The sequence below is a fragment of the Schistocerca serialis genome, chromosome 3 (assembly GCF_023864345.2).
Source record: "Schistocerca serialis cubense isolate TAMUIC-IGC-003099 chromosome 3, iqSchSeri2.2, whole genome shotgun sequence".
Taxonomy (NCBI): Eukaryota; Metazoa; Arthropoda; class Insecta; order Orthoptera; family Acrididae; genus Schistocerca; species Schistocerca serialis.
Window position 1 is genome coordinate 650892210 of NC_064640.1, and position 72089 is coordinate 650964298.

At 42.7% G+C, this 72089-nt stretch overlaps 1 non-coding gene across 1 annotated transcript; it reads right to left on the reverse strand.

Moving 5' to 3' along the window:
- Positions 1–20175: 20175 nt before the first annotated feature.
- Trnas-cga (transfer RNA serine (anticodon CGA)) lies at positions 20176–20251 on the reverse strand. The gene has a single exon. It is a non-coding gene; the product is annotated as a tRNA-Ser (tRNA).
- Between the last annotated feature and the right edge of the window lie 51838 nt (positions 20252–72089).

A 72089-nucleotide genomic window follows, 5' to 3' on the forward strand; every position in this document is an offset into this window, starting at 1 on the left:
GGCACTGCGTAGGATCCTACGGTCTTGGCGTGCATCCGTGCGTCGCTGCGGTCCGGTCCCAGGTCGACGGGCACGTGCACCTTCCGCCGACCACTGGCGACAACATCGATGTACTGTGGAGACCTCACGCCCCACGTGTTGAGCAATTCGGCGGTACGTCCACCCGGCCTCCCGCATGCCCACTATACGCCCTCGCTCAAAGTCCATCAACTGCACATACGGTTCACGTCCACGCTGTCGCGGCATGCTACCAGTGTTAAAGACTGCGATGGAGCTCCGTATGCCACGGCAAACTGGCTGACACTGACGGCGGCGGTGCACAAGTGCTGCGCAGCTAGCGCCATTCGACGGCCAACACCGCGGTTCCTGGTGTGTCCATGTGCCGTGCGTGTGATCATTGCTTGTACAGCCCTCTCGCAGTGTCCGGAGCAAGTATGGTGGGTCTGACACACCGGTGTCAATGTGTTCTTTTTTCCATTTCCAGGAGTGTATTATTTGTCCTTTCTATTAGGGGTGCTGAAACGTGCCTCCGAACTTTTCGTTCTATTCTCATTATCGACTGAGGTATTACATGTAATGCATATAACTCTGTCAACTTTCCCGCTTCATTAATGCAAGCTGCAACACTCTGATGTTAGAGGGCTCCGATTTGTAGCGTGGAGGTTTTTAACGTAGCTACATCCGTGCCTGAGAAACCCTCAGAAAATAGAAAGCACGAATTCGAACCGATCGTACACACATGGAGCACCCGCATGACAGTTCCAGGCCACATACAAACTCTGAGACCTTTGAAATAGTCCAACGTCTCGTGTTCACCGTCATCTATCATCCTACATACAGTCACAACTCAACACCATCCGATTTTCACCTATTTCCAAAACATAAAAAAACATCCTCGAAGTCTTCGCATTGATAGTGATGAACCGATAAAAGCAGAGGGGAGGTTGTGGCTCCGTCAACAAAGTCAACCATTCTTTCGTGACGTTATCAACGTGGTGGTCCTCGTTCAGAAAAATTTGTTCTTCGCCAGGGTGACTGTTCAGAAATAAATATGCAGACATGAAAAATAAAGGTTCTCACTAACAGTAGCGTTACTTTTATTTAAAAAGCTCTAAGAATTTTTACATAAAAAATTCGGAGGCGTTTCTGTTCAGCACGCCCTCATATTTTAGTTATCATTGTTGCTTCAGTTTCCTCGTGGGTCCTTACAGCATTTTCAGTGGAGACATCGTCAAAAGGTCAAGCCCTGCTCTAATGTCGCAACACCGAAACATAACTAACGTAGAGTAATAAAATTTCTTGAATACATTTGCGTAGGTGACATACGCAAGTGATTGATACTGCAAGATCACAGGTTAACGTAAACGTGAGGTAATCCATTTCAAATGTGAAATGCTGGCACATTAATAATCTGTGTAATCACCAGAATGTTGAGTGCAACACATTCCCTTGTACAGGTGCAGAAAGTCGGGTTGTCAGACGGAGTATCATGTCTCTTGCACTTGGTCTGTCAATACAGGATCTGTCAACGCTATTTGTGAATGACGCTGGAGTTGTCCCATGATGTCCCATATGTGTTCGAGTGGAGACAGATCTGGCGATCGAGCAGACAAAGGCAAAATATCGACACTCTGTAGAGCGTGTTGGTTAAAGCAGCGGTATGTGGGCGAGAGTTATCCTGCTAGAAAAACAACCTCTGAAATGCTGTTCATGATTGGGAACACAGTAGGTCGAATCGCCAGATTCAGAAACAAATTTACAGTCAGTGCTCCTGCTCTCATACAAAATCGAACCCCAGACCACAGCTCCAGGTGTAGGTCCAGTGTGTCTAGCACATACAGAGGTAGCGTGCAAGTCCTCAAATGACCTCCTCCTAACCAACACACTGCCATCACTGGCACCAAGGCAGAACCAGCTTTAGTCAGGAAACACAACAGACCTCCACCCTGCCCTCCAGTCAGCTCTCACTTGACGCCGCTGATGTCGCAAAACGTAGTGGTGTGGGGTCAGTGGAATGCATGCTGTGAAGAGTCTGGCTCGGAGCTGTCCTTTAAGTACCCTGTTTGTAACAGTTTGTTATGTCACTGTGGTGACAACTGCTGCTCAAATTACTGCTGCTGATCCAGTACGATGAGCCAGACCCATACTCCGAACACTGTGGTGTTTCCTCTCGGCAGTGCCACGTTGCCGTCAGGAGGCCGGTCTTGTTGCAACCGTACATTCCCGTGACCACCGCTGCCAGCAATAATGTATAGTGGCCATAATCATGACAAGCCAGTTTTCAGTATCGCGGAAGGAACATCCAGCGTCTCGTAGCTCTATTACACGACGTCGTTCAAACTCAGTGAGATATTAATAATGGTGTCTTCGTCGCCTTAAAGGCATTTTTGAGTAACATCAACTCACCACGTCCAGTCTTGAAGGTAGCTAACGCTCACTACCTTTGTAGCGTGTATTTACAGAAAACCTCAGTTACATATTTTCGGTGGTGCTACTATCACCACTCTTATGCGACGTTTGCGAAATTTTAATAGATATAACCTATCACATATAGAAACCTGACGGCTCCTGCTTGGTGTTGCGATCATCTTTCGTCAGTACATTTATATCATGAGTAGGCTTTTGAAGTAACTCTTCTAAGAAGTTTTCAGATAAAAAAATGTATTATTGTTTCCAGGCTGCCTTGGTACGCCTTCCACTCACAAATCTGTAATAATCCACTTCAATGCAGGATGACTAAGACTTCCTCCAGTGGGGCTAGTAGACTCGACTGCAGCTAATAGAAACAAAATATAGATATGAGTGATTTCATAAAACGACCCTAATGTAATTATGAGAATCTTACAGTATTCCTGAGAATATTCGCGGCACGAACAATTTATTCTGTCTTCCTCGTTAGTCAAGCGGGAAAGATGTCAACAAAGATTACAAGTGAAACGCCACAAAGCATACGGAACTCAACACTCTGAGAAGATTGTAACCTAACAAACGGGTTTTCGGTTAACCTCTCTCTACATCTACATATTCTGAGAATTACTGCGAAATTAGGCCGAGGGTAATTTATACTGAACGATAGTTACGGATATTCTCTTTCCACTGACAGAAGAATTCAGGTAGAATGACCGCTAGTATGCCTCTATGAGAGCTGTTAATAGCTTCATTCTATTTTCACGATTTACGCAGGATCGAGGCGTAGGAGGCTGAAAACTAATTGCAGTCTTTTTTTCGTCGAAAATCGATACTGTTAGTCTTTACAAAAAATAAATAAATAAAATATTCATGGTCCTCTCTCCAGGGTATTGTGTGTTCGGTAAGCTGGCAATGGCTGCGGGAGACCAGTGTGAGGAGAAGGTGGTTGCAGGGAGTCAGATGGCTTGCATGTAAACTCTCTATTATTCCACCCAGCTACAGCAGGTACAGGTGCATACTCTCGTTCGGTGGCGCGGTCAGGCATCGATCTGCCGGCTCACGGCGGCGAGAAGCAAGAAGACTGTAATAATTGTTGCCCCAGCACTGCCATCGCCTTGCAGGGTCGGTATACCTAGGTATTGCTGCTTCGGATGTGGCGGCCTGGTGTTGTTTCGCTGTTTGTAGGACGGCTGCGTCCAGCTCAGTGTTGAGGCGAGTGTCGCGCGCTGGCAGGCGCACAGCGTCACGGTGAGTACGCGGGCATCGGTTCGAACCTGGCCCCACACAGCGAGCAGGAGGAACGGCGGCGGCCTCGTGGTGGCAGCCAACACACAGTGGACACCGAATCGAATTCTGGCTGTGACGACATGCCCAGCCTCTCTGGAAGGCAGCTTTTACACAAGACGACGGAGGTCTTGTTTCAGCTGAGGTCACGTTCGCGGCCCTCCAAGCGCCGTCAAAATGTCTCGAAACGCTGGTTATGGCCCCAGCAACGGACGAAGCTACTGGCATGGACTAAATACCGAGATTGTGGAGTTGACAAACGTTCAGATACTGGAATCGGGGATCAGCGTGTGTCCGCGCCTCTGAACTTTTGTATTCCCACAACTTAGTTTAATGAATCATTCCACCCCGCACTGCCACTCACAAATGTTGTATGGCGTAATTATACTTACTTACGATTCACGAAGCCTGTTGTCAAATGCTACAGCAAATTCATGTTTGGTAAAGTACAAAGCTTTACATTTCGTTACATAATGAGTTAGATGCTGGGCTTGGTACCAGGATGATTGTAGGTCGAGATCAAATTGATTATTGCTAACATTTTTGAGCAGATACAAATTCCTCATATACATGGTGTTTCCGTAAGAGCGTGGGGAACTTTAACAGGGCATAGAGGATGCTCCACTGAAAAATCTGAGATAGGGAACCTGGGGTCGGAGAAGCATGGTTAAGGAGATAACAGAAATAAAATCACAGTATTGTGTACTTTTTATTTACATTATTTGCTGTTGATTGCAAATACCGTCATTGACACAACGAACGTACCATCTGTTGTGTGTCTTAGAAAATGTGCTGAAACTGACGTCCATCAACATCAATACAAGCATGACATCGGCGAACAAGAATCTGACCCACTCTGACAAATATAGCCGGTTTATTTCGAATCACATAACAGGCAGCCACAATTCTGTCAACTAATTCCATCTCTGTATCCACTGGGGTTTCATATACAAGTTACTTTAGATATCGTCATAGAAAATAATGAAGAGGATTCAAATCAGTTGATCTCGAAGGCCATGGAATAGGACCTCCACTTCCAATCCAGTTAATACTTCTTGTTAATCAGGCTCGTCGTTCTTGTTTCCTTGCAGGAAATAAAGAACGTGCATGTGAATAAACATCACATTACGTGTAAACTTGTACGCATGTTAGTTGTAAATAAGCTGGAAAACAGTAATGCTTGACAAAGCGGTAGACAAGTTTACTTCCATACGCCAGGTTCCCTATCCCTAATTGTGCAGTGGAGCATTCCTTGCGTCCTGTTACGTTTTGTCCCGCTCTTACGGAAACACCCTGTATACCTAAAGCAGCCAGCCGCTGTGGCCGAGCGGTTCTAGGCGCTTCAGTCCAGAACCGCGCTGCTGCTACGGTTGCAAGGTCGAATCCTGCCTCGGCATGGATGTGCGTGATGTCCTTAGGTTAGTTAGGTTTAACTAGTTCTAAGTTCTAGGGGACTTATGACCGCAGATGTTAAGTCTCATAGCGGTTAGAGCCATTTGAACCATTTTTTTACCTAAATCATTTGCATCACTTAAGGAATATAAAATTGCTTAAAATTTAATAATTTATGCCCATTTGAATATTTCTAGTAGCATTACGGACGTCTTTGATCGTAACGACAAGTAACAGCATCAGCAGTGACGTCACAGCGTGTCATTCGACAAACTCTTAGGCGAGTATGTGCATTACGTGTGTGATGAAACTACTATACTGACAGTTCATTAAACTGCAAGAAGCAAAGACCGTTGTTTACTGTAAAGCGCTATTTTGCAAATAATATAGTTTATTAATATAGTGAGAAATAAAAATCATTATGTAGTAAGAATCCGTTAATTCGTTTTAAAATTTCGAGTTTATTGTGTTTTGAAGTTATGAAACGTCCCCTTTGAAGAATTATACACGACTGTGCTTAAACTGACACACAATATTTTGTTAGCGCAACGCAATCTGACTTTCAAAATTCCCTACAAAAGAATGGCCCTGACTAACATTTAACTATACCTTTCACAAATCACTTACCTCACAAAAATCTTCGCTGCTCAAGCTACTGCAATACAGCGAGCGCCACTACTGCCAGCTAAATAAAAGATTCAAACTATGGAAGGCACTAACTACTGATACGGATAGTTAGCAAATGAAAGATATTAATAGAGAACAAACAATGTATTTACCTTGATATCATCATATATAAATATAGCAGTTCATGACAAATTTCAAAACTCCGCCATCTCTCTCCCCACATCCACCACTGCTGGCGGCTCACCTCCAACTGCGCAACGCTACGCGCTGTTCACATCCAGCTGCCGCTGCCCAACACTACAATGGCGAGTATTACAACAATGCAAAGCAGCCACAGACTGCACACAGCACAGCCAGTGATTTTCATACAGAGGTGGCGTTACCAATAAAAAAACCTAAACAGCCTACTTACAAAGTGTCTCAAGACCGCGACTGACATACACAAATCGTTACAGTGAGAGAAAGAAAGTTTTCTGTTTTCATTTCCACTACGGAAATTTTGGGCTGCTTCTATCCCGTCTTAGGGCGCAAAGAAATGTTTCAAGTGTTTCTTTGCACTATCAGATTCCATGCGCATGTGGCTAGGCTCAACGTATTTGCGATCTATTGTGTCAATATGCTGATTTCGTCTCACGATGTAATCTAGTTCTTAAAACAAAGACTATTTAAACATGTATTAAATATTACTGTAAATAATCTTAAATGCATGCACTTTAAGCTGATGCATTACTTTCAACCATATGCATACCTGCAGATTCAGTAAAGACAGCAGCAATTTTCTTTCATTTTCCATTTCGCATGTACTAATTGTATTTAAATTCAGTCCGGACACTGGCTTACAGTCAAAACTTTACTATTACATAGTGCAGAACAACGCTGCAAATCGTTTGTACTTCTTCTACTTTGAATAAATCCACACATCGGCTTCGCAGATGTTCGCTTGGACTATTTTCTTGTGTAAGATCATTTGTACCACGTATATTCCCAACCGGTGAATTATTCCATGTCACCCATCAAACAGAACTATAGTCCGATTAAAATTTCTTGGTAGTAGACGTCTGTCACTTGCCGTACAGAGTTGTCACATCGACTGTCAGTTACCGTTTGGTTATAAGTGACGCAAAACACAGCGAGTCGCTTCTTCGCTTCACAAATGCTGTTATGTGAACCGCGGAGCAACGTTTGAAGTGGGCGCTACGGGTGCGTCGGAAACGTGGGATGTTCTGTCGACAGCTGATTGTAAGTGATCAGTGACTGATTTGCGGCGGATGGCGGGTTTTATATTCCTGAACATCGACTCATGTCCTAAGTTAACTACGACCTCGTGATGTGTTATGTATCCGAGAAAACGTCGATCATCAATCTGCGACAGAACTAAAATCACCATCGCATTCTTCACGGCTTTGCGAGTATACTCAAAACAGAAAAAAACTCACTTCCAGTGCTACAAGCAAACTGTAATTTCTCGCTACCATTGGTTACACGGGCTGCCACGTAACAAACCCATGAGAAATCCTCGTTCACACTTGGTTACAGATCATAGGCGACACAGGCAAACTCTAAATGGAAGAAAATGATAGGAAGAAAAAGAAGAGCAAATAAAATGTAAGTACGATGATGAAAATGGCGTGGCAAAAATTAGAAATGAATTAATATGCTTAAACCAATTAGTTGGACAAAGAAATAACAATCCCAAATTTTTATTAGATTTAGGAATAAAGAAAAATTCGTCACATTTAGCGAGACTCGAACCTAAGACCTTCAACACAACAGCTTAACACACTATCTTTTTCGGTAAGCTCCTAAAATCAATTAAAATACTAGATTTAAGTCTGTGGTGACCAGTCACAATGACGAATTTGCAACCTTAAAAAATTCGGCTTCATGCAATTTCGCACGAAGCATATCTAATGTAAGCCGATTTTGGTAATGATTCTGTGTATTTGACGCTCAATAGCATCTGTGCGGAAGTATCGAACAGTGTTTACTTAGTGCTGTATGTGAAACGTTTGTATTTCATTTGAATCGTCTCTGGGCATTAGTGTGTATGTCTGTGTGCTTGTTTTTTGGTATGGTGATCATTTGTGTTGAAATACGAAATAAAAGTGACAGACCCACCATTTGGGACCCAAATACATCAAGAAAGAACGCAGCAATTGGAATTAGCAGTTAATTGACCAATTGTAGTGCCAGTTTAGCAACGGCTGATAGTTCGGGCATGATGATGTGCGCCCTGATTGGAGGAAACCAGCTCCAAAGCGTGAAATGTCAACCATAAAGTAATTTTCATCAGACTATATCTTTCATCTAATATGTCCTAAATAATGCTCTGAAAAACATACAAAACAGGAAGAAAAGATTTGGAAAAATTGGAATATTTAGATAATCCAGCTCTACTCCCGTTACTTTGAACGAGGCTAACAGTTGTCACATATTGTTTTCCAAGGGCTGTTAACATTTAAACAAAAATATATTGAAACAGTTAGAGAAAAACCAGATGTTTCCCTTGCAGTCACAGTCAATAAACCGCCACACACTTCGTGTACGAACCCTAAGGTTTTGTCAACTGTGTGGGAGCAATTATGAAGTGGTTTTGACAGCCATCTTGGTTCTATTCCTAAGTTAAGCTACATACAATAATCAGCATGTTGTTAGCGTACTTTACAAGAGTACATACAAGTTGAGGATACAATTCAGAATACTCCGTAAGAGGACAAGCAATTCTGATGAACAGCCCAAAATCCTTCTTCATGTGACTGTCAAAAACATCGATATACTTAGGAGTAATGCATGATACACACTATGCTGTCTTACAATGTATGTATTAGACACCTACATCTAAACTTATATTCCGCAAGCCACCCAACGATGTGTGGTGGAGGGCACTTTACGTGCCACTGTCATTACCTCCGTTTCCTGTTCCAGTCGCGTAAGGTTCGCGGGAAGAACGACTGCCGGAAAGCCTCCGTGCGCGCTGGAATCTCTCTAAATTTACATTCGTGATCTCCTCGGGAGCTATAAGTAGAGGGAAGCAATATGTTCGATACCTTACCCAGAAACGCACTCTCTCAAAATCTGGACAGCAAGCTACACCGCGATGCAGAGCGCCGGCCGCGGTGGTCTCGCGGTTCTAGGCGCGCAGTCCGGAACCGTGCGACTGCTACGGTCGCAGGTTCGAATCCTGCCTCGGGCATGGATGTGTGTGATGTCCTTAGGTTAGTTAGGTTTAAGTAGTTCTAAGTTCTAGGGGACTGATGACCACAGCTGTTAAGTCCCATAGTGCTCAGAGCCATTTTTTTGATGCAGAGCGCCTCTCTTGCAGAGTCTGCCACTTGAGTTTGCTAAACATCTCCGTAACGCTATCACCTTACCAAATAACCCTGTGACGAAATGCGCCGCTCTTCTTTGGATCTTCACTATCTCTCCTGTCAACCCGACCTGGTACGGATCCCAAACTGATGGGCAATGCTCAAGTATAGGTCGAACGAGTGTTTTGCAAGTCACGTCCTTTGTTGATGGAATACATTTTCTAAGGATTCTCCCAATGAATCTCAACATGGCACCTGCCTTAACAACAATTAATTTTATATGATCATTCCACTTCAAATCGTTCCGTACGGATACTCCCATATATTTAACAGAAATAGCTGCTACCAGTGTTTGTTCCGCTATCATATAATCATACAATAAAGGATCCTTCTTTCTATGTATTCGCAATACGTTACATTTGTCTATGTTAAGTGTCAGTTGCCACTCCATGCACCAAGTGCCTATCCGCTGCAGATCTTCCTGCATTTCGCTGCAATTTTCTAATGCTGCAACTTCTATGTATACTACAGCATCATCCGCGAAAAGCCGCATGGAACTTTCGACACTATCTACTAGGTCATTTATATATATTGTGAAAAGCAATGGTCCCATAACACTCCCCTGTGGCACGCCAGAGGTTATTTTAACGTCTGTAGACGTCTCTCCATTGAGAATAACATGCTGTGTTCTGTTTGCTAAAAACTCTTCAATACATCCACACAGCTGGTCTGATATTCCGTAGGCTCTTACTTTGTTTATCAGGCGATAGTGCAGAACCGTATCGAACGCATTCCGGAAGTCAAGGTAAATGGCATTTACCTAGGAGCCAGTATATAATATTTTCTGGGTCCCATGAACAAATAAAGCGAGTTGGGTCTCACACGATCGCTGTTGCCGGAATCCATGTTGATTCTTACACAATAGATTCTGGGGTCCAGAAATGACATGATACTCGAGCAAAAAACATGTTCTAAAACTCTTCGACAGATCGATGTCAGAGATGTAGGCCTATAGTTTTGCGCATCTGCTCAACGACCCTTCTTGAAGACTGGGACTACCTGTGCTCTTTTCCGTTCCTCTAGAGACTTGCGGTACACAGCTGTTAGAAGGGGTGCAATTTCTTTCGCGTACTCTGTGTGGAATCGAATTGGTATCCCGTCAGGTCCAGTGGACTTTCCTCTGTTGAGTGATTTCAGTTGCTTTTCTATTCCTTGGGCACTTATTTTGATGTCAGCCATTTTTCGTTCGTGCGAGATTTTAGAGAAGGAAGTGCAGTGCGGTCTTCCTCTGTGAAACAGCTTTGGAGAAAGGTGTTTATTATTTCAGCTTTACTAGTGTCATCCTCTGTTTCAATGCCATTATCATCCCAGAGTGTCTGGATATGCTGTTTCGCTCCACTTACTGATTTAACATGAGACCAGAACTTCCTAGGATTTTCAGTCAAGTCGGTACATAGAATTTTACTTTCGAGTTCACTGAACGCTTCGCGCATAGCCCTCCATACGCTAACTGTGACTTCGTTTAGCTTCTGTTTGTCTGAGAGGTTTTGGCTGCGTTTAAATTTGCAGTGAAGCTCTCTTTGCTTCCGCAGTAGTTTCCTAACTTTGTTGTTGAACCACGGTGGGTTTTTCCCATCCCTCACAGTTTTACTCGGCACGTACCTGTCTAAAACGCATTTTACGATTGCCTTGAACTTTTTCCGTAAACACTCAACATTCTCAGTGTCGGAACAGAAATTTTCGTTTTGATCTGTTAGGTAGTCTGTAATCTGCCTCCTATTACTCCTGCTAAACAGATGAACTTTCCTCCCTTTTTTTATATTCCTGTTTCCTTCCATATTCAGGAATGCTGCAACGGTCTTATGATCACTGATTCCCAGTCCTGCGCTTAAAGAGCCGAAAAGTTCGGGTCTGTTTGTTATCAGTAGGTCCAAAATGTTATCTCCACGAGTCGGTTCTCTGTTTAATTGCTCGAGGTAATTTTGGGATGTGTACTCAGTATAATGTCACTCGATGCTCTGTCCCTACCACCCGTCCTAAACATCTGAGTGTCCCAGTCTATATCTGGTAAATTGAAATCTCCACCTAAGACTATAACATGCTGAGAAAATTTATGTGAAATGTATTCCAAATTTTCTCTCAGTTGTTCTGCCACTAATGCTGCTGAGTCGGGAGGTCGGTAAAAGGAGCCAATAATTAACCCAGCTCGGTTGTTGAGTACAACCTCTACCCACAATAATTCACAGGAACTATCCACTTCTATTTAACTACAGGATAAACTACTACTAACAGCGACAAACACACCACCACTGGTTGCATGCAATCTATCCTTTCTAAACACCGTCTGTGCCTTTGTAAAAATTTCGGCAGAATTTATCTCTGGCTTCAGCCAGCTTTCCGTACCTATAAGGATTTCAGCTTCGGTGCTTTCTATCAGCGCTTGAAGTTCCGGTACTTTACCAACACAGCGTGGACAGTTTACAATTACAATAACGATTTCTGCTTGGTTCCCGCTTGTCCTGACTTTGCCACGCACCCTTTGAGGCTGTTGCCCCTTTCTATACTTGCCCGAGGCCATCTAACCTGAAACAACCGCCCAGTCCACGCCACACAACCCCTGTTACCCGTGTAGCCACCTGCTGTGTGTAGTGGACTCCTGACCTATCCAGCGGGACCCGAAACCCCACGACCCTATGGCGCAAGTCGAGGAATCTGCAGCCCACACGGGCGCACAGGTGTCTCAGCCTCTGATTCAGACCCTCCACTCGGCTCTGTACCACAGTTCCGCAGTCAGTCCTGTCGACGATGCTGCAAATGGTGAGCTCTGCTTTCATCCCGCTAGCGAGACTGGCATTCTTCACCAAATCAGTTAGCCGCCGGAGGCCAGAGAGGATTTCCTCCGATCCATAGTGACACACATGATTGGTGCCGAGATGAGCGACTACCTGCAGATGGGTGCACCCTGTACCCTTCATGGCACCCGGAAGGACCCTTTCCACATCTGGAATGACTCCCCCCCCCCATCGGTATGCACACGGAGTACACATTGGCTTTCTTCCCCTCCCTTGCAGCCATATCCCTAAGGAGCTCCCAACTACCAGTAAGCCCACCCTCTGCGACTACCCGGATATTGCAGACTGAGGGGCAACCTCTGGAACAGGACAAGCAGCCACGTCCAGCCGAAGATCAGTATCAGCCAGAGACAGAGCCTGAAAACGGTTTGTCAGACAAACTGGAGAGGTCTTCCGTTCAGCCCTCCGGAATGTCTTTCGCCCCCTGCCACACCTCGAGACGACCTCCCACTCTACCACAGTTGGGGGGTCAGCCTCAATATAGGCAGTATCCTGGGCAGCCGCAGCCTTAGTCCGATCGGGGGGTGCGTGGGACGAGCTGGCCGGTCCCCGAAAGTGGTGCCCATTGGCCTCAAGCTGTGTGACCGAAGCCAACACTCCCTGAAGCTGGGAGCGAAGGGATGCCAACTCAGCCCTCATCTGAACACAACAGTCTCAGTCCCTATCCGTGCTAAATACTGTTGTGCAAAGAACGTCTGAACTAATCTACAGAGAGCACAAACAATTCGGCACAAAATTTAAACGGTTATTAAAATACAAGACTGCCTAGTATATGCAGTAATGCTGCTACTTTCGCACTGCTGACACACTTCTCGGCGGCGGCAGAAGGCTAACTGTACTGTCAGTAACGTACAAAGACTATTTGAAAGAAATGAACAAATGACAGAAGACTACGCGTCTTTACAGGTCACAGATATGCAAATCTGCCCCTGCTAAATACGAAACTGCACAATGATTTGACGGATTGAACTAAACAAGTGCGCTAAGAACACTCAAACAAATTTTCAACTTGAGTACTACACTTATATGAATGCTAAATAAGCCACTTGCTGGTACTTGCGAATTGCTGACACAATGCTCGGCGGCAGAAAGGCTAACTCACAAGCGGTTTACATCATGGATCATCTACATGGTGATAGCACAAAAATGGAAACGACGTGAAAAATATAAATATCGCCACAAATTAAATCTACATAAGAATTATTAGTAGGAAAAATTAAGTGTGCTTACCAAAAACATCTATTGTGGCAACTTCAAGTGTCATACATGCTATTTAACCAGAAAAATATAAACCATTGCTGACTTGATAATTTCAGAATGATATATAACGCCATAATACCGGCTTAAGCAAACAGAAAACATTGAAAGCACATAACAACAGTAGGTGCGCACCACCATTTCTCAGTCACAACAACATCCTGTAGGTTGACACGCAAGCGTCGATCAAAGAACCTACAAACCACCACCAGTGAACTAAGACAAAGGTCAGGGTCACAGAACAAGTTTCAAAATGTGTGTATATTATAATACAGTTACAGAGCAAGCCGGTCCCAAGCCCGGGCCCATCTAAAAACAAGAGGATGGGGAAGTGTGGAGGGGGAGGAGTAACAACCTCGTAAAAAAACCAGGGTCCGTCCGGCTCCAGATGGTAGCACCCTGTCATAGGGCCCCTGCCTAGGGTTACTAGGTGAAACCCAGCCAACGGTCTCAATGGCGGAAGAGGAACAATTTCCCAACGGCAGAGAGAGCGGAAGAGCTAACTCCAGGGCTTACTACCTTGGTTTTAATTTCGGATTCGGGGCAACCCGATCCCCCAATTTATTATCCAACAATTACTGCAAAGCATGATGGGAACGTCGTCAAAGATAGACACTACTCCAAGAGGTAGACCGAATGGCAAATCCTCCGTTGTTCGTAGAAACAATGCAAAGGGGTCAAAGGATTTTGGAGGACCCCAACCAACATGTATGCAGCCCTCAACACTGAAATTTAAGAAAGCAACTATGTTTGCAACCCTAAATGTAAACTCTTTAATTAAAGTAGGAAAATTGAAATTATTGATTGAAAAGCTGAACCAGAAAGAAATTTTAATATGTGCATTACAAGAAACAAGGTTTTTAGATGAAACTGCTTTAGATTTTGAAAACTATCGTTTATTTAAAGGAAAACCAGGTAAAATCTTAATGAAACAAATGCCATACCTGGGAACAGCATTTCTGGTACATCACTCAATTTTAGATTCAGTTACTAACTTCTACTCGAGTTCTGAGAGACTATCCATTCTTGAGATTAAATGTAAAAACAAAGGATACTCTATAATCAACTGCCATGCACCCATAAACCAGGACAACAAAAATAACCCGGAGAAAGTTGAAGAATTTTGGGAGATACTTGAAATGGAACTGGATAGATGCTCAAAGAAGAACATAAAAATGTTAGTAGGCGATTTTAACGCACAAATAGGAAGGGAGAAAAAATACCATGGAACAGTAGGCCTCTTCCCAGGTCACAAAAGAACTTCAAAAAATGGAGAAAGGCTTATAGAGGTATGTAGGCATTTCAACTTGAAAATAATGACAACACATTTCAAAAAGCTGAGCCGAAAAACTAAAACATGGAGATCACCAAATCCACTTCTCGGAGAATTCCAAATTGACCATGTGGCTATCTCAATTCATTGTCAAGAAGAAATTCAAAACACTAAAGTGCTGAAAAGCCTTGATGTTGATTCAGACCACTATTTGACTACGATTAAATTCAGACCACTCCCATTTCGAAAAGAGAAGAAAACCTTTTACAAAATTCCAAAATATAACACAGAAACGTTAAAAAATGAAGAAATTAAACAACGGTTTCAAAGAGCATTGCACAAAGATAGCGATGGCATATCCACAATAAATAAGGAAGCAGGATGGGAGGAGATCAAAAACGAAATAGTTGAAATAGCAAAAGAAAATTGTCTCGTGAAAAGAGTAAGAAGACATCCTTGGTGGGACAATGAATGTGATGAGAACCTGGAGAAGAGACAGAAATTGTTGCAGAAATGGAACTCCACAAAAGATCCTCAAGATCTTGACAATTTTAAAATCCAGAGAAGAGAAACAGCTAAGCTTTTCCGTAATAAAAAAAGAAGACAATTTCAGGATAACCTAGAACAGATTGAGGAAGACTTTAAAAGAAATAATTCTAGAGATTTCTACAAAACTTTTAGAAAACAGCTAACCAAATACCAATCCCCAAATTTATGTTTTAAAGATGAAGAGAACAAGCTAGGTTTGACAAACAAGACTAATTGTGAAATATTAGCAAAATATTTCGAGAATCTACTAAATTGTGAACCACCCAAAGATAAAATGAGTTTTGAAAACCACCGAAATACTAATACCGAGTCAAAACCTCCAGACGCTGAAGAAATAAAACACATAATACACAGTCTAAAAAACAATAAAGCCCCAGGTGAAGACTCCATAGTACCAGAAATCCTAAAAATAATGGATACCAACCTCCCACAAGTTTTGGAACATATGTTTAAGAAGATCTGGGACGAAGAAAGAATTCCTGAAGACTGGCAGTGTGCCCTGATACACCCACTACACAAAAAGGGGGATAAGATGAATGTTAATAATTATAGAGGGATCTCGCTACTACCAGTAGGATACAAAATTTTGTCAAGGAAATTACTTCAAATCGTGGAGCCAGTTCTGGATAAAAAAATAGGTGAATATCAAGCAGGTTTTAGACAAGGTAGATCCTGTGTTGAACAAATATTTAACCTGAAAACACTAATTCGTTACAGAATCTCAAGAGGCCAGAGATTTGCTATAGTATTTGTAGATTTCAAAAAGCATACGACTCGGTAGATAGAGAAACATTACTGAAAGTATTGGAAGAATTTGGGGTCGATACGAAAACAATTCAAATTATCAAACAGACGCTAACAAACAGTAAGGCCAAAGTTAAATTTATGGGTGAAATTTCAAGGAAGTTCGAAATTAAAACAGGTGTTAGACAAGGTAATGGTTTATCCCCAATCCTCTTCAACTGCGTACTGGAAAAGATATTGAGAATATGGAAAGAAGAACTCAAAGGCACCAAGAATGACATCAGAATTGGAACAAAAAAAGAAAAAATAGAAGTGGACTGTTTAGCTTTTGCAGACGATCTGGCAATAATTACAGAAAACGAAGAAATAGCTCAGAACTACCTGGAGAAACTACAAGAAGTTTCGGCCAGAGCTGGACTGCAGATTTCATTTGAAAAAACCGTGTATATGTCTAATCATAGAAATAACAAGAAAAATCTTATTACTAAATACGGCAATATTAAGAGAGTAGAAAAATTTAAGTATTTAGGTGAAATAATTCAAGTGAATGGTTTAGACAAGAGTGCAAACCAGGCGAGAGCAAGGAAAATGGAATTTGCTTTTCAAAAAACCAAAGACATATATAACAAAAAAAACATTTCGATTCAAGCTAAATTAAGACATTATAAAACTGTCATTAGACCAGAATGCCTGTATGCATCGGAGTGCCTAACTCTTAACAAAAAGGGGGAAATAGAAAACATGGAAAAGAAAGAAAGGAAAATTTTGAGAAAAATATTAGGACCGAGAAAGATTGGAGAAGAGTACAAGCTAAAGAGTAATAAGGAAATATACAAAACTATTGAGAAAGTGAGTGAGGCAATGCGTAAACGCAGACTAACGTTTTATGGTCACCTGTCGAGGATGGATGGAAACAGACTAACAAGAAAAGTGTTTGAACATAGTAACAGGAACGAAAAAACCAACAATAAATGGATACAGATGGTGAAAAAGGATTTGGCCTATTTTAATGTCACCCGTGAGTCAATCAGGGACAGGGAAAAGTTTAGACAAATAGTGAACGAAATTAAGTGTTTTCCAGAAGAAACGAAACTAAAGAATAATAACAGGAAATGGTCGGAAGAGCGGAGGAGGAACCACTCGAAAATGATGAGGAAATATTGGGAAGAGAGAAAAAAAGATCAAAAAGCCGGGCAAGTGAATTGTTGAACGTGGTCCAAAGATGGCCGAAATCGAAAGAAGAAGAAGTTACAGAGAGATACACAATAATTAAAATAAAATAAATACAGTAAAGGTAGACAGAAACTACATTAAAATATTTTTTGCAGTGCATTTTCTTTTTTCCTCTTTCCTTCTCATTATTTTTTCCTCCTATTTCCTTCTTTTCAATACAATGCTACATAATGTTATAGACAAATGATACTATCATAATGTTACATGATGTAATGGCATTTCATAAAAACAACCAGCCATTTGGTGAAAAGCAACACACTATAAAAATATGCATTGCCACGTACAATAATAAGAAATACAACAGTCACATGATGCTATTGCAAAGTCTTATACCACAAAAGTGGCATGTGGTAAAAATAAACTGACCATTTGGTAAGACCTATCACATGAACCCGTAATAGGTATGTGATTTTGAAAAACCATTTTAGGTGATCCAACTATCACAAATCATTCAGACTGCCAGCAGCAAAACAAATGTTAGTTCTGTATCATTCGACGATACAAATAGTGTAGCCAAATGAGGAACCACACACTGCATAGAGTAATATGTAACATAAAAATCACATAATACTGTAAAAATCCAGTGATGTTACAATGTCACGTAACAAACCGACGATTTGGTGAGAACAGCACCATAATAAAGCAACAACTGATGTTGATTCTTATAATTTTTTAACATCATATGTCCATGTATATTTTTTAATTATAGTGTTGTTTTCACCAAACCGTTGGTTTGTTACGTGACATTGTAATATCACTTGATTGTTTTACAGTATAATATGATTTTTGTATTATATATTACTCTTTGCAGTGTGTGGGTCCTCATTTGGTTACACTATTTGTATCCTCGAACCAATGATACAGAACTGACATTTGTTTTTCTGCTGGCAGTCTGGATGATTTGTGATAGTTGGATCGCCTAAAATGATTTTTCAACATCACATACCTATGTACATGTTCATATGATAGGTCTTACCAAATGGTCAGTTTATTTTTACCACATGCCACTTTCGTATCATATGACTTGCAATAGCATTATGTGACTTGTATTTCATATTATTGTACGTAGCTATGTATATTTTCATGTGTGTTGCCTTTCACCAAATGGTCGCTTTGTCTTTATCAAATGCCAATATATCATGATAGTATCATTTGACTGCAATATTATGTAACATTGTATTGAAAAGAAGCAAAAAAGAAAATAGGAGAAACAATAATAAGGAGAAGGAAAGAGGAAAAAAGAAAATGTACTGCATAACATATTTTTATGTAATTTCTATCTTCTTTTACAGTATTTATTTTATTTTAATTATTGTGTATCTCTCTGTAACTGTATACAATATACACATATTTTGAAACTTGTTCTGTGACCTGGACCATTGTCTTAGTTCTCTGACTGTTCTTTGATCAACACTGGTGTGGAAACCCACAAGGTTTTCTTGTGACTGAGGAATGGTGGTGTCCACCTATTGTTGTTAAGAGCTTTCCATGTTTTCTGCTTACTTAAGCCGATATTATCGCGTTACATATAATTCTGAGATTTTCAAGTGAGCTTTAGTTTATACTTTTCTGGTTAAATAACATGCATAAAAAAATGGCTCTGAGCACTATGGAACTTCACTTCTGAGGTCATCAGACCCTTTAGAACTTAGAACTACTTAAACCTAACTAACCTAAGGACATCACACACATCCATGCCCGAGGCAGGATTCGAACCTGCGATCGTAGGAGTCGCGCGGTTCCAGACTGAAGCGCTTAGAACCGCTCGGCCATAGCATGTATGACACTTGAAGTTGTCACAATAGATGTTTTTGGTAAGCACACTTAATTTTTCCTACTAATAATTCTCATGTAGATTTAATTAGTGGCGATCTTCATATTTTTCACTTCGTTTCCATTTTTGTGCTAGCACCATGTGGATGATCCATGATATAACACGGTTGTAAATAGACATATTATAAGACAGCACAGTGTTTGTCATGTATTTCTCCTAGGCTGATGTTACACTTCTTTCTGTTTCCTAAATACCAGCAAATGAAGAAGACGCTCTGTTAGTCGAGTTTTACACTATTTTCTCTTCAAACAGTCCAAATCACACGCCGAGACCGGAAAGTGCGAATTAAAATCTGTGTCTGTTTAAGTTCAGTGTTTTCGTTTTGCCTTAATTGCCTGACGACACAGTTACACGTCGGAAAATGTTGCAGAAATAAAATAATTTAAGTTGGACAACGACGATCTATGTCTCGTAGTGAGCTCTCTAAAGGCCTTTTATATGTATGTATATGTCATATACTAACTTCCTTTAATTTTTGAAGTGTCGACAACCAATAATCAATGTTAACTACTATAACAAAGCCTAATAGATCAGATAACTGTAGGATTCCAGAAGAGGATAAATACACCATCGCAAATACCTTCCCAAGCTCAGCAGGTGGCAATAGTAGTTGCAAAAGACGACTGAGAGGCACAGAGTTCCATGGAAATCACCACAAGCGAAAATTATTCATGGCACATTGGCAATTATCATGCAAATAAGTTTCCAAGTTGGCGGCCTCATCCAAGATTACAATTACCTTTCTCTACAGAATAGTTGCACATCGAAGAGCTGACGCCAATCGGTCTACTAGATACGTTTAAAACTATTTACTAACACGTCTTTGACCACCTTCAATTACATTTTTTATTTCGTGCATCGCATGTAGATGTAAAAACCGTTTCTCACAAAAAGAGCTCTAATGTTTCGCATACAAGTCACATCAAAATTATTGTAACAGCGGGATTTTTGCATAATCAATGATTTCGCTTCAAATTTGATAACCTCGATAAAGTATGTACGACATTTTCAGAAAAGGAAGCACCTATTGTGAAACTGCATTGTCCACTGCGCATTGACAGTGAAGGTAGAATACTCGGAACCTCCTAATTCCCACATTTATTTGTGGTTAACCTCCGTGATTATTATATGCTTTATACCAGGATATTTTTAAGAGCAAAAAGAGAAGCGTTTACAATGGAAAGACATTTCTGTATGTCGGTTGTGAGAGTAACTGTTTTCCACAGAAGCACTAGCAAGGTTTGGGAGACATTTCCCTTGAGGAGTCTAAAAAGTGATAGTCTCTGTTTCAAATTTATATCGACCCGAAAGCTACCTGACAAAATTAGTACGCGAAGTAGATATTTAGATGAAATGAGAATGGACATCCTTTGAAGAAAGGCATGGTTGAAACTTCCTGGCAGATTAAAACTGTGTGCGGGCCGAGACTCGAACTCGGGACCTTTGCCTTTCGCGGGCAAGTGCTCTACCGACTGAGCTACCCAAGCACGACTCACGCCCCGTCCTCACAGCTTTACTTCTGCCAGTACCTCGTCTCCTACCTTCCAAACTTTACAGAAACTCTTCTGCGAACCTTGCAAAACTAGCACTCCTGAAAGAAAGGATATTGCGGAGACGTGGCTTAGCCACAGCCTGGGGGATGTTTCCAGAAGCCTGGCAGAAGTAAAGCTGTGAGGACGGGGCGACAGTCGTGCTTGGGTAGCTCAGTCGGTAGAGCACTTGCCCGCGAAAGGCAAAGGTCCCGAGTTCGAGTCTCGGTCCGGCACATAGTTTTAATCTGCCAGGAAGTTTCATATCAGCTCACACTCCGCTGCAGAGTGAAAATCTCATTCTGAAAGACAAGGTTTCCAGAAGCCTGGCAGAAGTAAAGCTGTGAGGACGGGGCGACAGTCGTGCTTGGGTAGCTCAGTCGGTAGAGCACTTGCCCGCGAAAGGCAAAGGTCCCGAGTTCGAGTCTCGGTCCGGCACATAGTTTTAATCTGCCAGGAAGTTTCATATCAGCTCACACTCCGCTGCAGAGTGAAAATCTCATTCTGAAAGACAAGGTTGTTTTCACAAAATCCTGTTGGGTAAATTTATAAAACCAGCGATCAAGGAAGACTATTTGATAATACAACTATCAAATACGTGTATTCGGCCGCAAACTGTGCGACTGGTTACAAAAAATACACTATCTGATCAAAAATATCCCAGCAGCTGTACATAATGTAGAAATCACCACTAGATATCACGAGGGGCGCATCTATCAGTATGTAAGGAAGTGAGGGGAGTTGTGTTGTCAGTAGAGAAGCGGTAACAGCAGAATGCGTCAATTACAAGAGCACAGTGGCTTCGAGAGTGGCCTCTTCATTATATGTCGAACATTTCACAGTGGTTTAAAAAATTGCTTGAAATCAGCAGAAGGAATCACTCCTGAGTTCCAGAGTGCTACCAGTAGTCAACCTAGCACAGTGATGGTGCATAGAGATTTAAAAGAACGTGGTACAATATTCGAGCAGCTCCTCTTAAACTACTTATTTCCGTAGTCAATGCTAACAAGGAACCCCTTGAATGCGAGGTCGCAAGTTCAGTCTTTAGTAAGACTGATTTGAAAGTGTTGTGCTAACAATTACAACAGGAAAAATATTAGCTGTTAACGACTCACCATGTGCATTAGGAGGGCGACATAAAACGAATGTCCGGGAAGTGCAGAAATCACCTTCTGTGGAATGTATGTATTTCACTTCACAAAATAGCCATCGTTGACTTTCAAGAAATAGTCAAAACAAAGCAACTTTCACCATGAACATCGAATGAAAAATAATTCACAACAGTTATGGCAAACGTTTGTACCATGAAGATCGAAGGCGAACTGCTTAGGAGCTACAAACCATGCAGAACGTTCAGCTAGGTGTGCACTCTTAAAAAACGCATATATCATCATGTTGGTGTAACTGGATGATGAGAACTGATGGAATGTGTTGGCATCCAACGGAATGCGAAACAGTCTGTCGTGCAGCTTATTATGAATCAGAGTATCTTTCAGGTCGTAGCTATAGATAGTGGAATAATATGGTTTATAGGCACGAAGAACACGAACATCCAGATGCTGAATTTGTACCGTGGTTTCATGTCGTATGAATTACAATGTCACACACATTTCAGGAGAGATAGGTTGATCTAAAGGAGTATGATGTCTATATGCAGACCACTAATGGCCGGCTGGAGTGGCCGAACGGTTCTAGGCGTTACAGTCCGGAACCACGCGACCGCTACGGCTGCAGGTTCGAATCCTGCCTCGGGCATGGATGTGTGTGATGTCCTTAGGTTAATTAGGTTTAAGTAGTTCTAAGTTCTAGGGGACTGATGACCTCAAAAGTTAAGTCCCATAGCGCTCAGAGCCATTTGAATCACTAATGAAGTTAGCTCAAGTTATTTTCACCAGTTATTGGCCAAAGGCGGAACTCATACCATAGTTGTAGTTCTCTTACGCACATTTTCCCACTCTTGCTTGTTGTGACGTAAATATTTCGTACTGCTCTTACAAGATCACGCACATGAGAGAGAATCGCAGGAGGCAGAGCACCTCCAACATCTCGCAGCGCAATAAATAACTTTCCAGCCAATTTACCAGCCATATTAACACTAGGCATAATAGTATACGAGTGCGTTTAGGTTTTTATGTTAGTTGATTTTGATACAACTCACTTGGTACCTACAATTTCCAGGATTCCCTCCATATGCATTTCCTCTTTAAATCCCGAATGGTCGGAAATGAAAAGAAATTTCTTACTGAACAATGGGATAAGTTTTTTATGTGATCTTAAATTTTCGGACAGTTCCGCATTGTGCTGTGCGTCGCCTAGTTGACGCTTTGTTTGAAATTTCGTTATCTTACGTCTCCCAATTCCGTAACACTGTTGGAAGCTATGCAAGCATCCACTGCTTTCCTTGATATCACAGTCATCTATGTCGCACACAGTCTGATGTGCATAACGTAGCAGGTCACTATCATGTACATCTTGTAATTTGTATTGAACATCTCTGAAACGCACAAACACCATCTTTTGTAACAAATGCGCCTTATCCTTCCTTGAATATCCGTAGTTCTTCTTATGCGCCACACTGTCATATTACTTCGAACTCATTCGGAGTGTGTACAGGATTGGTTTTCTGCTATGCTGTGGATGATGTAAGAACGCAACAAATGTATTTATGTTTACCACTGTCGTTTACTGTGCCCCCCCCCCCTCTCCGACAAGGACGATGAACTACATGACTCCACACCTGTTTCATTTGTTAAGCACGCATCATTGTCATTGTACTCCTTATGTACATCGGTCGTTCAATCGACCGTATACAATATCACACATTCCACTGACTCATTTTGCTGAAACTCTATTGTTTCATGTGCCACTTCTTCACCATTCTGCGAAATTACTTTACTTCCTTTCTGAAGACATGTCCACTTCGACGACAGTTGTATTTCTCGTAGTCACTGGTTGTTCCTTTCACTGCGATTGAGGAAACACTAAATGCAGGAGGATATAAACACATTTTACATATTATGTACTGATTACAGTAGAGAAAGAGTCGGAGACGATGTTTATTTGTATGAGCAAGACAATGTACTATGTCATTAAGCAGCTTCTCTGAGGCACGGGTTTTTGTCCAAAGATATTCGTGAAATCGACTGCCGGCCGCGGTGGTCTCGCGGTTCTAGGCGCACAGTCCGGAACCGTGCGACTGCTACGGCCGCAGGTTCGAATCCTGCCTCTGGCATGGATGTGTGTGATGTCCTTAGGTTAGTTAGGTTTAAGTAGTTCTAAGTTCTAGGGGACTCATGACCACATCAGTTGAGTCCCATAGTGCTCAGAGCCATTTTGAACCATTTGAAATCGACTGGCCAGCACGGTGTTCAGACGTGACCCAAACGAAGACTTTGGGACGTATTAGAACGTTGACTTCGCTCCATACCCCAGCGTCCAACATCACTACCTTCACTGGATTCGACTGCTTTGGAAGAATGGACTGCCATTCCTTCACAACATTCAGAAACCTCACTGAAAGTGTCCTCAGAAGAGTTCAAGTCGTCATAAAGGCGAAGGGTGGAAACACCCCATGTCATAACAGCTGTCCTGATGCTTTTTATCACATAGAGTTTCTGTAGAAATAGATCGTTGCATAGTGAAGAACGAGTTAAATGCATATTGAACAGAAGTATTCTTTCTGAAGATGTATTGAAGTGAAGGAGCGCTTAAATTACTTTTATTTTACAGAGCATTCGGGGCAGGTAACAGAAAAGCCTGGTTGGCACACTGGCCTTCGTAGCTAATCCACCGTGTGTATTCGATCAGGGGCCAGCGCGCCTCCCGGATTTACGGGAAAAGGGTGTTAAAGCGCTCAGCTATCCGAGCGGGTGATGTACCTCGAATATCGCTAGAAAACCAATTATTCCTCAAGTAGACAAAAAATCCAAAACACACACACACACACACACACACACACACACACACACAAACGTAAACATCTCATTAACATCGTGGCGGCGATAACGGTCATGTTTATTGTAAAATGACATCCTCTGCTGTCAATCACTTCTTTCTTTTATTTATTTCCTGCGCAATGCGTTTCAGGAATTCCCACTCTCGGGTGAGTTTTCGGTGCATTATGATATTTGTGCGTGACGTTGCAATTTGTGAGCAGCGTTATTCTGGAGCCTTTAGCGTTTCTTGTTGCACTATTTTGCGGAAACTCACACGTATTGAATATGACTTTCACAATTCACAGTCCAGAGTACACTTTAAAAACAGAAGAGAAACGTAGAAGCATTTTTACTTGATAACTTAAAACGCTTATAATAAACGACAGAATCATACCTCTGTTGTTGGCAGCATGTTAGTGGATGTGACTTTTGCAAGTCCATCCTTTTGCGACATCTGCTTTGTCATGGACTGCTGCCATGTATTCCTTCACTTTGGATACTCCTATTCCATATTGAAGACGTCTTCATTTGTAACACAGATAGCAGGCTATCACTTAGAAATAAACACTCTTTTTAAATTAGAGGCACTTAACTATGTATTTTAACACCGGGCATATTCCTGGTGTTATGGTGTGAAGGATAATACCTACAATGCTCATTGACCAATACACCAGGAATTATTTAATGCTTGAAGCGGCTTCTTTCTTTCAACACAAAGTTACAGCTAGAGACCAAGAGACCACACTCGTAAACTTGTTTTATGAAACATTCTAGATCTGATGCTGGTTGCTCCTCTGACCTGTCATATCCTTTTTCAGCTAACTGAAAATATCTAAGAGAAATCAGTCTTGGAACATGAAAGTACTGTAAACCAATAAAGCTTATCTTCACACCATTGTCTGATTTTATATCATGCTATCTAAGTATGAAATATTGCCCATCTATGAATTTATTCCAATATTCTGTAAGCCCGTCTCCGCCTTCTCCCCATCTCAGGCCATCAACACCACAGCCCCCTCTAACCATCTACTCTTTCTCCCTCTCTCTGTCCATCTACTCCAGCCCCACTCTCTGTTCATGTCCTCCTGCCCGCCCCCCCCCCTTTACCTCACTCTCTCTCAATGCCCTCTTCCACCACTTTCTGTTCATCTGTTCCACTCATTCTCTGCCAATCTGCTCTCCCCTCTCTCTCTCTCCATCGGCTCCTTCCCTGTTTATCTGCCCATTTAATCCTCCATCTAATCATCACTCATCCTCTATCTGCCCATTTGCTCCACCCTCCTCTCTGTTCGTCAGCACCTGCCCTATCTCTCTGTCCATCTCCTCCTCCCCCCTTCTCTCTCCATCACCAAATTACCATCCCCACCCCTACAGGAAGTTGGTGGTTCTAACCCCACTGTATTCCTTTCCAGAGAGAAAATAACATGTGTACCAAGTCTGGTTGAAATCGAAGCTGGAGTTTAGGAGGAGCTTTCCACCTGCGTGTTTTCTTGGGTTCGGGATGTCACATACAAACTGATAAGCCAAAGCACTAGGACCACCTGATTAATAGATTGTTTGTCCGGTTTTTTTGGAACGAAATACATCACTGATTCTGCATGTGAGGGTTCCGACATTTCTTTGGTCGGTTTGTAGAGCTATGTGGCATTAGATTTTTACGCAAATATCATGCAATTCACGTAAATAACAAGTCGCTGATCTGCGTGAGAGGTAAGGCGCCCGATAGCGACCCAGATGGGTTGCATAGGATTTAAAGCAGGTGAATTCTGTCACCGACACATCAACGTGAGTTCACTATAATGCTCTTCAAACCACCGTATCACGGTTCTGGCTCCTAGACACGGATAGTTATACTACTTGAAGATGACACCGCCGTTGGGGAAGAGATGAAGCATGAAGGAATGCAGCTGATTCGAAGCTGTCAGTGTGTCTACGACTACTACCATAGGTCCCACGCGAGACCATGAGAATGTCTCCCATAACTTAATACTATCCCCAGTAGCAGCGTGCTGCCGTTCACCTCCATGACGGCGCTTGTAGAGATGACCAGTGACCTAGTGCAGTAGAAATGAGAATCGCCCGAAGAGCCGACACACTTCCATTGATGGACGGACGAATCCCGATGGTCCCCTGCCCACTGAAAACGTAATTGACGATATCGTTGGGTCAACATGAGAACACGTGGTCTGCTGCGGAGTTTCATGTTCAACAATGTACAATGGACAGAGTGCTCCGAAACACTTGTGCTTGTGCAATGTGCTCTTTCGGCAGAGATACCACAGATCACCATCTGTCCTACCTTACAGAGCATACAAGCGTTCGAACCCCACATTCTGGGAAGAGTCGTGGACGTCCAACCATTTAGCGCGAATGGTAGTTTCATGTCCTCCTACCTCTTTCCGTAGATGCTCACGACAATAGAACGTGTACATTCGACCTGTCTCACCGTTTTCGAGATACTCGTTAACATGTTCTGTGTAATAGTAATTTGTCGAAGTCGTTTACCTCAATGGATTTCCCCATTTGCAGCCCATATCTTCGCTAGGATGATCCCTGTCCGTGTCTGCTCCGCTTACATGCTTCTGTTAGCGCGTCACGAGCCCACACGCCACCATGCGATGGGCAGTGACATAATGTTTAGGCTGATCAGTGTATTTCACCTGTATTTAATATATTCCACACATATGTCTACATATATTTCACCTGTATCTCTCGTGGTGCACATTTATTTTCTCTCAGATCAACGTTTATGGCGTTTCATCTCCTAGTCGTAAGCGTATTATAAGTCACTAAGTGCCCTCATTCTCAAGTAATCGACCAATGAAGCACTGCTGCGCTACTTTATAACCCCCCCCCTCCCTCCCCCCCCTCCCTCCTGAGTAGTCCCTGCGCGGAGATCCGAATGGGGGACTATTTTACCTCGGGAATATTTTACACAAGAGGACGCCATCATCATTTAACCATACAGTAAAGCTGCATGCCCTCGGGAAAAATTACGGCTGTAGTTTCCCCTTGATTTCAGCCGTTCGCAGTACCAGCACAGCAAGGCCGTTTCGGTTAGTGTTGCAAGGCCAGATTAGTCAATCATCCAGACTGTTGCCCCTGCAACTACTGAAAAGGCTGCTGCCGCCCTTCAGGAACCACACGTTTGTCTGGCCTCTCAACAGATACCCCTCCATTTTGGTTGCACCTACGGAAATGCCATCTGTATCTCTGAGGCACGCAAGCCTCCCCACTCCCCACCAACGGCAAGGTCCACAGGGGGGAGGGGGGGAGTTATTTATAATACATATTACGCTTATTTTGTGCTGATCAGTTAGTGTTTCGGGCTGAAACATTCGTCAGTAGTCATCCAGCGCTCTACATCTACATCCTCATGGATACTCTGCAAATCACATTGAAGTGCCTGGCAGAGGGTTCATCGAAACACCTTCACAATAATTCTCTATTATTCCACTCTCTAAAAGACATTCCTCTTATTTTATGATGATGATCGCTTCTCCCTATATAGGTCGGCGTAAACAAAATCCTTTCGCATTTGGAGGAGGAAGTTAGTGATTAAAATTTCGCGAGAAGATCCCGCCGCAACGAGAAATGCCTTTGTTTTAATGATATATATTCCAAATCCTATATCATATGCGTGACACTCTCTCCCCTCTTTTTCGATAAGACAAATATTGCTGTCCTCTTTGAACTTTCTCTGTGTACTCCAATAATCCTATCTGGTAAATATCTCACACCGGGCAGCAGTGTTCCAAAAGAAGCCGTACAGCGTAGTAGCCGGCCGTTGTGGCCGAGCGGTTCTAGGTGCTTCAGTCTGGAACCGCGCGACCGCTACGGTCACAGGTTCGAGTCCTGTCTCTGGCATGTATGTGTGTGATGTCCTTAGGTTAGTTAGGTTTAAGTAGTTCTAAGTCTAGGGGACTGATGACCTCAGAAGTTAAGTCCCATAGTGGTCAGAACCATTTGATTTTTTTTTTTTTTTTGAACATCGTAGTATAGGCAGTCTCTTTGGTACATGTGTTACGTCTTCTAAGCGTTCTGCCAATAAAACGCGGCCTTTGGTTCACCTTCCTCACAATATTTTCTATGCACACGATTGATTTATCGTGTAACCGAACTTTAAAGGATTCCTTTTAGAATTCATGTGGATGACCTCACACTTTTCATTATTTAGGGTCAATTACCAACATTCGCACCATAATTATATCTTATCTAATTCGTTTTGCAAATTTGTTTTGATCTTCTGATCACTTTATTAGACGATAAATGATAGCATCATGTGCAAACAACCTAAGACAGCTGTTCATATTGTCTCTTAAATCGTTTATACAGAGAAGGAACAGGAGATAGCTTATAACACTACCTTGAGGAACGCCAGAAGTCACTTCTGTTTTACTCAGTGACTTTCCGTGAGCTACTAGGAAATATGGCCCTTCTGCCAGGAAATCATTAATCCAGTCGCGTAACAAACGATATTCCATAAGTACGCTATTTGATTACAAGCTGGCTGTGAGGTACGGAGTCAAAAGCCTTCTGGAAATCTAGAAATACGGAATCAATTTGAAATCCCTTGCCGATAACACACAACACTTCGTGTGAGTAAAAAGCTAGCTGAGTTTCAGGAGAACGATGTTTCGTAAATACGTGTTGATGTGTATCAATAGACTTTTCTTGGAGGTAATTCATAATGTTCGAACACAATATATGTTCCAAAATGCTGCTACATATTGACGTTTATGATATGGGTCTGTAACTTAGTTCATTACTTCTACTATCTTTCTTGAGTATTGGTGTGATCCGTGCAACTCTCCGGTCTTTAGGTACGGATCTTTCGTCGAGCGAGCCATTGTATACGATTGTTAAGTAAGGAGCTATCGCATCAGCGTACTCTGAAGGTAACCTAACTTGATTACAGCTGGACCGGAAGACTTGCTATTATTAAGTGATTTAAGTTACTTCACGACGCCGAGGATATGTACCTCTAAATTACTCATGTTGCCAACTGTTCTTGATTTGCATTCGGAGATATTTACTTCGACCTCTTTCGTGAAGGAATTTCGGAAGGCTGTGTTCAATAACTCTGCTTTACCAGCACTGTCATCGATGGTGTTTCCACTGCTATCTCGTAGAGAAGACACTGATTATGTCTTGCCGCTAGCATATTTTACATACGACCAGAATCTGTTTAGATATTCTTCCAGATTTCGAGTCAAAGTTTCGTTGTGGAAACTTTTAAAAGCATCTCGTATTTAACTCCACGCTAAATTTCGAGCTTCTGTAATCTTGGGGAGTTTGCTTTCGTTTAAAAGTCGCACGCTTTTACATTGTTTTTGAAACTGTGTTCTGATCTGTTTTGTGTACCATGGGGCATCAGATCTGTCGTTCGTTAATTTGTTTGGTCTAAATGTCTCACTAGCTGGCGATACGTTTTCTCTGAATTCAAGCCACATCCAGTATACGCTTACATTGCTAATTGGGAAGGAGAGTGGATTCTCTCTCAAGAAGGTGTCAGGCAAATTTTTATCTGTTTTTTTGAATAACTGTATTTGTCGATTTCTTTTTTTATTATTGGGAATTTGGTAGTCTCGGTATTCAGTCTCACTATCTCAACCATGTGTTCACTATTCTATATATCAGTTTTGATGCTCGTTATTAGATAAGGAATATTTGTTACCAAGAGGTCAAGTGTGTTTTCAAACCCGTTTACCGTTCGACTGGGCTCATTAACTAATTGCTCGAAGTAACTTTCAGAGAATGCGTTTGGTACAATTCCGGATGATGTTTTATGTGTACATTGGGATTTAAATGGGTATTCTACCAACACATTGAAGGTAAATTAAAGTCACCACAAACTATAAATCTATGAGTTGGGTAGGTGTTTGAAATTATACGCAAGCTTTCTTTGAACCTCTCAGCAATTATATCAATTGCGTTGGGAGATCGGTAAAACGAACCACTTAGTATTTTGTTCCGATTCCGAAGAATGACCTCTATCCACAGCAACTCACAGGAACTGTCTAATTTAATTTCGGTGGGAGATAAACTGCCTTTAACAATAACAAGCACGCCACCGCCAGCTGTATTTAGCCTATCCTTACTAAACACCGTTAGGTCTCTCGCAAATATTTCGGCTGAACTTAGCAGCATTCAGGGCCTATAACGATTTGAGCATCAGTGGTTTCTGATTGTTCTTGGAGCTCTGGTACTCTACCAAAACAGCTATGACAATTTTCAACTGTTATATCGATGGTTCCTAGTTCTATGTTCTTCCTGTTTTCGACCTTTGAGAGTGAAGCACTTTTTGTGTTTTCCTGAGACCTTGTAACGTTAAAGAACTACCCAGTCCATGAGACACAGCCCCCGCTACCCATGCAGTCACCTTCAGTGTGTAATGTTCTCGTGACCTATTTAGCAGAATCCAAAACCCCGCCATCCTATGGCGCAACTCGAGGAACCTGCTGCCTACACACTCTCAGAACCGTCTGAGCCTTTGATTCAGAGCCTCCCCTCGGCTCTGTGCCAGAGGTCCGTAGTCAGTCCTATCGACTATGCTATAAATGGGGAGCTCTGCTTTCATTTCACAAGCAAGACTGACAACCTTTACTACTTCAAATTAACACACAGAAATTCAAAAACTAAACTACCAAAGCCCACAGATGAAACTGTATAACTCGCTTCTGGTTAGGAACTCGAAAGATGTCTCAAAATCTGTTACATCCCTGTTACTGCTTGTCTCCCGGCCTGCGGCTGCTGCCAGGCATTGGAGCACTTCACTGAGTCAGAGGGCATAATTCCATGACGGAGATATCTTGATGAAAATATTCACAGTGTTTGTCGATGATTGGATCTATGTCCTCGGTAAAGAAGTAAATGTGTGTGTCGAGGAGGTGAATTTCTAGGATATTTTGTAACCTCTGTGTGTATCCACACAATCACATAGTCAGGAGACTTATAGTGTCCCAGCAATTTGAGAACGACTGATTTGAATATACCTATGAATGTATTCCACAACCATTAAATAAACCGTGGAAATGGATGTGAACAATAATGTTCTCATTAGTCGAGCTATGAACACACCATCTTCCACATACCTCAACTCGTGGACGAAAACCACCTGAGGTTTTGTCTAGCGCCTTTACGAGATTTTTTCATGACCCACATTTTTTATGAAACGGTGGCATGGTAATATGCGCGGCCAACCAACGCGGGCAATGACTGATTTTTATCTCTAATCGGTAATTTCATTTCATGTAGTCATGCTTTCTATCCGTTACGTCCCCCACCGCGGTACTTTGTGTGCACTGCCTGCAATACCATGAGAAAAGTAAATGACTTCAAATAACTACAGAAACACCAGTAGTGTTTTCTTTTTAATGGAGAAGCCTCCACGTAAATTCTCGTTAATGGAAAATAGTATGAAACAACAGAAGGAGTCGCGATGGGGGAGCCGACTCTCGCCTGTGGTCGCGAATTTCTATATGGAGTACTTCGAGGAGGAAGCTTTGGCGTCATCCAGATATAAATCTACTTGTTGCCTACGTTATGTGGATGACACGTTCGTGATCTGGCCCCATGGAAGGGACAAGCTCCTAGACTTCCTTACACACCTTAACTCCATACATCCGAACATCAAATTCACTACGGAGACCGAAGCAGAAGGAAGATTACCATTCCTGGACGTCATGATCAAAAGAAGAGCGGATGGCACCCTGGGCCACGGGATGTACAGGAAGAAAACGCACACCAACCTGTATGTGCATGTGGAGAGCTGCCACCACGCTGCACAGAAGAATAGGGTGCTAAAAACACTGGTGCACAGGGCGGGCACCATCTCTGACGCAGAGACTCTGCCCCAAGAGCTGGAACACCTCAAACCTGTATTCCGGAAAACGGGTACTCGGAATGGCAGATCAGACGCGCTCTCCGCCCCACCTCTACAGTACAGCGTGTGGAGACGGAAGAAGTCATGGAGAGATAGCCACTGCCTATGCAGGGTGGTCCACTGATTGTGAAGTACGTCGCCATTCTGTCATGCAGTGAAACATCTTGTAGTAACATCGGTAGAACATAACGTAGGAAATCAGCATACATTGCCATCGATAAAATGGGGGCCAATTATCCTTCCCACCATAATGCCGCACCATACATTAACCCGCCAAGGTCGCTGATGTTCCACTTGTCGCAGCCATCGTGGATTTTCCTTTGGCCAATAGTGCATATTATGCCGGTTTACGTTACGGCTGTTGGTGGATGATCCTTCGTCGCTGAATAGAACGCGTGCAAAAAATCTATCATCGTCCCGTAATTTCTCTTGTGCCCAGTGGCAGAACTGTACACGACGCTCAAAGTCGTCGCCATCCAATACCTGGTGCATAGAAATATGGTACGGGTGGAATCAATGTTAATGTAGCATTCTCAGCACCGACGATTTTGATACTCCCGATTCTCGCGCAATTTGTCTGCTACTGATGTGCGGATTAGCCGCGACAGCAGCCAAAACACCTACTTGGGCATCATCATTTGTTGCAGGTCGTGGTTGACGTTTCACATGTGGCTGAACACTTCCTGTTCCCTTAAATAACGTAACTATCCGCCGAACGGTCCGGACACTTGGATGATGTCGTCCAGATTACCGAGCAGCATACATAGCACACGCCAGTTGGGCATTTCGATCACAATAGCCACACATCAACACGATATCGGCCTTTTCCGCAATTGGTAAACGGTCCATTCTAACACGGGTGATGTATCACGAAGCAAATACCGTCCGCCCTGTCGGAATATTACGTGATACCACGTACTTATACGTTTGTGACTGTCACGGCGCCATCTATAACAAAGCGAAAAAAGTGGTTCAACTAAAACATTCATATTTCTTTATGTACCATACGAATATGTAATAAGATATATGGGTCCCTATTTGGGAAAACGCAATTAATATCCATTTGACCTATGGCAGCGCCATCGAGCGGGCCGACCATAGCGCCATCTGGTTTCCCCCTGCAAGCTACACGAGTTTCGTTCTTTTTTTTCGTTTGATGCTTATTTCGTGAAATATTTGGCCCGGTCACTATCAATGGACCACCCTGTATAGCGTATACTGGCACACTATCGGGGAAAATATGACGAATACCGAGGAAACACCGAGTAGGAGCTGTCTTTTGTCTACCAAATAAAGCACGAGCATTATTGGGAAGTGTCAGAGACCGTCTCGGTTTGCGGAAGGCCGGCTTATACCAGTTTCCGTGTCAATGTGGGATGACTTATATTGGACAAACAGTGCGTACCATCGAAGATCGTTGCCGAGAACATCAGAGGCACACTCGACTTGGTTACCCCAACAAGTCGGCGGTCGCAGAGCTCTGTTTGTCCCAAAATCACGAAATGGACTTCCAACATACCAATATACCAGGGTCTTGGCACAGACATCTAAATACTGGGACAACGTCGTTAGAGAGGCAAAGAAATTCGTACAAGGGACGGACTCATCAACCGAGATTCTGGCTACAACCTCAGGAGGGCATGGGAACCAGTATTGACTGAACAAGAAGACGCTCATCAAAAGAAACGAACGGGCGACTAGGGTGGACGAGGAAATTATACCGACACCACCACAGACGGCGACGCCAGCGTCTCAGCGACCGCTGACGCGCGGGTGCTGACCGCGGAGAGAACGCCTTGCGAGGGGAGGGGATTTAAGACGGCCGCCCGCCCTCAGCAGCTCAGTTCGTCAGCGCACCTGACGATGGCGACATGTCTCATCGCCGAAATATTGCGCCCGTTGGACACTGTGGACCGGCAGTACACCCGTGGACTGTTCGAGCAAATCAGAAAATACATTTATATGCGCAAAAGTCATATGCAAGGGAAGCTTTCACTTTAGTTCCAGTTATGATGCTTGGATAATTTATATTGTTACATGAAAAATAACCAAGAACGAGACAAAGATTCTGGCGACAGGCATGCAATGAAAGTTCAAATGATTTCAGACTTCAAAGCCGGCCGTTGTGGCCGAGCGGTTCTAGGCGCTACAGTCTGGAACAGCGCGACCGTTACGGTCGCAGGTTCGAATCCTGCCTCGGGCATGGGTGTGTGTGATGTCCTTAGGTTAGTTAGGTTTAAGTAGTTCTAGGGGACTGATGACCTCAGAAGTTAAGTCCCCTAGTGCTCAGAGCCATTTGAACCATACTTCAAATAATTTTGAGAAACTCCATTATAAGAAATAAAAATTATGTTAGGTATCTAAGGCTTGCTAATTCTTGTAATCTGGGCCTAAACTATAAAGACTGTGTGCCTATTTTTGCGACTGCTTGCATTGAATCATATGCATAATATGCAATGCGAAGCGAAGGGCTGAGATTGCTATGGTAATTGAATTCTCTGTTAACTCAAGATGGTAAATACGAGGGTGTGCTGAAAACTAATGCCCTCAAATATTTTATGTTAAATTATTAAATAATTTTAAATAAAACAAACGCTATAACCATTGTACATTTCCGTTCTTCATGTCAATAGATCTGCAGCCCTGTGCCGTTAGATGGCTTCGAAATGCAGGGTAACACGGTGATGTGTAACGTAGCGCCATTGTGTCAGAAACAACGTGCTGTAATCGAGTTTCGGATTCGAAGGGTGCGTCCACCAATGGAGCACCCTCCTTCAGCATGACAATGCCAGATCACACACATCGTTACTATGATAAATACGTATGTCGACTTGAATAAAGATCTACAATGTTAATAACGTTGTTTTATGTAAAAACCTTTAAGAGCTTTCACATAAAAAATTCGGAGGAATTGCTTTCCAGCATTCTCTTAAGTTTTCATGATGACTGCTACGAGAGACATTAGCACTAGCCAATGAAGTTCATGGAAAGTCACTCCTGCAATAAGGGAGGAAATGTGCAGTCTTCATAACACCAGTGGTGTGACACGTAAATATCAAAATGGCTCTGAGCACTATGGGACTTAACATCTACGGTCATCAGTCCCCTAGAACTTAGAACTACTTAAACCGAACTAACCTAAGGACAGCACACAACACCCAGTCATCACGAGGCAGACTTAAATATCATCTTAAAGGTTTAGATTTAATTACCAGGGTGTCTCAGTTAAATATTTAACTACTGCTGATGGCTTAAACGTGTCGAAAAATTTTGGCACGGTAATGAAAGAAGATTTGATTCACAAACTGCGGTAACGCATTGAGGAGTTGTGTTCCCTTGGCTGGAGTGTGTTGATGGTGGTACAGATGACTTAGGGTGTTTGTGTGGAAAGAAACAGAAGTAGTAACTGAACAACATTTATATCAATCATTTGTCCATGAGAAATGATGGAGATCTATCAGGGATGCCATTCCCTGTAATGAAAACGCCCTGCACACCCTAATGCCTTTAACATATTTTTGATCAGAAGGCACACAATAATTTTACTACAACCATGTTGAAATATGGTTTTCTGACCTTGGTTGTCACGCTCCAATGCGAATCTATGGTTGGCATATTTGGGACTGCCGACGTGAAACTAAGTTATGACACGCTTTTAAGTTGCAGAACATCGGGCAGCTAACCTAAAGTTTTAATAACATAATACGAATAACACTTTGCAACTTATATTCCAGCATCAGTGGGTGACTATAACCGCAGTAGCCTAGATAACTACCGTAAAGCGCACTTTGACCTTTTGCGTTGTAGTTTCTTACATACCAGGACAACATCAGTGACGTCATCACTCTTATCAGTGACTTCATCACCCGTATCGTTGGGAAGCCACGCCCCTTTCGCCCTCCCCTCTTCATCCTTATCTACAGTCAATCATAACACAGTACTCAAAAATCTAAGATGGCAGAAACTGCTGAATTGCACTAGTAGAAAATTAAAAACCATATCCTCCTCCCTATGGTCTAAAACCAATCATTGTGCAGTACTGCTTATCTCCTGACACTCTTAGTGCGGTATTTTCGCAACATGATGGAAAAAGACGAATTGTGTGCTTTAAACCACACGTCTCCCTCTTCTTTCCAACCAATCTGAGCATAGCATTTAAGTGATGAGTAAAACTGCATTATTTCCTATCTCATACAAGTCAAAGTGTAGCATTAATCTTCAAATATGTAGTAAGAAATTACAAAACTCGCAGAGTAAAGTTAAAGTTATTTGCTATTTCTGAAAGACATTTACTTCTTGTGTAAAAATAGTGTCAAATTACATTACTTACGTACAAATGTCTTCATCTTTTGTTAAGTAATTACAATGATGGCCAGACGGAAGATATGCATTGCATATGTAAAATGAAGCTCACATTGCACTGTGTTCCACCTCTCTCTCATCAGCTACAATTACAGCTTAATATTAAAATGTAAAAGCCAATGGCGGTGTAGCTCCATATGGGCTGTTTGCTCGAAAATATAACAAAAACCCGAATTAGTTAGCAAATGATATATCAGACGCCTCCCTCCTTTGCTCCCATTGGAGCGTAGCGTTACTATTACAGTGTAGCTCCATCAGGGTTCTTTGAAAAGAATCTGAAATATTCAGAAAAAAATGTTAAGGGATCTAAATTGCCTGAAATACGGCACTATCATTGGCTGCAGTTACGGAGTACTGCACTTTGATTGAATGGAGATAAAGGGGAGGAGGACTTGGTTTCCAGTTCTCCACTAATGGAAATGGGTTATTTCCGCCACCTTGGATTTTTCACTACAGCGTCATGACAGGCTGGAGATAAGGAGGGAGATGGGAAGGGAACAGAGGCGTACCTACCTGCTGAAAAGGATGATGACGTCACTGATAAGAGTGATGATGCCACACATGACTTCGCTGCCCCTGCCCTTGCTTGCAAGCCACCGCAATGCAAAGGTCAAAGTGTATGATAGAGTAGTATCTTCACCACTAACCACTTCTGACAGCAGCCTCCAATCAAAGTACGACAGCTTGTTGATGCCTGTGAGGATAATATGAGTCCACAACTGGCTGCCTCTTGCATTTATCAGTGTCGGTTTTAAAGTGCTAACAGTTGATGAAATGTCTAAACGGCTTCTCAATCCAAAGCGAACGCGGTGTTTACATATTAGAGATTAAACCGGATAGTTTAACAATTTTAACATTCCAGGCGATGACCTCTGCCTTTTCTACTCCCCCCCCCCTCCCCCCCCAATCTCTCTCTCTCTCTCTCTCTCTCTCTCTCTCTCTCTCTCTCTCTCTCTCTCCCTCCCCCCCCCCTTTCTTTGTCGCCCCATTAAGGCATTTGTTGTACTTTGCGCTTTCGATCGACATTACGGCTGTTACTAAGGTTATTGTGTTTATTATCAGTACTCATACTAATATAACAATATAAGCGAAGATTCACTTCGATATTCAGGTATATGAATTCGTCTGTGGTGCACAAAGTAGTTGTGTTTTGCAGCGTGTGTTTTGTTTCAAATTCAAGTAAGACACCAGGAACATTGAACTGTAACGTCCACAAATGGGAAAAATGAGGAATACAACTTAGGAATTATCTTCTGATATCAGGAAATTATAGACGGCGGATTTTACACATATATGTAAGGACTTTCGTTGGGTACGTCTAAAAAGACAACCACAGCATTCGTGTCAAATGATTCAAAGAAAACGAGAAAAACTTAAGCCTGGATAGCCGAACGAGGATTTGAACCAAATTCAAAATGGCTCTGAGCACTATGGGACTTAACATCTGAGGTCATCACTCCTCTAGAACTTAGAACTACTTAAACCTAACTAACCTAAGGACATCACACACAACCATGCCCGAGGCAGGATTCGAACCTGCGACCGTAGCGGTCGCGCGGTTCCAAACTGAAGCGCCTAGAACCGCTCGGCCACGCCGGCCGGCCGAGGATTTGAACCCCACACTTCCCAAATGTAAGTGCGGTATCGCAACGACACTGCACCTTCTTCTTTCCTTGAAAGGAGGCTAAGACTTCTGGCACTACCTTCTTCATTATAAGCTGAATGGATTGTACTTATTCGTGCAAAAATTTGTTTGGTGTGCTATGAATGGGGGCAAGTAATTAACACCTCGTCGACACTGATCCAGTATATGTGTATTATGCATTTACGTGCATAATGGTATTTACAACAATGCGACTAATGGTTCAGTTATACACAGTCATAGTTCTTGTTACAGTATGGAATCCTAGCAGATCCTCGATGCTGTCATATTCTTGTAAATAGGCTGAAATAATCTCATTAGTGGAACCAATGTAATATTGCAGTTTTATTCGAGTACAAAGTAAAAGAGCGACAGTGGAAGGCAGAGCTGGCACGGAGCTACTCTTCTCGAACGGTAGCACGAAGTGCCGCATAGTTACACATTGTCTGACCATCGTAGCATCACGAACATTTTAATGTATTATGGTGGCATGATGTTCCTGGTAAACAAGCGAGTTTCCTCTCCTTATCACCCAAAAGATGATAACGGAAGACTCTTACAGGCTGCAGCGCTTCAATCCGGACAAATTTCATTTTGAATTTCCCGCCATATCTTTTTCCGCCGGAGGTCGTGATTGGAGTTCTTGAAAACCATAGGCATCTCGTAAACAGTCAATCTCAAAATGGCCGAGAGGTTACGGACAAGTATGGATTACCATCGAAAAAGCGCGATTATCGAAAATATTCACGATGTGCGTTCGTCCACTGCAATAGTTCTGTTCTTCGGGTATCCGAGATCAAGTGTTTACGACATTGTGGCCAAGTATAATGCTTCGGAGAAGTCTGGGGTTCACGTCCTAGGTGTTGTGTCCATAGATTGTGAAATCATGCCACCGCAATTCCTTGAAAAGGGACAAACTGTCACAGAAAAGTTTATCTGCAAGTTTTGACTGTCTTGTCAGGTCCACTCGTCTAATATAGGGTGACTAGGAAGCGATTTTCTCGGATAGCTAGTCCACAATTCAAGCAAATCATATTAATGGAGTTTATTACAGTAAACTAAATTGAAACACTTAACCTAGCGTTTCTACAATGAGGTGTCTCAAGCAAGTGGTGGCATGCAAATAATGTCCTTTGATATACACAATTTCCATGCAAGCAAATAATACTGTTCACAAGTCACGGCTCGTCTTCTAGTGCGGCCTAGGCTAGCTGGAGCGGCGGTTATATTCTCTCTGTATTGTGGCCGCTCCTGTCGTGGTGAGGTCCTAGTCTGTGTAACACTGGCTGACGCCGTCTCACAGCCTTCTCTGCTGTTACGTTGCAGGGCGACGTGCAGCCGCTTGATGTTACGCTGGAACATTGACGAATGTCATGAAACCGTGGTTTATAACTTTGGCCTCGTGGGACAATAAGTCTTTCAACAGCACGTTGCACCGGCTCCTGAGAGCCAGGTAGTCCAAAACAGGCTCTCTGGCCGGCCGGAGGGGCTGTGCGGTTCTAGGCGCTGCAGTCTGGAGCCGAGCAACCGCTACGGTCGCCGGTTCGAATCCTGCCTCGGGCATGGATGTGTGTGATGTCCTTAGGTTAGTTAGGTTTAATTAGTTCTAAGTTCTATGCGTCTTATGACCACAGAAGTTAAGTAGCATAGTGCTCAGAGTCATTTGAACCAAGCCAGGCTCTCTGATAACGCTGACATGTTCTGTTCAAAGACTTCCGGCCCCCGAATATCCCGAATTTGAACCTCCTCGACAACTATGTTTCGAGCGTAGTCGAAAGAGGCACCGTATTGTCACACCGCTGTCGAAACAGCGTTCGCGAAATTGGACAACGCTGTTTTGAAGAGTGCGTGCGATGGCTTCAGGACAGGATTGAAGGCCGTCGTTACCGCTGAAGGGGGTTACATCGAGTAATGTTACTCTTAAAAGGTACCGCAACTTACATGTAAACAGATTTTCATTGTCATTTGTAATTTGTTTTAATAAATTTGTTTTTTAAAAAAAGTTTCATTTGTCCTGATTTAAGCGCCGCACCCTGTATACCGCCAGGAGGCTAATCAGCTGTGTCTTTGCGTCATAGCGCTAGTGTGCTCGGTAGCCAGAGCTGGAGGCTGTGCACACAATTTCATACCGAAGCTATGATTTTCTTTCTTTAAATTCGTTCGTCATAAGGGGCAGAGAGAGGGGTAGCAGTAGTGGTACATTGGACTCACTTTCAAGAAACGACGGTTCAGTGCCTCTTCAAAATGGTTCAAATGGCTCTGAGCACTATGGGACTTAACATCTGAGGTCATCAGTCTCCTAGGACTTAGAACTACTTAAACCTAACTAAGCTAAGGACATCACACACATCCATGCCCGAGGCAGGATTCGAACTTCCGACGGTAGCGGTCGCTCAGCTCCAGACTGTAGCGCCTAGAACCGCACGGCCACTCAGTGCCTCTTCCGATCACGTACTGTACATTTTGGTACTCCGCGATTTCCCAACACTGATTAAGGCAAGTAGCTCCTTTGAATAGGACAGCAGATTCCCCATGCTTCACCATTGCGAAGTTGTGATCCACGTTTAATGACGAGATGTTAAATACTAAACTTTTTTCTTCCTCTTGCATTACAAGTGAACACATTTGCTATGGCGTTCGTCAATTTAGTGCTATCTATCTGTGAGACAAATCTAGAAGTTACAGTATATGACTGCCATCTTTGTTAGACTCACCAATCGTCTCTATTAACGGAATTACTGTATTAGTGGTATAAACTAGACTTTTTTACGGCTAGTGAGTAGTATTTACTGAAAGGTTTGACAGAAGTTAAGAATATGATCATCGTTTTGACATATATATCGTTTTGTAATCTTCCGTTCGTTCTTATTTTACTTGTCAAAAATACTCACACACACACACACACACACACACACACACACACACACACACAGAGAGAGAGAGAGAGAGAGAGAGAGAGAGAGAGTGGATCATATCAACCTATCACTTCTTTTTCCTTTGTTATGCCATAACGATCGTATCTCATAGAATTATTCAGCACTTCAAACAAAAGAGTAAAAAATATTACTTTTTCACCAACGTTTCGTCAAGAATCTGTGGTACACCAACTAAAGAAGTGACAAACCACTTATACTAAGCAGTGAAAGTGCTTGTAAGGGGACGTAGCTGTACAAGCTATCTGAATGCTACTGAATCTACTGCAACAACACTTCGAGCTAGATATTAAACTCACCCCAAAAAACTCAAAATATATAGTAACTAAGAGAAATCTAAGCTCACACGGAAAGATTTAAGTGTTCGTTTCTGCCGCAGGCAGATCGGAAGTTGAACGGTAGACAAGTAGTCCAAAGCTGGTATTACGGACTCTCTGCCAGGCACTTAATTGTGAACTGCAGAGTACTAGATGTACATATATTGACGAAACTGGAAGTAAATTCTCGATAAAATGTCACGAACATTAGGGTCTAGGCTTTGTAACTACTACAAGTTGTCAGATAATCACATAAACACTATTAAAATAGGCGGGAAGACTTCGAAGCATTTCACAGCGTAAGGAACGTTTGACATGGTGGGGCATCTCGAAATAGCAGCTTACGAAACTAAATACGAGAATGTTCAGAGCATGCAAACTGCGGATAATAAACAAGAATTTTTAATAGTCTTATTGACCACTTTTCACGTGAAAACAATAGCCTCTTCGTAATTGAAAGATGTAATAACAGTAGTTGTAATCATGGATCTTCAACCGCTGTGCTGGTATTTCTGTAACTGGGTGCAGAGCAAGTATCCCGTTGGCAGCATATCTGCTTACTGGAGACACACACAATGTTACCTGAGAGAACAGTAGACTGCTACTCGGTTGCAGTGGTGTCAAGCTAACCCGGTCTGGGCCAACAGCTAAGAGGACGCATACTACTGTGAAAATGCGAGGTGTGATGGGACTGCCAAAGACGACAAAGGTTACCGGCTTTACAGCAGAGACAAAGACTTTTCTTCAATATCTTTTACATTATGACGGTTGCAGTGCGTATTTAATTAGTTTTTGTGAACATGAACAGCCTGATGATCAGCGCCGTAAATCTCGCAAGACATTTCTGTTCACATAAACAAAGTGTGTTCGGTAGTACTAACCTACTTCCATTGCATGTAACAACCCCCACCTCGCATCCGTAGCATTGGATAACAATACGTAATGCACACAACGCAACTTTCACGGCTCACTCTTACGCATTGTAGCTGTGTCTTAATGGATGGCGGGGTTTACCTTGGTGCGGCAGCCTCCGGTAGACGTCGGCGTGCACGAGCGGGTCGCAGGCCTCCATGGCCGTAGCGTGCTACTCGGCACCGGCGCCTGGCCCGACTGAGTGGTGTGAAACACGCCACCTCTGCGCGCCCCTCCACTGCACTTCCGATCGCTTGCCAATTACACCGCCAGCAGCTACCCGCCTCATTGCACTGCACTCATAGCCATAATCTAGACGAGCTCAGCCAGTAGAAAGATAGACTTCTAAGGCTACAGATTGCTATTTCGAATGCGCACTCCACTCCACTACCGTACATAGTCTCTCGTATTGAAGCTTCTGTTGAGTTACTCTTGACAAGGTAAGATAAAGCTGTCCGCAACCCGAATATTTGTTTGAGCACCGTAATTTTACTACGCATGGTCGTACTGAAGATACTACGCCCATGCGTTCCTCTGTCATCCGAACTTATTTACCTAGTTACTTGTGGGAACTTGTTATTTTTATCGCGAATTGAAAACCATGGTGCAACGTGTGCAGCACGTCGTATTTTAAAACTGCCAAATCACTGCCAGAGATAAAAGATGCGATAAGAGACTTAAAAATGGACCAACTGTGGATCCAACAGCGTATGTTTAGAGCTATAATGGAAAATATCTGGCGGCAAAACGCATTGCAGTATTAGATCTGTGTATTGCGGCCTGAGTATGACGCATTTCATGAAATGTGAGCACGCAGCTCCGACTCAAACCTATTGCTGTCAGATATCAAAGCGTACGAAAGTGAAATTCCTGCGTAATGTCTGCTTTCAATGTACACTCCTGGAAATTGAAATAAGAACACCGTGAATTCATTGTCCCAGGAAGGGGAAACTTTATTGACACATTCCTGGGGTCAGATACATCACATGATCACACTGACAGAGCCACAGGCACATAGACACAGGCAACAGAGCATGCACAATGTCGGCACTAGTACAGTGTATATCCACCTTTCGCAGCAATGCCGGCTGCTATTCTCCCATGGAGACGATCGTAGAGATGCTGGATGTAGTCCTGTGGAACGGCTTGCCATGCCATTTCCACCTGGCGCCTCAGTTGGACCAGCGTTCGTGCTGGACGTGCAGACCGCGTGAGACGACGCTTCATCCAGTCCCAAACATGCTCAATGGGGGACAGATCCGGAGATCTTGCTGGCTAGGGTAGTTGACTTACACCTTCTAGAGCACGTTGGGTGGCACGGGATACATGCGGACGTGCATTGTCCTGTTGGAACAGCAAGTTCCCTTGCCGGTCTAGGAATGGTAGAACGATGGGTTCGATGACGGTTTGGATGTACCGTGCACTATTCAGTGTCCCCTCGACGATCACCAGTGGTGTACGGCCAGTGTAGGAGATCGCTCCCCACACCATGATGCCGGGTGTTGGCCCTGTGTGCCTCGGTCGTATGCAGTCCTGATTGTGGCGCTCACCTGCACGGCGCCAAACACGCATACGACCATCATTGGCACCAAGGCAGAAGCGACTCTCATCGCTGAAGACGACACGTCTCCATTCGTCCCTCCATTCACGCCTGTCGCGACACCACTGGAGGCGGGCTGCACGATGTTGGGGCGTGAGCGGAAGACGGCCTAACGGTGTGCGGGACCGTAGCCCAGCTTCATGGAGACGTTTGCGAATGGTCCTCGCCGATACCCCAGGAGCAACAGTGTCCCTAATTTGCTGGGAAGTGGCGGTGCGGTCCCCTACGGCACTGCGTAGGATCCTACGGTCTTGGCGTGCATCCGTGCGTCGCTGCGGTCCGGTCCCAGGTCGACGGGCACGTGCACCTTCCGCCGACCACTGGCGACAACATCGATGTACTGTGAAGACCTCACGCCCCACGTGTTGAGCAATTCGGCGGTACGTCCACCCGGCCTCCCGCATGCCCACTATACGCCCTCGCTCAAAGTCCGTCAACTGCACATACGGTTCACGTCCACGCTGTCGCGGCATGCTACCAGTGTTAAAGACTGCGATGGAGCTCCGTATGCCACGGCAAACTGGCTGATACTGACGGCGGCGGTGCACAAATGCTGCGCAGCTAGCGCCATTCGACGGCCAACACCGCGGTTCCTGGTGTGTCCGCTGTGCCGTGCGTGTGATCATTGTTTGTACAGCCCTCTCGCAGTGTCCGGAGCAAGTATGGTGGGTCTGACACACCGGTGTCAATGTGTTCTTTTTTCCATTTCCAGGAGTGTAGATAAATAGGTATACGTCATTTTTTGGTTAATCGCTATCTACCTTTATTTAAACTAATGCATTATTCGGCAAGCAATTATGGTTTACTAGGGATGGTCTCTTTGCAAAGGATAATTCAAATAAATTTTTCTGTAAGTAACCATCCCTTCAGCCCTAGTTTATCATTTCTTAAACTTGAGAATACAAACAAAAGTGAGAAGGGTTATACTAAGAAACTGAACGTATATATCAAAACCTCACTTACGACTCTGGAATGTAAAGGATGCAAGGACATCTCTTGAATCAAACCTGTTTCTGCAATAATTTACTGCTAAGAAATTTCATGAAACAAAGGTTGAGGCGTTACTTTCGCTTTTCCTCAGGTTACAGTAGGAAGTAATTATGTTTTCTACATCGAGATATAAGTTTTTCTTTTATTGCTAGCAGCTTCAATACTTCGCTGGGTGAAAGGAATATTTGACGCATTTGGTTATTTCTTTTCATCGTTTCACAAAGAGGTCACACGCCGTTTATGAGCATACTCCTTGTTCCATCCTGTATGAGTGTGTATGGGTATGAATGGAAGTCAAATGTAGCGGGAACATGGACCAAAGTGAACAGTTTAAGGGAATAGCAGTCATTGCCAACATTACAAGAAAAACGGCAGGTAGGCCAGAGCAGCAAGCAAAGATGAAAACAGGCACGAGAGTAGGTTACAAAGTTGGTGCGGGGGTGTGGTGAGTCTCCCCACCACCGCGTTTGAATAGGAACTTTGGTCGGATTTTGGAGCACTGCGGGTCCAGCCATGAGACGGACCGGACGCGGGAGCACAGCAGCCCGCAGATTTGGTGAGACAGAAATGAGGTAATATGGCTACAAATTCACGACAGGGTATGCTCATAGCACGCATTCAACATACCTTCATCGGTACAGGTTACGGTTTTAATTTATTTGCAACAGTTTTCTCTGAAATGTGTTTGTGAAATTTTGCTTTGTGGTAGTGAGCATGCAAGAAGAACCATCAGTTCATGTAGCTACTTCCCGAGTTATAAGCTTCACTTTTAGCTCAATGAGTGCAGATTGCGTATCGGATGGTAGATCGAGAAATTTCTGTCGCGAAATGTAATTATTTTTGGTACTTTCTTTGTGAGGTCAGTTCGCACTTCATTTTGGCGCCAATAGTACATCATTTTTGCCCACAATCTTTTCTCTGATAGAGGTTATCTACCTTCAGCAGTGGCCTACCTTAAATTTCTAGTGGTGTAATTCATGCATGACGATAAGTGAGTCTTAAAGAATGCATGACGATTTTCCCGCTAAAGACGGTGTGGCCCACTTATGTATTTTTTGTGTTATTATGAAATTATGTGTCATATATTTTTTGTTATTATGTAATTATGTGTCATATATGAAATTATTCGTGTAGTGTTTTCGTTTTGTCATGAGAGGTAACGCTGATTCAGACATAAGTTTTGTAACTAAAGAAAAATTGTAATGTGTCGGCTTCTAAAGTTTTCATCAAAATAGAAAATAAATCTATTAAATGAGAGTCAGCATTTCAATTAAGAAATATGCCTCCAGTCACCTGATACATGAAATGTATAGGATGTATCTTATTCAGTTCAATTAAACCTGGCAAGCCTCTTCAGTTCTATCATCTAAATTCAATAAAAGATAGAAATAATCTGCAATTTCAATTTAGATAGGCTACCAGCTGCTATAGTGACGGCTTTGAATTCAACCACCCCAGAACGTGTTATCTTAGAGAAACTCGTACTAGTTTCCGTTGCGCACATTTCTAAATTAATTAATTTGTTTACGAAGTAAATCAAATAAGGATCAAAATATAGATATCATTTCTTATGTGCCTGGTATATTAGCAGCCAGGACGCAAAGTCGAGTAAAAATATGGTCACAGAACCAGCATACAGCCAACCAGCAGTCATATAGCAAGGACTTCAAGTTTTTCCAATCTTAAAAAGGGGAAATGTACTGCTATATTAAAACCCAACAACTGATGAACTGGAATTGGATTGAAATATTATTTAAAGCCATCAAGAAAGTTTGTGTAACCATTGTTGATATTTTCAATGAAAAACTATCTTTGGTTTCATAGCTTGCTACTAAGCCACATAGCCAGCGAGTAACACAGATTTAGATACCGACTCTGTAGTCCGGAGATACTGGACTTGAATCTTCGTCTGGCTGCCTTCGTCCTGATTTCCATGGCTCCCTAAACCGCTGCAAACCAATGTCACTATTGCAGCTTATGAGAGCCTCAGCTGCTTTCTTCTCAGACTTGAAATCGGCACGAGGAGGCGCTGCGATTCGGCAATGTAGCCACATTCTGGAGACGTTTTGTTGAAAACACCCTCCATACATTTACACTGATGGCCATTAAATTCTCAACGCCATACAGTCTACATGTAAAAACATTAAATTTGTATAAAATGTACTACATACTTCGATATGTCATTGATTACCATTTAAGCACAACTGCATAAAGGAGGCTGTGCACAAGGAAGGATTAAATAGCGTGTGTTGCATGTGAATGATAGTTGCTAGTGAGAACGAGAAACATTAACAAGCACATGTTGGAATGAGACATTGGCACAGAATGATTTATCGTTCCGCGATATTGTTACTCGCGTTTCTCGGTATCCCATGCATGTCATGCGAACATGGAATCAATGTGTTCAAGAGAGCTATAACCAACGGTCATGCAGGAACTCAACGTCAGCCTATGCGACTATCGCCCGAGACGGCAGACATACTGTCCAGCTGGACGAACAAGATCATAGAGCCACCTCTCGTTCCTTGAGTAAAGAAGTGGGTGTGTCTGCAGCATGACAAGTATCCACAAGGACAGACTGTCGACACCTACAGCACCACGGGCTCTTAACACGGTGACCATTGTGGTGGGTTCTCTTGACGCGGTAAGAGAAAGAGGCGTGTCGATAGTGGTACACCCTGTAACAATATTGGACACAGAAGTGGCACCATATCATTGTTTCAGACGATTCTCGATTCAGCGTGCAGCTTTGTAATGGACATGTCAGCGTGTAATGATTCTGAGGGGAATGGGCTTTCTCATATTGTAATCGTCATCACGCAGAGACAACACCTGGCGTAATTGTACGAGAAGCCACTGGACACACAACACGATTAGCTCTGTTTAGTATAGCCAGTAATTTGGACAGCACCAGATGCTTCTCGGATGGGACAAGGTTGGTGGCTGCGACCTATCTTTGAAATCTCCGTCACGTTATCGTTCAAAAGGTGACACATTAGTGCATGTTGCACATGCTGTCCCGACCTCCCTCGGAAGAGAGGGTGCTCCACTGTTGATCTGACCAGCATACTCTGCCTATATCTCACCCAGTAGAAACATCTGGTCATTGATACCGAGAGACTGGCGTGCCACCAATCGTTTATAATTACGAATGGTGAACTCTCACACACGGTAGATGCAGCGTAGAATTCTTACCTAATCCGGAAAGCAAACGCATTGAGGGAGCACTCTGGACTCGCATTCGGGAGAATGACGGTTCAAACCGAGTCCGGCCATCCTGATTTAGGTTTTCTGCGATTTCCCCAAATCGCTTCAGGCAAATGCCGGGCTGGTTCCTTTGAAAGGGCACGGCCGACTTCTTTCCCCATCCTTCCCTTGCCCGATGGAACTGATGACCTCGCTGTTTGGTCCCCTCCCCTAAATCGACCAGTTATACCGTTTTGGTGCCTATAATACTACATTAGGTTAGGAACACTGGTTCAGTAGATTTAGTTGAGGATATGTATTTTAGGTGGACCGAGACAACTTTGATAAAATTGTCTTAGCATTGTTTATTCTGAGTGGGAGCCTGGAAGTGACGCCGGGATTTCATTGATACTGCAGTTGTTGTTCCTCGAGCTTTATGCGGCGTGGTGGGTGCCTCCATTGTGTGACAGGACACAGCGGTGAAGGTTCTCCTATACGTAGGTTACAAGTGTGTTTGTACAACACAGATCAGATCACGACGTCTCGATTTTCGATGGTACGCAATCCACAGGCAATCACACTACGATACGCCATGCATTTCATTACACCTTCCTCTGAGAGAAATTGATGCTGAGGAGATGGGCGCCGCCGTTACGTTTCCGCTCCTCTTGCGCCTTGCTGCGGTACTGTGGCGTGGGAACTTCATTCTGTACCAGGACTGCAGACATGTCTTGCAAAAAGGGCTAAAATTAATTACGTAGCCTCATATTTTTGTGGTAGTGTTTATCACTGCGCCTCGTATAAATGTACAGAACCTGTGACCATGTGCTCTGTTGCTTACCGGTACTATAATTTATCAGTGATAGTGGTTGAACTATGGGGATGTAGGTTAAATTACTTGAAGAAGAACAGCAACCACCAACATTTTATATACCATTATTTCATTCACTCAGTTGGAGTAATACATTTATAACTGTACCAGTACTAGATTTTTGGCAACAATAATTCGAGCGCTGCAGCCGCAACGTACAAAATAATAATTTCGTTAGCTACCACGTTTACCAAGTTGTATATGTAAGTTAAGTTTTAACTAACGTATTTCTATAGCTTGTATCTCGTTGTTTAGCACTTGTTTGTATAATAAACGCACTTTTAGTTTCACTGATGCACAGATGCAGTGCATCATTCTCTGCATAATCGTTAAAATGTAGTATCGATGCAGATGGAGATATATTAAGCCAGTTGAAGATAGGTTGGCATATTACTTTAACTGAAGATCGGTGAAGTCCCAAAGCGAATCATGGCAAACTTAGTCTTCAACGGCGACATCAAGACTAGTAAAGAGACATGGTTGAGGCCTTAACTCTCATGATTTGCTAGTGACTCTGTGCTGTTTAACTACAAGAGTCAGCAGAAATTATTCACTGTGAGATTGTGTGATGATTATCCAGCAATAACATTACGAGAGTAAGTTATCAATGCTGATGCAGGAAAAGACTACGATCTTGTCTCAATATAATTGATAATGAGTGCTGGTGTCAGGTTACACACTGGATCGACTTATATTCAAGGTCAGCATGCACTCCTCTCCCACTTCAGGGAACCACAGGCAGTTTATCAAGGCCACCCCAAACCCATCCTCCCCCCTTCTCCCACTCCTCTTACCGCCCCTCGTGGACCAGCGACGTTCAAACACAGCTTCCAATCCTCATCTTTGATAACTGGAGCACTTCAAATGGTTCAAATGGCTCAGAGCACTATGGGACTTAACATCTGAGGTCATCAGTCACCTAGAACTTAGAACTACTTAAGTCTCACTAACCTAAGGACATCATACACATCCATGCCCGAGGCAGGATTCGAACCTGCGACCGTAGCGGTCGCGCGGGGAGCACTTCATTGGTTGGGTTCACTGTGAAACAGTGCAACATAGGGTGAGGACAGTGTGTGGCCGTTTGTTAATAACAAATTAATGTTGTTGTGATTACATTAAGTCACATCACTCAAGGTGTCTTTGTTAATAACAAATTAAAGTTAATAGTACATGATTTTCGTAATTTGAGGCACCAGTAGAGATCACACCCATTTAGATACGTAAGCACTCTTCACTTTTTCCAATTTCTCTAGTCTTACGTATTTTTCTAAATTTTTTGAAACACTTTGTATTTTTCTATATTGTTCACAAATTTGTGTACTTTCCCATATTTGTTAACAGTTTTTCTTACTTTTCCATAATTTTACGTACTTTACCCAATAATCTCGACATCAAATCAACATCACCAGGCATCATGTCATGTCACATGATATCGTGACGTCGCGAGAGTGTCAAGCAAATGTCCCATTAACATCATGATGCTCGCACTCAAACAGGATACAACAGTATGTATCATAATGCTTATGAATTACTTATCATTGTTAAGCAACCACTACACAATTAATGTATGTTAAAAATGACGTAATTAATGTGTTCGTGACGTCATAGAGTATGTGTTAGAAACACACATTCCCATATTGATAGAAATAATGACGTCATGACATATAACGCAAACTTAATGATGTCATAGCAAATTCTATAAACACTGCAGTTTTACTGATTTCCTACCAAAGATGCTTCATGCAGAAGAGATACCCCACTGTGATAGGGAAACCCTGTCTAGATTGCCACTACATTACTAGAGTGTGTGATGTCATAGTTTATATGTTATAACGAGTGCCTTGTTGGAAATAATGTCGCTGGAAATTTATCATGTCATAGCAAAATTCTGTGGTTTACTGATTTCCAGCCAAAGGTACTGTGTGTTTAAGAATTAACACAGAGCTACAAAATATGCAATTAAAGATCTGACCAGTATGTCCAACCAGCCCCCAGTAAAATGTAAGTCGCCTGCAGGGTAGAGCAGATTCTAGTGTGTGGAATATAGCCGCAGCTGCGAACACCACTTCGGCTGAGAAATTTGCAATATTTTAACTGTAATCGCGACTGACTTGGTTGCTGGCGCAAAAGGCGCTGCTGCTATATCAAAGATTCGGCAGGAAGCCTACGGCCCATGATAGTAATGGTAACTCGTTGACGGGAATGTGTGGAATGTAATGCAGATGAGCGTCATCCCCTCCCTTCTTTCCCTCTAAAGACCAATCAGAATCCAGCTCCCCTAGCACCCTGCTTTCAAAACTAGTGCTTATGCATGGCGGTAAGCCAGAGTTCCGAGTCTGAATAAAAGACCATGTAACTTGCCACGCCCCATTATAAAGTGTTGCATTATTATTAGTGAGCGTGTGACGCTATTGAAAGAGTAGGTGAGCTACCAGTATATCTGTGTCCTTCACACTGGGAAGGTGAGTCTGTAGTTTCCTGCAAATCTGAGCACGAGGGACACAGTAAGCTAAAACAACTATATTTTCCCCTACACGTAAACCATACTGGGCATATCGGAAAAAATACAATCCTGCAAGCACTTTGATACTGGGAGAGATCGGCCAGTGCTCCTACACAGAATAAAAGTAAATTTACCACCATATAACCTCTTGCAATACCAGCGTGTGACGCCACTGTAAGAAGCGTAAATAGATACGGAAACCTACATCTACATGGTTACTCTGCAATTCACACTTAAGTGCCTGACAGAAGGTTCGTCGAAGCATTTTCTTGCTACTTCTATACCATTCCACTCTCGAATGGCGCGTGGGAAAAAGGAACACCTGAATCTTTCCGTTCGAGCTCTGATTTCTCTTATTTTATTATTATGATCATTTCTCCCTACGTAGCGGGATGTCAACAAAATATTTTCTCATTCGGAAGAGAAAGTTGGTGATTCAAATTTCGTACATAGATCTCGCCGCAAAGAAAACCGCCTTGGTTTCAGTGACTGCCACCCCAACTCGCGCATCATATCAGCGACGCTCGCACCCCTACTGCGCGATAACACGAAACAGGCTGCCTTTCTTTGCACTTTTTCGATGACCTCCAAGACATGTTTGCACGTCCTAGCCACCCAAATGAGACTGAGCTGCTGTCACCGTGTAGTAGAGATTAAACTGTTTCTGCTTACTAAGTCTTCGAATCACAGAGGTCGCGCCGCCTCTGCCACTGTGCAATAAAATTCATCCGTAGCAGAGAGATGCAGCATTCATGCACCACGTCAACGAATAGTTACGGACAAGATGCTGTGCGTCTCTGCAGGAACTACAGCTGGTGTTACCAACGCCGTGCCAGACAAAGATGCACATAAGAGGGGGCAGCTCGCACTCTGACATAGCTAGCCGCAGTGTGGAACGAAGCGGTCGCAACAAGAATAGCGTGCTCAGTGCTCAAAGTATCGAAAAAATCTTTTTATTACATGTTGATTTAAATATCAGGAATAATACCAGTACTGACATACTACAAACGATAGCAGATTCTTCCCCACAAGCAGGATTTTGTACTGACGAAAAAAATAAAAATCGCAGCACCGAGGACTACTGAGGTGTATTTCTACATCTGAAAGATGATGTCTATTCAGATTTCGCGCCAGTCGCTTAAGAGTGGCGATAGTAGCGCCACTATGAGGACGCAAATCAGGTTTCCTTTAAATACGCGCTGCAACGGTCGTGAGCGTTAGTTACCTTTGAGATTGGATGTGGTGAGCTGATGTTAATCAAGAATGCCTTTAAGGCGACAAAGACGCCATTACTAACACCTTTAAACTTCCTCTTTGTATGTAAATAACGACAGTGCTGGAAAATCTCTTACGTTATTTGATTTTCAAACAGCTGAGAAAAACTGAACGTACTCAGACAGTTCTTTCTTTACTTACTCTGATCATCACTAAACTGACACACAATATTTTCAGTGCAACGCAATCTGACTTTCAATAATCTCTACAAAAGTGTGGCCCTGACTAACAATAACCTATACCTTTCATGAATCACTTACCTCAAAAAAATCTTCGTTACTTGAACTACAGCAATACAGCGAGTGCCAATTCTGCCAGCTAAAAAGATTCTAACTGCTGAAGGCATTATCTACTAATAGGCGTAGTTAGTAAATGAAAGATTTTGACAGAGAACAAACAACGTATTTACCTTAATAGTGTTCAAAAGTCATAATATATATACAGGGTGTTACAAAATGGTACGGCCAAACTTTCAGGAAACATTCCTCACACACAAATAAAGAAAAGATGTTATGTGAACATGTGTCCGGAAACGCTTAATTTCCATGTTAGAGCTCATTTTAGTTTCGTCAGTATGTACTGTACTTCCTCGATTCACCGCCAGTTGGCCCAATTGAAGGAAGGTACAGGGTTATTACAAATGATTGAAGCGATTTCACAGCTCTACAATAACTTTATTATTTGAGATATTTTCACAATGCTTTGCACACACATACAAAAACTCAAAAAGTTTTTTTAGGCATTCACAAATGTTCGATATGTGCCCCTTTAGTGATTCGGCAGACATCAAGCCGGTAATCAAGTTCCTCCTACACTCGGCGCAGCATGTCCCCATCAATGAGTTCGAAAGCATTGTTGATGCGAGCTCGCAGTTCTGGCACGTCTCTTGGTAGAGGAGGTTTAAACACTGAATCTTTCACATCACTATGCGTGAAACTTGCCCGCACGCGTTCAACCGTTTCTTCACTCACTGCATGCCGACCCGTTGATTTCCCCTTACAGAGGCATCCAGAAGCTTTAAACTGCGCATACCATCGCTGAATGGAGTTAGCAGTTGTTGGATCTTTGTTGAACTTCGTCCTGAAGTGTCGTTGCACTGTTATGACTGACTGATGTGAGTGCATTTCAAGAACGACATACGCTTTGTCGGCTCCTGTCGCCATTTTGTCTCACTGCGCTCTCGAGCGCTCTGGCGGCAGAAACCTGAAGTGCGGCCTCAGCCGAACAAAACTTTATGAGTTTTTCTACGTATCTGTAGTGTGTCGTGACCATATGTCAATGAATGGAGCTACAGTGAATTTATGACATCGCTTCAATCATTTGTAATAGCCCTGTAATGTTGACTTCGGTGCTTGTATTGACATGCGACTCATTGCTCTACAGCAGGGCTTCACAACATAAGTGCTCGCGGAGCAAGCTGTGAGCAGCAAGGCCCGAGCACGGAGCAGGGCGAGCACGCTACCCCCACTACCGGACCAGAGCAGAGAGTGGGGAGAGTCACGTGGGGCACACAACACTTGCCGCCAGTCAATGTAAACCCGCGGCCACCTGCAGGGATATCACTCACGAATTATTACTGTGACAAATGAAACAAATAAAGGAGAATGGACACGTGCCACATAATTTTAGTAGCTTAGTGTATGCCTCTACATTCGTATTAATTTGTGAACTGTTACACAATAATAGGTGTCACTGAAGTGTGGGATTCTCGGTTATCTTGTACTTTTTGCCCTTTACAATTGCGTCTATATTCGGAGTAATTGTTCTTGTGTATTGTAGGCGCAGCGTGCAGTTTAAATTTCGATCAGACAATGCGTATCTCAGGCGCGTCTTGTTACATTTCATTGCAGAGAACAGTTGTTCAAAAACATACGTGGAACCTAACATTGATATTATTGTAGCCGCCAGTTTGTGCAAACGAGGAAATCTATCCTGAGGGAAGTGTCTGTAGAATTCCAAAATGTTGTTCTTGTTCTGAAATTTGTCTCTGTATTCTCTGTCACACTGCAGGTCAATAATTTCTAGTTGCAGCTCAGGACGAATCCCTTCAATATTCGCTGAATATGGAGAGGAGAACAGATCAAAATCACTGTCTAGTGCTGTCAGATCTTGAAAGCGTTGATCAAATTCTTCCTTAAGGGCAACTAAACTATGTGAATAACGTTCACAGTCTTTGTGAACATCTTGCATGGACGATAATTTAGGAAAATGAGCTAGATTTCCTGTTTCCAGCTGACTCACCCAAAGTGTCAATTTCATTTTAAAAGCTCGTATTCGATCTATGAAAAGAGTAATTAGCAGATCTTTACCTTGTAGTGAAGTGTTCAAAGCATTCAGATGGCTAGTTAAATCTGCTAAGAACGCGAGATCACATTTCCATGAAGGCTCTTTCAATTCAGGAACACACATGTTATTTATTTCCATGAACATATTTATCTCATCTAATAGGCAAAAAAATCGATTTAATAATTCGCCACGACTAAGCCAGCGGACGTCGTTGTAATAAGGCATGCTACCATACTGGCTTTCTACATCCTCAAGAAAGCTTTTAAATTGCCTGTGTTGTAGCCCATGCTTCCTTATATAATTGGTTGTACGAACAACAACACTCATCACATTTTTTGGAGTGATACTCTTTGCACATAAGTTTTCCTGGTGGATCACACAGTGAACGCCCCTTATTTCATTCGGCACGGTCAGTTTTTGCATTTTCTCCTTCAACAGCGCGTTCCCTGTCATCGTTGGTGAACCGTCTGTAGACACTGAAACTAAAGAATTCCACGACGATCCTATATTTTCAACACTTTCTTCAACACTACTTAAAATATCACCTCCGGTTGTAGTGTTGTTCATGGCTACTACATCGAGGAGCTCCTCCCTCACCTCTAATAAATATGGTAAGCTGCGCTGTTCCAGTGATATCAACACTTTCGTCCAGAGCTAGAGAATACGACATAAAATCTTTACAGATATTTGCAAGCTGGCTCTGGACGTCGTCTGCCATGTCCTGAATGCGATGCATAATGGTCATGTTAGATAATGGCACAATCCGAAACTGTTCAACTTGAGATGGACACAAATGTTCCGCTGCAACTACCAAACATTCTTTTATTAAATCGCCATCAGTGAAGGGGCGTAGGGATTCTGCTAAAAGCAAAGCAATTTTGTAACTCACTCTGAGAGCTACCTCAGTTGATTTTTCTTCGTCGTCCAGATCTTTTTCGGATAGCTTCCTTTTAAGTTTAATAACTTCCTGTGCACGACCTGGTCCATCACATTTTCCACTTCCGTAGTTTTTCGTGTGGTACGACAGATAATATCGCTGCAAATTAATTTTCCTAAAAGAATTCAGCGTTTTGTGACATACTAAACATTTTGCAACACCATCTTTTTCTGTAAACAGATACAATTCCTTCCAATGGGGGTTGAACTGCGAAAGCATGATTGGGGTTACACAACGGCGACTTGACATGATTCTTAACCAGCGAAGTGACTGTTAGAGCTAATCGTAGTACTTTTTACGTTACACAGTCGGCGCGAATTCAATGGACACGCTGCGGCCCTATTCAAACGTGCACGCGCATTTCCCCTCCCTCCCCACCCACCCAACTCAGCGACCTTGCACCTGCTCGCGAGCACGTGCCTGAGCAGACGCGAGTACTCGCGCTCAAAACCGGCCAGTTGTTAAGCCCTGCTCTACAGTACTAGCATCAAGTACATCAGTACGTAGTATCAACAGGTTAGTGTTCATCACGAACGTGGTTTTGCAATCAGTGCAATGTTTACAAATGCAGAGTTGGCAGATGCCCATTTGATGTATGGATTAGCACGGGGCAATAGCCGTGGCGTGGTACGTTTGTATCGAGACAGATTTCCAGAATGAAGATGTCCCGACAGGAAGACGTTCGAAGCAATTGATCGGCGTCTTAGGGAGCACGGAACATTCCAGCCTATGACCCGCGACTGGGGAAGACCTAGAACGACGAGGACACCTGCAATGGACGAGGCAATTCTTCGTGCAGTTGACGATAACCCTAATGTCAGCGTCAGAGAAGTTGCTGCTGTACAAGGTAATGTTGACCATGTCACCGTATGGAGAGTGCTACGGGAGAACCAGTTGTTTCCGTACCATGTACAGCGTGTGCAGGCACTATCAGCAGCTGATTGACCTCCACAGGTACACTTATGCGAATGGTTCATCCAACAATGTGTCAGTCTTCATTTCAGTGCAAATGTTCTCTTTACCGATGAGACTTCATTCCAACGTGATCAAATTGTAAATTTGTGGGCTGACGCGAATCCGCACTCAATTGTACAATCACGTCATCAACACAGATTTTCTGTGAACGTTTGGGCAGGCATTGTTGGTGATGTCTTGATTGAGCCCCATGTTCTTCCACCTACCCTCAATGGAGCACGTTATCATGATTTCATACGGGATACTCTACCTGCGCTGCTAGAACATGTGCCTTTACAAGTACGACACAACATGTGGTTCATGCATGATGGAGCTCCTGCACATTTCAGTCGAAGTATTCGTACGCTTCTCAACAACAGATTCGGTGACCGATGGATTGGTAGAGGCGGACCAATTCCATGGCCTCCACGCTCTCCTCACTTCAACCCTCTTGACTTTCATTTATGGGGGCATTTGAAAGCTCTTGTCTACGCAACCCCGGTACCAAATATAGAGACTCTTCGTGCTCGTATTGTGGACGGCAGTGATACAATACGCCATTCTCCAGCGCTGCATCAACGCATCAGGGATTCAATGCGACGGAGGGTGGATGCATGTATCCTCGCTAACGGAGGACATTTTGAATATTTCCTGTAACAAAGTGTTTGAAGTCACGCTGGTACGTTCTGTTGCTGTGTGTTTCCATTCCATGATTAATGTGATTTGAGGAGAAGTAATAAAATGAGCTCTAACATGGAAAGTAAGCGTTTCCGGACACATGTCCACATAACATATTTTCTTTCTTTGTGTGTGAGGAATGTTTCCTGAAAGTTTGACCTACCTTTTTGTAACACCCTGTATATATCAGTACATGACATCCAGTCTTAAAAATTTCCTTTTTCTGACGGACACACGTCCAGGTCGTCCACTCATTGTAACCTCTCAAAACTCTGGCATCTCTCTCCCCACATCCACCACTGCTGGCGGCTCACCTCCAACTGCCCAACGCTACGCGCTTTTCACATCCAGCTGCCCAACGCTACATTAGCGAATAATCCAAAAGTGATTCAAACCAGCCACAGACTGCACACAGCGCAGTCAGCTATTTTCATACAGAGCGCTACGTGGCGTTACCAACATAAAAACCTAAACAGCCTACTTACAACCTCACTGAGTTTGGACGAGGTCATGTACTATGGCTACGAGAAGCTGGATATTTCTTCTCCGATACTACAGAAAGACTTTAAAGGAATGTAGCCATTGTACATGATTGCTGGCAACTGTGGCAATGAGAATTTACGGTCGTAAGAATACCGGGATCAGGAAGGCCACGTGGCACCACCAAGAGGGAAGACCATCGTGTTCGGCATGTAGTTCTGGCACATCGAAGTGCACCTGTAGCAGCAATTTCAGCAGTAGTTGTCACCACAGTGGCACAACGTATCTGTCACAAATAAGTTACTTCAAGGACTGCTCAGAGCCAGACGCCCTGTAGCGTGCATTCCACTGATTCCCAAGCAACTCCCTTCTGCGACTTCAATTGCGTCAAGCGATAGCACATTGGAGGGCAGGGTAGAAATCTGTTGCGTTTTTTGATGAAAGCTGGAGCTGTTCCCGTGCCAGTGACGGCGTGTGTTGGTTAGGAGGAGGCCAGTTGAGGGCCTGCATCCAACCTGTGTGCGTGCTAGACTTAGAGTTGTGGTCGTGACTTTGTATGACACCAGGAGCGCCATCGTGGTTATCCCAAGCATCCACACTGCAAATCTGTACGTCATTCTGGTGATTCGACCTATTGTGCTGCAATTAATGAAAAGTATTCCAGCTGTTGTAACCCAGCATGCTCTACAGAGTGTCGACATGTTTCCAGTCGAGCACATATGGGACATCATCGGACGAGGTTCAGCGTTAGCCGTCACTGCATTGACCTGCCAAGTGCAACAGGTATGGAACTCCATCCCACAAACTGCAATCCGGCAGCGTACAACACAATGCATTCACGTTTGTCTACTTGCATCTACATTCTGATGTTTACACCGGTTATTAATATACCAGAATTTCGTATTTGCAATGGCTTATCTCGCACTTACCGTAACCTATCGTTTTGCAATGTTAATCACTTAAATGTGTAACATAGACCAATGTTGTCCTGACTTTTAATTATTTGCACATTCATTATTTTTTGGTGTTGCGATTCTTTTGTTCTGTCAATGTATTAAATCAACTGTGGCTAGAAAAGAGTTTTGATTTAAATAATCAAAATCTTGTGTCAGGTTAACAATGGTGGCGGGATTATTTAATATGCTTTTTGGGTTCGTATGCAGTGATAAACTACGATCAATGTGTCACGACAGAAGTCCACACACTGCTTTCTACGATGAAGGCAAACGAAAACCGAAATAAATAGTTTATGGGCAACCAATGTAGTTTATAAGATTGTTGCCAGCGTTTCCCTTGGTTCTTGCGAAAATGCAATAAGAGACTCCTTACTGACTTGGCCGAAGACTTCCCGAAACCAATACCGTATTTCTGGATACGTTATGAGTAGGTTCGACCAACACACTAATGTTAAGTCAACTCAAATTGGACAATGCTATATTTTCAAAAACACTACTGAGAAGTGACATCCGTAGAAAGCGTACATTTCACGTAAGTTAAGAGAAATTAGAACCCACACAGACAGATGTTTTCCTCTCTAGCTGCGTTTCTGTATGTGGCACAAGGTACCTTGCGGAGAATGTGTATGTGTTGTATAAAAAATTAGAAAGGGACATCATGATTGCATGACCCTCTTGTAAAAGCAATAAGCAAGCTATAATTCGGACGAACTTTGTAAAACACGACGAACCTGTGAGCAAGAGTTTGTGTAATATTTGTTGGAATCTGCATATGTAAACACAAGCCTTGCAGTAAAATGAGCTTCTATGAAAGAGCTACGACATAGTTCTCGCTGTAATTATAGCCCACTTCCATTAATCCACCCTGGTAATTGTTTCAGAATGATGAGGAAATTCCGTCTATTGTCGTATCACTCCACGAAAATCTCAAACATGTTATTCACGTGATGAATAATTCTAGATTCGATGTGCAATTTTACGTATTTACTTAGGATACCATACTGACATTAGCGCTGCGTGGTGGAACCGTAACATATTTTAACATATGTAGGAATCTGTCTGAGGCTTATAATATCACCTTTGTTCTATAGGAAACCTCTGACGCCAGTATAGTGGCTGACGAATTGATTTTAGTCATCTGGCAGAGTAACACTGTATTTCACGAACAGAAATTCTACGCAGCAGCCGGCTGGGGTGGTCGAGCGGTTCTAGGCGCTACAGTCTGGAACCGCGTGACCGCTACGGTCGCAGGATCGAATCCTGCCTTGGGCATGGATGTGTGTGATGTCCTTAGGTTAGTTTGGTTTAAGTAGCTCTGATAACGTCAGAAGTTAAGTCCCATAGTGCTCAGAGCCATTTGAATTTTTCTACGCAGCAGCTGTCGGTATCACAGTTTGTGTAATCGATTTCCACGTTCAAATATAGAAATTTGATACATAGTTCATAGTTTTATAACACATTATCAGTCTATATTTTCCGTTTCTTAAGGAGAGTATCAATGTATGATATTGCGTCCTGCCATTAACGAAAATTCAGTTAAGACTACAGTCCTTCACACTTTGTAAATAGCCAGCTAAAATATAACACTTCTTCATTCTAAATTACATATTCGTCACGATCTCGTAATCAACGTAGATGCTCGTATTACTTCTCTGCAGACAAAACTGCATAACATTAGGACTACATATACGAATATTTTAACAGGTCATAGTCCAAGTCTTCTTGACATATTACATCCTTTAGGTATCATGAAGGCATAATTTGTGTTATGTCTTCACCAGCATGTCATTAGGGCCTCTCCTTTGCATTATCAGACTTACTGTCACTGGATTTTTCTATATTCTTAAGCTTAGCCAAAATTTACGGGTCAATAGAAACCGAAAATAACAAATATTTATCACAGTCTTGCTTCTGTAGCATGTATCTGACCCCAGGAACTAACGTGACGAAACTATTAGCTGAATAGACAGTCGTCATGCACTCCCTTCCGCCATTAACAAATTATCCGTTGAAACATCATTCTTGTATTGCATACCATGCTGATTTGCCTACAAACATACTCATCCAATGAAATAAAAATGTATTCCATCGAATGATAGTCCATAATAATACTGTCAGTAACACTGCTTGTGTAATCAGTTTCCACTTGAAATAACTAAAACTGTAAGCATACAGTGCATAGTTTTGTAACCCATTATCGCTCTCGACCGTCGTATTTTTAAGTTGAGTATCGATGTATGATACTGGATCCTGCCATTACTGAAAACGTCGTTACAACTACATTCTTCCACAGCATACACATACTCAGGTAATATATAAGAGTTACGTATTCTAGTTTTAGGAGTCATAACTGGAAAAATACCATGCCCAAAATAAAAACACGTATTGCAATCCAGGAGAAAATTGATGAACAACGTTATAACTACAAATACGAAAGGTTTATTAGGTAATGGCCTATGTCTGCTCGACACATTCCTACTTAACATGTCAGGAAAGTATAATTTGTTCTATATCTTTCACGGCAAGATTTTCATACACTCTAGAGATGGAAAGCTGCCCTTTGCATTCCCCATTTAACTCTCACTAGAATTTTCCATATGCTTCAGACTAGCTAAAACTTCCAGGAAGGTATTGTATCACACACTTGCTTCTGACGAATAGCTGTCATCCAGAATTACAACAGAGAATACCACCAAGATATTGTCTACACCAGAACTGTGCGTATCGCTATTTGGTAGTTGATGTAATCGTATACAGAGCATAGATTTTGAACCAATAATCGGACCTGGTTACCTGGAATGTTTGTACATCCGGTTAAGTCAACAGCATTTGCTTAGACTGTCGTTGGATCTAAACCAGCACCCATCGGAGAATTTGTCTTTGTATTAGTAAATGTGTAAGATGTTTTTGTTGTGGTCTTGAGTCCTGAGACTGGTTTGATGCAGCTCTCCATGCTATTCTATCCTGTGCAAGCTTCTTCATCTCCCAGTACCTACTGCAACCTACATCATTCTGAATCTGGTTGGAGTATTCATCTCTTGGTCTCCCTCTATAATTTTTACCCTCCAGGCTTCCCTCCAATACTAAATTGGTAATCCCTTGATGCCTCAGAATATGTCCTACTAACCGATCCCTTCTTCTAGTCAAGTTGTGCCACAAATTCCTCTTTTCCCCAATTCTGTTCAATACCTCCTCATTAGTTATGTGATCTACCCATCTAGTCTTCAGCATTCTTCTGTAGCACCACATTTCGAAAGCTTCTATCCTCTTCTTGTCCAAACTATTTATCGTCCATGTTTCACTCCCATATATGGCTACACTCCATACAAATACTTTCAGAAACGACTTCCTGTCACTTAAATTTATACTCGATGTTAACAAATTTCTTTTCTTCAGAAACGCTTTCCTTGCCATTGGCAGTCTACATTTTATATCCTCTCTACGTCGATCATCATCAGTTATTTTGCTCCTCAAATAGCAAAACTCATCTACTACTTTAACTGTCTCATTTCCTGATCTAATTCCCTCAGCGTCACCCGACGTAATTCCACTATATTCCATTATCCTAGTTTCGCTTTTGTTGATGTTAATCTTATATCCTCCTTTCAAGACACTGTCCATTCCGTTACACGGCTCTTCCAGGTCCTTTGCTGTCTGTTACAGAATTGCAATGTCATCGGCGAACCTCAAAGTTTTTATTTCTTCTCCTTGGATTTTAATTCCTACTCCGAATTTTTCTTATGTTTCCTTTACTGCTTGCTCAATATACAGATTGAATAACATCGGGGATAAGCTACAACCCTGTCTCACTCCTTTCCCAACTACTACTTTCCTTTCATGCCCCTCGACTCTTATGACTGGCATCTGGTTTCTGTACAAATTGTAAATATCCTTTCGCTCCCGGTATTTTACCCTGCCACCTTCATAATTGGAAAGAGAGTATTCCAGTGAACATTGTCAAAAGCTTTCTCTAAGTCCACAAGTGCTGGAAACGCAGGTTTGGCTTTCATTAATCTATCTACTAAGATAAGTCGTAGGGTCAGTATTGACTCATGTGTTCCAACATTTCTACGGTTTCCAAACTGATCTTCCCAGAGGTCGGCTTCTACCAGTTTTTCCATTCGTCTGTAAAGAATTTGTGTTAGCATTTTGCAGTCATGACTTATTAAACTGATAATTCGGTAATTTTCACATCTGTCAACAACTGATTTCTTTGGGATTGGAATTATTATAATCTTCTTGAAGTCTGAAAGTATCTCGCCTGTCCCATACATCTTAGTCTTGTCAGGGCTGCCTCTCCCAAGGCTGTCAGTAGCTCTAATGGAATGTTGTCTACTCCCGGGGCCTTGTTTCGACTTAGGGTTGTCAGTACTTTTTCAAACTCTTCACGCAGTATCATATCTCCATGTGTAGGATAAAGACCGGAATTCGTTTTAGCATATCAATGTGATTAGAATGATTTCTAGCAGCAAATACCCTTTATTGATGATAATTATTCATATCAGTAGCAAAAACTTTCTTATTAAGGTCATAACGACGACACCTACAGTCGCATGAGCCTCTGGTCATACGTTCTAAATATGATTGGACTAACAATACAATTACCCTATTTTGTGTGTGCTGTGACTTGGATACCCCAAGGCGATAGGGTGAGGTGTGGGTCAATCAACAAACAACACGCGTGCGTTTTGTTTGTATGCATGCTGTTACTCTGCACACCAAAAATCCATGCTTAGCTGTGTATATATTTATTGAAGTATAAGCCCCAGTGTCAATAAAAAAGTGTATTTCCCAACCTAAACAACGGTGTGGAGGAACATGATAATATACCCTAGCATGGACAGTCGTCATAAGCTATGGTTGACTTTCATAATAGTTTAAAGTAGAACTAAGATTCGAATTTTTTAATAAAATAATATCCTGACTGAACTTTGACCCTCAGTCCTTACTTAACACTACACCAAGGCACTTTCTGTAGTAGTAGTTGCAGTAGTAGTAGTAACAGTAAACGTCTGTGAACACATTACTTTTACATGTACACCAAGAGCACGAGTTAGTGTAATCGATTTCTAAGGTAAATAATTAATATTATAGACAGACAGATAGTATTTCTTGGCATTTTTCGTATCGGCAGCAAAAACCTGTGAGTAAAGACCCACGATGGCGGCAGTTTTAATCATACACATTAAGCGTGGATGTATTTACACCATTTTATGTTTGTGCTGCAACATGGATACCCCATAGTTAGGGGTAGGGTGGATGTGATTGTTTTTCTGTAGGCATGGTGCTGCTCAGCATACCAAAATTCATACTAATGGAAGGAATTCCCTGTAATGTCATCTAGTTTCACTTTATACCAAGAATATAATTGCTAATTTAAATAATAATAACGTATGACGGTAAAATATTAAATATTAAAACTAAAAGATGGTGACAGGAAGTCACAGGCTGGCAGATACGGCTATCGCTCGGCTTTGGCATTTCAGCTGCGAGAAGAGTAATCTACCAAATCGTGGCGATGATATATGAAAACAGCAATCGAGCTAACAGCGTCTCCGGTCTCCTCTCTTTCCATTTTGCGTCATTTCTCCTCCAAAACCATCAATTTTATACGTGTCGAAAGCACTGTATATCACATAACTGACCCTGCCGCAGAGAACAAGAGAAAAAATGGTTAAAAACAAAATAAATGCTTCAAGAAATTTGATAAACGTCGAAAAGTAGTATCTGGCGCTAATCTAAGTCATGTGGATGTTTTCATGTGCAGATCGCAAATTTTTACCATCCAACTGTAATACGGAATCCCATCCCATACAAATTGTCTGCAAACCATAATACATCCAAATCTCAACACACACGTAACACTGACAAAAACCAGTGATAAATAAACCACAGGCACGTAATTGGTTTGCTGTAGATGTTGAGTGCCGATGTAATTCTGTAGTAAACACACACTTGGCTCAGTTCAATAAGAGCATATATACGCCTCTAATTTTATATACAGAATATGGGAAAATATGAAAAATACGGTAAAGTGTCCAAAACAAGAAAAAGCGGGAAAAGGTGGACAAAGCGGTAAAAAGTGTCAAAAAGTATTGTGGAATCCGGATAAAACATGGTCATATAGGATAGCTGTATTTCTACACAGAAAGTAGTCGAAATTTGTGAAATCCGTGACTCCAACTTCACTATAATACGAAACGAGCTATCCGTCTCTGAAATTTTCCGACGTCCTCCGTCAATACTCCCTGATGCAGATCCCATACCACACAGCAACAGTCAAGAAAGAGGCAAACAAGCGTAGTGTAAGCAGCCTCTATAATAGACCTGTTGCATTTTCTAAGTGCTCTGCCAATGAATCGCAGACTTTGGTTTTATTTCCCCATGAAAGTATCTATGTTATCGTTCCAATTTAAGTTATTTCTCATTTCAATCCCTAAATATTACTGTGAATTTGCAATGGAAGTATGGTGAATTCGAGGAAGATAAATGGTGACAAGTCGAAATTGTCATACTCTCGTTGGTACTGTGTGTGTTCTCTCCCACTTCATGTGAGTTGCAAGCCATATGTATACAGAATCAGAAAAATATTTAGATGCAGTGTAAAGCGATACAAATGGGTCACATATTGACACTACCACAGAGGGAACCAAACGAAATTAGCTGATAGAGGATAAAAGAACTCTGCGGTCATTGTGGATAACATATATTTTTCTGCATGACTTATAGTAGATTCTAATACTACTGTAAGGAGTTTCTCTGACTTTTTTAAGCCATTTATTTTGCTATTAACACTTTTTTTCTTTTTTTCTCTCCCCCTCTCCCACAGTATTAATTGTGTGATTTATAATGGTTTCGAAACGCATAAAATTGATTATTTTGGAATGCATACCGAGGGGACAGGAGACTGGAGATTTTGTCAGCTCTACTGCTGTTTCGGGTATCATAAATAAGGTGCGTTAGGTTACGTCCCTCGTAGCTAAGTCGCCAGGGTGACTAAATGCTCCACCTGCAAACCTGCGAGCTTCTGTTGCCATCCAGTTGTTTTATTGTTAACTCTTTAGTGTCATCGATTATTATTATTTAATTTAGCAATTACGCTGTTGCTATAACATAGGGCTGTGTGATCTGAAAGAGAATTTCTTCATTTAGTTTGCGTTTTGGTGTGTTGAGCAGCACCATGTATACAGAAAAATATCACATCCACTGTTCCCCTAGGCCTGGGGTATCCACGTCGCAGCACACAAGCAAAATAGCGTAATTATATTCACACTTAGAGGGAGCGACAAAATTTGCTGCCATTGTGGATACGAATAGTCGTTAAAATTGTGTTTGACGTGTCTGGGTTTAATCTAAAGAATTATAATCTGGTTTTCTACAATTTTAATTATTTAAAGAGTAAATCGATTACACCATGCTGTTTGTTTACATGTTTAAAATAACACGTATTCCGAGACTGTTACTACTACTACTACTACTACTGCTACACAGGGTTCATAAGTGTATGGTTAAGTTAGGAATGAGATTCAAAGTCTAGATTGTTCATACTACGTTTTCAAAAATAAGCGTCTTAGCTCTAATTGAAACTATGTCAAAGTAATGCATACATTACGTCGTCCTTTCATGCTCGGGAACAGAATCAGGGGTTGTTATCCAGTACGACGAGAAGAGCAGTTGATGGGAAGTGTTGTCATAATGACCTTTAACCCGAAGGTTTTTGCTGTGGGTATGAATGATCTTCATCAGTGAAAGGCATTTACTATTGGTGGTCATTCTGATCATACTCCTACGCCAAAGTGCATTACATTGTTCATCCTTGACAATTATGAATACTAAGACAAATTCTGTGGTAGATGTGATACGACATCAGTCTAAATAAATACTGTTGATCTGTGTGATTGTACACAGATTCCACATAACGAGGACGACTCACTGAAGTGCTCCATTTACAAAAGATGAAGATAGGGGGGGGGGGGGGGGGGAGCTTGAGTCGCACTGGTCCAGAACGGGAGGTGTGAGGTAGCGGGGAGGGGGTGGGATGTGGTAGGGGTGACCTTGATCGGTTTCTGGTAATTCCCTCGGGTTGGGGGGCCGGGGGGTGGGAGGAATTGGAGAGGAGATGAACTTAAACTTAAGTCGTTCTAGTGTGTAATCTGACTACAGAAGTCATTGTCAATGACCATCGGATAAGATCGTTACCTGTTCCCCTACCGGCAGTGGTACCCTTCTTACAAGTGTACTTCAAGAAGTGAGTTACACGTCATTATTACAGCAAATCAAGTAACTTTTGGAGAATGGTGAACTGTACTTAAATGTGTCATAGTAAATGACACTATTTTTCAACAAAGCCGCCAAGACACGTCTTCATCCTCTTCAGTGGAAAACCAGTTTCTCCCTGATGTCCTTCCTCGATTGTCTGAGCATTATGGCCTTCCTTGCCGATCATCATTACCGACGAACGTGTGGCCTTGGTCAAATTGCTGGAATCATTTCAATACGGCTAGAAGTGACATTGCGTTTGGTCCATATACTGCCAAGATTTCGCACTGAATTTGTATGTAATTTAGGTGTTTTGCTCACAAGAGTCATACTGTCCTAGTACTTCTACTTTGGTGGACGTTTCTAGATGCTACACCATATCGCTTCCTCACTGTGATGCACCAGTTATCTTTACCATAAAAGAATTGTACCTTAAAGAGACCCGGAACATGTACTACCTTCTCACAACGTTTCGTTCGTGTTATGCAATAGTCTTAGCATGGAACGACGTCTGTACTATACTTTCTGAAGTCATTAGTCATTAATGCTGCCACAATGAATCCTTTCCCTCTGTAGCAGAGTGTTCATCCTTGAGCAACTTCCTAACAAATTAAAACTATTTGCATTACCGGGACTTGATTATGGATATAACCTTGCGTGACTGATTAAGTTATCCCAATACTACTCAATACCTGCGTTTACCATATAGTGTCATTTCTGCTGGATTCTCTCTCCAACTATATTTTTTTCCAGACAAACTGGTCCAGTAACGCATGCTAGAGAACTTCTGTGAAACCTAGAAATCAAGCAAGGTGTACTATTGGGAATAATAGCTGTGAAGTTGGATTCTAAGACGTATCTAGATAGATCTAGATAGGTGAGTTGGTCTGAGAATTACGCAAGAAAGGAAAAGTCTTGTTCTCGACCCTGGCAAATAGCCCTAATATGTATATAAGGTGAAACGCATCAGTTTTAAATGGTTTCTGGTACTTCCAGCAAACATTTTTAAAAAATGCAAGTGAAGGTAATGAAATATATAACTGGAGATTTCACTCCCTTCATTGTTAACGGATGGTATTATTAAGGATTTAACGTACAATGCAGCGCCAAAGAAACTGGTATAAGCATACGTATTCATATACGGAGATATATATACAGGCAGAATACAGCGCTGCGGTTAGCAATGTCTATGTAATACAACAAGTGTCTGGCGCCGTTGTTCGATCGGTTACTGTTGCTACAATGGCAGGTTATAAAGATTTCAGTGAGCTTGAACATTGTGTAATAGTCGGCGCACGAGCGATGAGACACATCATCTCCGAGGTAGTGATGAAGTGGGGAATTTCCCGCACGACCATTTCACGACTGTACCATGAATATCAGGAATCCGGTACAACATCAAATCTGCGACATCACTGCGGCCGGAAAGAGATCCTGCAAGAACGGGACCAACGACGACTGAAGAGAATCGTTCATCGTGTCAGAAGCGCAACCTCCCCGAAAACTTGCTGCAGATTTCAATGCCGGGCCATCAACACGTTCCAGCGTGCTGTGAGTTAACGAGCATTGCGCTCTCATTTAAATATATGGCCGAAGGAGTCAGCCTACGGGAAATGTGAAATGAACCCTGTCGTCAAGGGCCGGGTGCCACAAAGAGCGCAGATTCACCACGAGATGGGGAAATTCACAAGCATCTATTGTCTATTGAGGCCTAAGCTCTCTAGTGTGCGAGTGAGACAGACGAGAACCTACGTCATAGGGCAACCCAGTAGGAGCCCTTTGTGGCCAAGGAGATGTAGCAGTGTTAAATATGGCGGACCTAAGACCAGCCATAAAGGGATACATTTATGAAAACTATTTAATTCTGTAGTAGTGAAGAGAATGAAGCCACAGTAACTTTAACCTGCCATCCTCCATAAATTTTTATGGTGATCCCAATAAAGCTTGAATATCGATCGTATGTATAATAGTTTAGGATTACTGTTAAAGTGAAATTCACAATCTGAACGCTTTAGGCGATCTTAACGATCGACATTTCATATAGAGGCGCATCATCAAAATGAGAAACGTAGTAAATGTCAACCCTGTAACTTCATTTATTTAAAAGATATAGTAAATTTAAATTATCAGTATTTTCAGTTAAGCAGCAGACCATCATTTCATTCACACAAAACACATTGAACGATGATAGCAAGACACCTTATTCAATCGCTAGGTAATAGAATATTTGCTGTGAAGTTTACAGCATCATAGTTACTTTTATTCTTTATTTATTTGGCAGGAAGCACATTGGTGCATGGCTTCTGGCCGTGGCATTCAAAGCTAAGAAGGAAATTGTATTGGTTTTATGTAAAAGAATTTAACGTTTCTTATGTAATAGATATTACTGTTATTTTATTTAGAACGTGAAAGTGGTCAAGCTTTGATTATTTAACTATGTTAAAATGTAAAATAATGTAGAATAAGTTCCATCCAATCAGATTGGCTGCTTCATGAAAGGGAACGCCACTAGTCAGTTGAGCGAAGATGTTATGCGCGCGTGATACGCCGTCTGAGACGGGCAGAGGGCAGTTGTGGTCGAGACACCAATGGGGACAGTTCGGATGGGGACGCGAAAACGGACAGTTCGGCTGGAGACACCAAAGGCTACAGTTCGGACTGAGACGAGAAAACGGATGGACGTTCGGTCTTTAGGCAGCTAGGAAGTGAAACGATTTAGAAAATTTCGCCTTGCTTGCATCGCGCGTCTGGTATGAACTCTTAACTTTTCGCAGAGTTGACGAGTTGTACTACCGAACTTGTAATTCGCGATGAGATTGTGTATGATCGAACTGTGTGAAATGGATATGCGCTCTAGTGTAGCAGTGACTCTAAATACGACCATTTTCGCTGTTAGTTGGTCTCTGAATAAACATTATTCTAACCAAATCGTTAGTCTGTGACATACATGATTTATGGGTCGTTAATTTAGTTCCCGATATTATTATTACTGTTATTACATGTTATGTTAACTTTGTATTTCGGAAACTTGCCATCAGCCAGGCAATTTAACCAAAGGGTCACAAGTGCCAAATTTAGGGCGTGTACAGCGACAAGTGCGGTTAAACCCCTAGATGAGTTTGAGCCAAGACATTTCGACGAAGAGGAACCGCATGTGAACCCGAACATCTTTGGGATGTTAGCTCACAGTGCGAACCATCCAACGAAATATCATCGATTTGGGCATTCGGAGCCGAAGGCCCACTGACTGTTGATGACTGGAAACATGTTGCTTGGTCAGACGAGTCACGTTTCAAATTGTATCGAGCGGTTGGAAGTGGACGGGTATGGAGAAAACCTATTGAATCCACGGACCCTGCATGTCACCAAGGGACTGTTCAAGCTGGTGGAGGCCATGTAATGGTGTGGGGCGTGTGCAGTTGGAGTGATATAGGGCTCCTGATGCGTCTGGATACAACTCTGACAGGTGATACGTAGGTAAGCATCCTGTCTGATGACCTTCATCCATTCATGTCCGCTGTGCATACCGACGGACTTGGGTGATTCCAGAAGGACAATGCGACACGTTATACGTCCAAAACTGCTACAGGGTGGTTCCAGGAACACTCTTCTGACTTTAAACCATTCCGCTGAACACCAAACTTCCAAGACAATAACATTATTGAGCATATCTGGGATGCCTTGCAACGTGCTGTTCAGAAGAAACCTCCACCTCCTCGTACTCTTACAGATTTATGGACAGCCCTGGAGGATTCATGGTGTCAACTCCCTCGAGCACTACTTCAGACATTAGTTGAGTCCATGTCACGTCGTGTTGCGGCACTTCATCGTGCTCGTGTGGGCCCCACACGATATTATGCAGGTGTACCAGTTTCTTTGGCTCTTCACTATACAACACTGTACTACGTCTCACTGGTTTTAGAAAAAAAACCTGCAGTTCGCTATCATGCACTTCATGTACGTAAGGAGAAATAGGAGAACTGAATTTAAATTACACTCCTGGAAATGGAAAAAAGAACACATTGACGCCGGTGTGTCAGACCCACCATACTTGCTCCGGACGCTGCGAGAGGGCTGTACAAGCAATGATCACACGCACGGCACAGTGGACACACCAGGAACCGCGGTGTTGGCCGTCGAATGGCGCTAGCTGCGCAGCATTTGTGCACCGCCGCCGTCAGTGTCAGCCAGTTTGCCGTGGCATACGGAGCTCCATCGCAGTCTTTAACACTGGTAGCATGCCGCGACAGCGTGGACGTGAACCGTATGTGCTGTTAACGGACTTTGAGCGAGGGCGTATAGTGGGCATGTGGGAGGCCGGCTGGACGTACCGCCGAATTGCTCAACACGTGGGGCGTGAGGTCTCCACAGTACATCGATGTTGTTGCCAGTGGTCGGCGGAAGGTGCACGTGCCCGTCGACCTGGGACAGGATCGCAGCGACGCACGGATGCACGCCAAGACCGTAGGATCCTATGCAGTGCCGTAGGGGACCGCACCGCCACTTCCCAGCAAATTAGGGACACTGTTGCTCCTGGGGTATCGGCGAGGACCATTCGCAACCGTCTCCATGAAGCTGGGCTACGGTCCCGCACACCGTTAGGCCGTCTTCCGCTCACGCCCCAACATCGTGCAGCCCGCCTCCAGTGGTGTCGCGACAGGCGTGAATGGAGGGACGAATGGAGACGTGTCGTCTTCAGCGATGAGAGTCGCTTCTGCCTTGGTGCCAATGATGGTCGTATGCGTGTTTGGCGCCATGCAGGTGAGCGCCACAATCAGGACTGCATACGACCGAGGCACACAGGGCCAACACCCGGCATCATGGTGTGGGGAGC